Source organism: Pseudorasbora parva, chromosome 14, assembly GCF_024679245.1.
Source record: "Pseudorasbora parva isolate DD20220531a chromosome 14, ASM2467924v1, whole genome shotgun sequence".
In the NCBI taxonomy this organism is placed as follows: Eukaryota; Metazoa; Chordata; class Actinopteri; order Cypriniformes; family Gobionidae; genus Pseudorasbora; species Pseudorasbora parva.
Window position 1 is genome coordinate 36255765 of NC_090185.1, and position 55989 is coordinate 36311753.

A 55989-nucleotide genomic window follows, 5' to 3' on the forward strand; every position below is an offset into this window, starting at 1 on the left:
ATAACAAGGGAACCCCCAAATGAGGAGCACCAGAGGGTTAAAGAGTTGATTCTCATGCTAAACATGGCCTAAAAAAAAAAAAAAATGACATATGACAGAGTATTTCTGTGCCAAAATACACTCAGGATTCAAACAAGTTTCGGAAAGGTTTTTTTTTTTTTTATTTCCCAGACTATGGTGTTGTAAGACATCATAAAGGGCAGCATTGCTTGTATGGGCACATCTCCTGGACATACACACTTAATTCAGGTTAAGGGAGGCATCGGCAGTGCTGTCATTTAGTTTTAAGACCATAAATGCGTATAAATAGTACGAGTGTGCAATGTCGTGGAATGTATACGCCAAAGCTCATTTTGGCGTGCATATGATACGCTGTTTTTCACGTGCAAATGATACGCACTTTATGGCGTATTATACATACGAACGAATCAATATTTACTATTATTTTCACACCATGAAAAAGACATATCATTCAGCCAGTCTAATAAGCAGTCATTGCTGTATTTTAACATTATTATGAAGACATAAAAGATCACAATCTCTATGATTCACTTGAAAAGTAGATTGTGGTCATCTTCAAGATTGATAATAATATAAAATCAACAGTTCCCTTTCAGTCGGTCACGTTCGACGTACGTCAGAACTGAACCGACGAATTGGGACGTACGTCTCCGTTCCCTCCTTCAGGGAACGAGGGTTACATACGTAACCGAGACGTTCCCTTTCAGTCGGTCACGTTCGACGTACGTCAGAACTGAACCGACGAATTGGGATCTGCCCTCAGAGACCTATCCACTTCGAGTGTGTAAAAACGAGCCAATCGGAGATTGGCATGTGGTCCACACATTCCACGCTCCGCCCCGCAGCGCGGGTATAAATAGGAAGTGGAATGGTAGATCAAATGCTTTCAACTTCGGAGCCGAACAGTTCAATACTGTTTCCACGAAGAGTGTTAAAGACAAGCTGAGTCTTGGAGAAAAGGAGGAACTGCCAGTGCGGGTGTCATAGCGCTTCTCAGCGAGTGACCGTATATATTGTTGCAATCGCTTGCATTCAAAAGAGCTTCCAAACTGTTGGTTCGCTGGGCGTTTTCCTAAAAACATTTGAGTGTCACACGCAGGCTTGCACTGTGGACTGCGTGCTGACCGCGGTCATCTCCCTGAGTGCTTCAGCACAAACTAAAAGAGCAGTTTTTCCATTCTAAAAGAGCAACACGGTTTGACCCTGCGTCTTTTTCAAGATGTCATTCAAACCGTGCATTCCTGGAATGCAACTGTTTCCTGTCCTCATTGACGGCCACGATCGCATGTGAAATTGCGATCGTGGGTGATTCATGTTCTCGCAGAAGAACATGGTCACGTCGGCGCGTTGTTCGTCTCACCCTTTCTCATAAAAGGCTTGAGTGTTCAGCGCGCCGTGTGCCGTCGAGCGGCCGGCTGACAGCGGTGGTTGTCACAGCAACCGACGCGCGTCAGCCGGTGCTCTAGATGTGCGGCCGAGACTATGAAACCTCAGATGGGGTCGAGTCCCTTCGCCTATCCCCCGATCTAGTTCATTTCTAGTGTTACTGGAAAAGGGCTACTTTGGCTGATAAGCGCTGGTGGCCTGAGGATTACAGTGGGGATTCCCCGCCGGGTAAATCCCCGCGGGCCCCCACTCCTCTATCGCATCAAAAGCATGCTGAGACTCTGTTCGTGGGTGGTACGGATTCTCTCATGAGAACATGACCACGTCAGGGCATTGTTCGCCTTGCCATCTTCATTGAGGCTTGAGCGTTCAGTGCGCTGTGTGCCGTTCTGACGGCCACGTTCACTGTCTCACATGCCTGCTTGTAGTGAGAGATGGAATCGCTGGTCCTGGAAGAGAAAAGGGCTTAGCGTTTCATTTTTTGCTCTGGCAGAGGACAGATGTCAATTGCTGCATCGGAGAGAGGGAAATATGGAGGGTCAAAAGGGCCAAAAATGAGACAAAAAAAAAAAAAAAAAGTATCATTGTTTTCCCTCTCTCACTGCCCTCTGCCCTGCACGCACGAGGGTAGTCCCAGCCCAGGGGTTGTGCAGGAACTGCGTGCGGTGTTGGACCTCGCCCTATGGGCGACGAAAATCACTGCACGCTCCCTGGGTCAGGCGATGTCCACACTAGTGGTCCAGGAATAGGGGGCTAACCTGGCAGATATGCGCAAGAAAAGCCTGTCTGTCGGGCTGGCCTCCTCGGCGACGCCATCGAGAACTTTGCCCAGCAGTTCTTGGTGGCCCAGAAGCAGACAGAGGCGTTGCATCAGGGTGCCGACGACGAGCTGCTCGGTCGTCGGTCGCGGCGCCTCTGCCGGCTTGTCGCCGAGGGCATCCCCTCCTGCGTCCGCCTCCACCCTGCTAGAGCCGAGCAGCAGCCTCCACTGGAGGAGCAGGGTGCCGGGCGCGAGGGAGGCGCCCAACCCGTCCAGGGCCCCGCTAACCGGCAGGCAAGCGCAAGGGGACGCGGCCCTGAGACGGACAGGCTGGGGAGAACAGGAGCTGCTCGGGGGGAGGTGATATTCGTATCCCTCCCCCACCCCCCCGGAGGAGGACCGGGGGGCCCTGACTGGTTAACGTTCTGCCACTGGCTCTCCGGAGTCCAGCGGTACCCACATATTCAGAGCAGTTTCCTCTCTCTCTGGGCCTCAGAGGGCCAGGTTGGAAGTGTGCGACGCCCCCGGGCCTTGCTACTTCCTTCCTCCCCTCTCTCGCCAGGGGGCAGTAGTGTGGGCATCGAGACCGCCCCTGGGCCTTCTCACCCACACTCTGCCCCAACCTGGAGTACTCGGACAACACTCCGGGCCGCCTTCGGGCCTCCCGAGTAGTGTCTGAGTGCCCCACCCCCCTGCCTTCGGGCAGCAGGCAGCAGAGTCGGCTTCGAGGACGCCTCCGGGCCTTCTCACCCACTCTCTGCCCCTCCTGGGAAGACTCAGACAACACTCCGGGCCGCCCACGGGCCTCCCGAGTCGGGTCTGAGCATCCCACCTCTCTGCCTTCGGGCAGCGAGCAGTCGAGCGGGCTCAGAGGACGCCTCCGGGCCTTCTTACCCGCTCCCTGCCCGCACCAGGAGTGCTCGCGCGACACTCCGGGCCGCCTCAGGGCCTCCCGAGTCGAGCCAGAGCTCTCCGTTGCGCTGCCCCACCCCGGGCATGTCTGTGGTGCCGTTGGTCCCGCTGGTACGGTCCCTGGGAGCGTGGCTACAGCTCCCTCGACCGTCCCGTTGGCTCATCCGTGCCATCAGACTCGGCTACGCGATTCAGTTCGCGCGCCGGCCACCCAAGTACAAGGGCATCCTCTTCACCTCAGTGCGAAGCAGCGATGCTCAAGTCTTGCGGTCAGAGATCGAGGTCCTACTGGCGAAGGACGCGATCGAGCCGGTTCCTCCAGCCGAGATGAAGTCAGGGTCCTACAGTCCCTACTTCATCGTGCCCAAGAAAGGGGGTGGGCTCCGGCCAATCCTGGACCTGCGCTTCCTGAATCGGGCCCTGCACAAGCTCCCGTTCCGGATGTTCACGCAGAAACGCATTTTTCAATGCATCCGTCCCCAGGATTGGTTCGCAGCGATCGACCTGAAGGACGCGTACTTCCATGTGCCCATACTCCCTCGACTCAGACCGTTCCTACGCTTGCGTTCGAGGGGAGGGCATACCAGTACAAAGTCCTGCCCTTCGGGCTGTCCCTGTCGCCTCGCGTCTTTACGAAGGTCGCGGAGGCAGCCATTGTTTCACTCCGAGAACGCGGCGTTCGCATTCTTAACTATCTCGACGACTGGCTCATTTTCTCCCAGTCTCGGGAGCAGTTGTGCGAACACAGGGACATGGTGCTCAGTCACCTCAGCCTGTTGGGCCTTCGGGTCAACCGAGAGAAGAGCAAGCTCTGTCCTACGCAGAGAATCTCTTACCTCGGTATGGAGCTGGATTCGGTCAGCCAGACTGCGCGCCTCACAGAGGAGCGAGTCAGGTCGGTGTTGAACTGCTTGAATATGTTCAAAGGCAGAACAGCGGTCCCACTGAAACTTTTTCAGAGGCTCCTGGGGCATATGGCATCCGTAGCCGCGGTTACGCCGCTCGGATTGCTTCATATGAGACCGCTCCAACACTGGCTTCATGGCCGAGTCCCGAGGTGGGCGTGGCAGAGCGGCCAGTACCGGGTCCCAGTGACTCCTTACTGCCGCCAAACCTTCAGCCCGTGGTCCAACGCTTCGTTTCTCCGGGCCGGGGTGCCCCTAGAACAAGTGTGTAGGCATGCTGTGCTGTTCACGGATGCCTCATCCACGGATTGGGGGGCCACGTACAACGGGCATGCAGTTGCGGGTCTGTGGACGGAACCGCAATTGCATTGGCATATCAATTGCCTCGAGTTGCTAGCAGTACACTTGGCACTGCGCCGCCTCAAGGGGCCGCTACGTGGCAAGCATGTACTGGTCCGTACGGACAGCATGGCGGCCGTTGCGTACATCAACCGTCAGGGTGGTCTACGCTCCCGTCGCATGTTCCAACTCGCCCGCCACCTGCTCCTGTGGAGTCAGAAGCATCTGAGGTCGCTTCGGGCCATGCATGTCCCTGGTGCGCTGAACCAGACAGCCGACGAGCTCTCTCGGCAGCCAGCACCTCCGGGAGAATGGCGACTCCACCCCCAGGCGGTCCAGCTGATATGGGACCAGTTCGGAGCCGCACAGGTAGACCTGTTGCCTCTCTGGACTCGACCCATTGCCAGTGGTACTATTCCCTGACCGGGGGTACCCTCGGCACAGATGCACTGGCGCACAGCTGGCCCCGGGACCTACGCAAGTATGCGTTTCCCCCAGTGAGCCTTCTTGCACAGACCCTGTGCAAAGTCAGGGAGGACGAGGAGCAGGTCTTGTTAGTTGCGCCGTATTGGCCCAACCGGACCTGGTTCCCAGAACTTACTCTCCTCGCGACAGCCCCTCCTTGGCCCATTCCCCTGAGGAAGGACCTTCTTTCTCAGGGACGGGGCACTCTATGGCACCCACGTCCAGACCTCTGGAATCTTCATGTCTGGTCCCTGGACGCGACGCGGAGGTTCTAGATGGACTACCACAAGCAGTCGTAGATACCATCTCTTCAGCTAGAGCCCCCTCTACGAGGCGCCTCTATGTACTGAAGTGGAACCTGTTCGTTGAGTGGTGTTCTTCCCGCCAGGAAGACCCCCGAAGGTGTTCGATTGGTGTTGTGCTTTCCTTCCTGAAAGACGGTTTGGAGCGAAGGCTGTCTCCCTCCACCCTCAAAGTGTACGTCGCCGCAATAGCGGCGTATCACGACGCAGTCGAAGGTAAGTCCGTCGGAAGGCACGACCCAATCGTCAGGTTCCTCAGAGGTGCGAGGAGACTAAATCCTCCTCGTCCATCCTCGATACCCTCTTGGGACTTGGCTCTAGTGCTCAGAGCACTTCAGAGCCCTCCCTTCGAGCCGTTGGAGTCCATTGAGATTAAAATCCTGTCAATGAAGACAGTGCTCTTGACTGCTTTGGCCTCGATCGAGAGGGTAGGGGACCTGCACGCACTTTCGGTCAGCGAATCGTGCCTAGAGTTCGGGCCTGGTAACTCTCACGTTGTCCTGAGACCCAGGCCCGGATACGTGCCCAAGGTTCCTACCACTCCCTTCCGGGACCAGGTGGTGAACCTGCAAGCGCTGCCTTCGGAGGAGGCAGACCCAGCCCTGGCTTTGTTGTGTCCGGTCCGCGCTCTTTGCGCTTACATTGACCGGACCCAAAGCTTCGGACCTCAGAGCAACTCTTCGTCTGTTACGGAGGCCAGCAGAAGGGAAAGGCTGTCTCCAAGCAGAGGTTAGCCCACTGGATAGTGGATGCTATAGTCTTGGCTTACCAGTCCCAGGACGTGCCTTGCCCGTTCGGTGTAAGAGCACACTCCACTAGGAGTGTTGCTTCTTCCTGGGCGCTGGCTCAAGGCGCCTCGCTGACAGACACTTGTAGAGCTGCGGGCTGGGCGACACCTAACACGTTTGCTAGGTTTTATAGCTTACGTGTAGAGCCGGTATCTTCCCGCATCCTCGCCCCTGGTGGCCAGGAGCGCTAAGTGCCCGTTCTAAGTGTCGGCTTGCAACGCCACTCCCGCCCTCTGGGCCGGATACGTGCGTTTATTTGTCTCCAGTTGTGTTCCCCGGGAAACCGGCTAACCCTGTCGAGCTCCTCCGTCACCCCATGCGGTGTCAGACGTTGCGGACCGTCTGACGCTAGGTCTGCACCCGTATGCTTGTGGAACGTGGTTGTAGGCTGGGTTCCATATGTAGCGGTTCCCTCACGGCAACCCCATATGTGTATTCGTCCACGGTATCAGCTACCCTTCGGGCTAGCTCCGTGTCTTTCCCTCGACAGAGCCCGCTCTGTCGTCTCTGGGCGTGTTCTTTCCCCCCTTCAATTAGGTTGGAACCACCCCAGAGACTGCCATATGTTGCACTACCCTGCCAGGTTAGTCCTTATGTGTACTCCGCCACCACTCCTTCACTGAAGGACGTGGCCCCGCAGCGTACCTCTTCCGAGAGGGCACGCTTCCCAGCGGTCTATGGTCACTCTAAGTGGGTCTTGCAGAAACAGCAGTGACTGACCTCCCTGCTTGGAGCCCTGACTTCCGTACCATACTAGACGGTCCAGTGCGCTCAAGCAGGACGCTGGAAGGGCCAGCATCCTGGCGTTTTCCAAAGGGATCCCAATTCGTCGGTTCAGTTCTGACGTACGTCGAACGTGACCGACTGAAAGGGAACGTCTCGGTTACGTATGTAACCCTCGTTCCCTGAAGGAGGGAACGGAGACGTACGTCCCGTCGCCAGGAGCTGTGCTTCAGCTAGGAGCCCAGTCACGGATTCGGCTCCTCAGTTGAAAAAAGCATTTGATCTACCATTCCACTTCCTATTTATACCCGCGCTGCGGGGCGGAGCGTGGAATGTGTGGACCACATGGCAATCTCCGATTGGCTCGTTTTTACACACTCGAAGTGGATAGGTCTCTGAGGGCAGATCCCAATTCGTCGGTTCAGTTCTGACGTACGTCGAACGTGACCGACTGAAAGGGAACGTCTCGGTTACGTATGTAACCCTCGTTCCCTGAAGGAGGGAACGGAGACGTACGTCCCAATTCGTCGGTTCAGTTCTGACGTACGTCTCCGTTCCCTCCTTCAGGGAACGAGGGTTACATACGTAACCGAGACGATCACCCACTCTTAAGTCCAGTGCATTGTTTCCTTGCTTGGGCACTTTTCCATTGAGAATGGGCAACACATTTCCATCTAGATACTTTACATCTATCATGGGCCACTTGGTTGCCTACTGATGAACACATTTCTCAGGAACATTGCTAAAAAAGTTGTGGCATCGCCTTGAAATATAAATCATCTTTCCACTGTAAAGACTGTCAAGCTTTCTTGAAAGCCCATCTAAAAAGTGGGGAAATACACCATTAAGAGAAATGGTTTGTTTTGATCACAAACACACTCAAATGCTGTTGAAAATGGGTACCCACTTACCCACTTGTAATTACTCAAGTGTTACCAATCCGTCAGAAGCCATTACTATCCAAAAAAAAAAAAAAAAAAAAAAAAACAGAGTTACTAGAGTTACCATGCTTTTCACTTTATAATACTGATCCAAATAATTAGTCATTATCTCTGAAGAATTTTGAAATACTTGAGTTATTACTAATGGCTTACTATGACCTTCACTTTAGAATGAATTATACATTGTGCATTATTCATGTTAATTATAAATCTGTATATTGTAGTTCTTAGTAGTTGTAAAAATGATAGTAGTTTTTGATTAACTAAAGTACTATTACGTACAGACTCGTTAATCAGAGTTTCTTGTTAGTTGATAGTGTTAATATTGTGTTATTTATTTGTTCCTGTGTAGAAAATTAATTAATGATGGAACAGTATTCTAAAGTATTACCAAACATAAAAAAAAATAAAAAAATAAAATGCAATACCTATTCATTTAATGTAAGGAAAATAAAGGTAAATGCAAACAGGTTTCTGAAATTTACTTGCTAAAATACTTGTATTGTAAAGTAAAATACTTTTATTTGAAATGTGACTGAGCTTGTGAAAAAAGTCTTAGGACTTTATAGGACTCTTAGATATTAGATTGGCTCAGTGTCACCATTCCTTTATGAATATGACGGCTGTACATTTGAAAAGAAAGCAAATCACACAAATAGCAATGACTGCCAAAACATGCTTTATTGCACAAAGCATAATAGTACCTATTGCAGTACCCTGCAGTATTTATTACACTGTACATTAAATATTTAAAGGTCTCTACACAGTGGGATTAAAGAGTGGATCCTCACTGAAGACCTCCTTGAGGATGCCGTTTTCAATGGTGGACTCTGCAGGGCACTCAGGGGACGGGTCGTTTGGGAAGGGCTGGATCATAGGCTCCCTCATTCCTGGTATCTGGGGGTCAGGGTGGAACGGGAGGGTGGAGGCCTTCTCCGATCCTCTACGAGGCTTGTCATCCAAGGGTGGAAGGGCCGTGGGCTTATCCATAGGAGGAAAGACATTGACCTTCCCGTAAGGGCGTCTCTCTGTGGTTTTATTCTCATGTTCATGGTGGTGGTGATGGTGCTCATGCTCATGAAGGTGTCTGTGTTTGTGCTCATGGTCCAGGACCAGCTCATGGTCGTGTTCATGGGTCTCCTCCTTTTTGTGACCGTACTGGTGGTGATGGTGCTCCCACTCGTCCTGAGCGTGCTCATGGGCCTTGGCGTGATGGGCGTGAACATGGTCATGATCGTGAGAGTGTGTGTGGGTGTGAGAGTGTGTGTGTCCGTGGCCTTCGCCGTGTTTGTGGGGTTTGGTGTGGTCATGCTCATGGTCGTGTCCAGTAGGTGAGCCTGCAGCGCTGCTGTGGCTGTGGTCCAGTTCACCTCCAATCAAGTGCTTTTTCTTCTCCTCTTCAGCTGCCTAAAAACAAAAGTAAATGAACATCTGATTAATATCGAACTATGCCGTTAAGTATCACAGAGTAACTTGGCTGATTTTAAACCAGCTGTGTACACTGTCAACAAAAAAAGTACAAAATTGTACCTCTTAAGGTACAAGTGGCTGTCACTGCGGTGGTACCCTTAAGGGTACATTTTTGTACCTCTATAGGCCTATTTGGACAGGATTACATTAACATGTGGACGTGGGGGTGAAGAAATTTTACCTCAGGACGTCTGTAATACTAATGGTCAGTGCGCACGGGCTAAGACATCTCAGTAAAACTAGCAGAAGTGGGAGGAGTAACTCACTTAACACACCACGATAGCCTCCTTGTTTTCATGTTTGTATGACGTTACTGTTATCACGTGAGCAAACACAACATGAGCGCCATTCTGAACTCCGTCTCCTATATATGTTTTATAAAACAGTTAGGTCCAGTCTAACACTTCTGATTGGATTGTGTTGGTAATAGACATTTTCCTGAAGCTAAAATAAGTGTTGTTCCTCTAATAAGTGCTTTAGATCTTCTTTTTGCTTTAAATGATATCCGGAAAATACTGGAGGTTTGCCACAGAGTTGTCCCACCACCTACAACACAACCGAGTGCTTAAGCGCCTCCATGCTCGCAAAATGCGCTTTTTTTTTTAACCTTTAAACAGGAAATGACGGAATTTTACCTCACATTTTTACAGCGGGTCTATTCGAACAGGATTAGTATTACCCAAGGTCATTTTTCCGGACCTTTTTACAAAAGGTAAAAGTCTCAGTAATCTTCACTCAAATTGTCCGTAATGATTACAGAGATGGCATATTCGGACAGGACTAAAATCACAGAGAACCTCTGGTAATAATTACTTTTCCCCCATCTCCCCATGTTAAACTAATCCTGTCTGAAAAGGGCTTAAGTCAGGGATAGGCAAGTTCAGTCCTAGAGATTTGATATCCTCCAGAGTTTATCTCCAACCCTTATAAGCCACCACAGTTTAAAACTCGTGGCTCCCAGCATGCATTGCAGCATTAAGTATGTCACCATTGTTGAGATTCATGAGCTGATTCTTGATATCTATGTGCGTCTAAAGGCCCCTTGTTGTGTCTTTTGTATCTTAACTGTACCTTTTTTTTCTGAGAGTGCGTGTCGCTAGAATGTGTAATTGAACAATGTGCACTCTTTCACTGTTTTATTGAACTATTCATAAGCTAAAGTCAGTCAGATGACATATTTTACTTTTGACAACTACAGATTGCTCCCCATTCACTGACAACTGGATTGAGTCCCAAAATTTCATACCACATTTTTATAACAAACAATCATGATCCCTGATCTGAATCACAATCTTCCCAGGTTTGAGATGTACTATCGAGAATATTCAGACTGGAACAAGCCTGTGGACTTACACAATTTAAAACCGGATTGCATGAAGCTATCAGTTTAAATAGTCATTAAACCCTGAGTTACTTTAAACCACTGCATAGCCTTCACTGTATGAATTAAATATACATTGATTCTTATTAAATCTACTAAAGTTATTCAGTCAAGAGCAGTGAGTGATTTTGTCTTTTAACATTAATGACTCAGGCAGCAGCAGGAATCTGCATTAGGCTTTAATAATGAATGCATGGATCAAATATAATGACACACATTTATTTTCTTTCCCCACTTAAGACAAAACTGACCAAGATGGACATTTTGATATATTTGTGTGTATATTTAACCATTTCGGTGCACAGCGTACACACAGAAAAAAAGTGGGTATCCATATTCATCAAAAATATCTTAATTTTTGTTCTGAATATTTGGAACGACATGAGGGTGAGGAATTTATTACATCATTTTAATTTTGGGGTGAACTAACCCTTTAATGTGCTTTTGATAACTATTGTTAAAATGAAGGCTTTTAAGGAGGGACGAAAGCACACAGCTTTAAAGGAAAGAAACAGCACGCGGAACAATGATAATATTATCTTGATTATCATGTTTTCATGATGAGTTGAAGTCAAAATCAAAACTGAAACTGGAATTGGATTCATCGCAAAGCCCCACTGTTGTTGAATATTTTTTCAAATGCATCACAGTGCATGAAAAAGACATATCATTTAGGCAGTGATTGCTGTATTTTAACATTATTATGAGGACATAAAAGATCACAATCTCTACGATTCGCTTGAAAAGTAGATCGTGGTCATCTTCAAGATTAATAACGACATAATATCGACAGATCACCCACTCCTAAGTCTAGTGCATTATGTTTTTTTAAATCATAAAACCAACATTTTGAGCAATGTTGCTGTTGCAGTGTTGCTTGGGCACTTTCCCATTTAGAATGGGCAACACATTTACATCTAGATACTTTAGATCTGTCATGGGCCTTATTTTTATCTTGGTTGCCTGATGAACACATTTCCCAGGAACATTGCTAAAAAAGTTGCCAGTGTCATCACCTTAAAATATAAATCACCTTTCCACTGCAAAGACTGTCGAGTTTGTTTGAAAGCCCATCAAGTAGGGAATTGCACCTTTAATAGAAGTGGTTTGTTTTGATCACAAACACGCTCAAATGCTGTTGAAAATAAGTAAGCTTACCTCTGGTTCGAAGATTTCACACTGAACACTGAGGTGTTCCTCGCCGGTGATTGTGACAGAGTGAGAGGCCTTGCAGAATCCTTTGTGCTAAACAGTGAAATATAAACAACATAAACCTGAATAAGTTGGCAATCTAAAAAAATACAATAAAAAGATAATCAGTTACATCAAATGTAAGAAGGTAAGAAGTATTTAGAACTTTCTTTTTCTTTTGATTTCTAAAACCTGACACATTTGAAGAAATCTGAATGGATTAATTGGTTTGAGATTTATGAACTTGTGTCTTTTAATTTAGACTCTTACATTTAACTGAAACTGGGCTGATGGGGTTTCTATTTCCCAGCAGATAATTGTTGTTGCAAGAATAATGTTTAATGGTGTGTTGTGCAAGTTTAGAAGAGTTTCTGTTATGTTGTTTTTTTTTTGTAGGGTTTCCATCATAATGAGTGGAGCATGAGTTTACACTGTAAAAAAAGGGCAAATTTTGAACTTTTGCAGTACAATCGACTTAGATGTTTAAGTTATTTCAACTTAAATTACATTAAACCGACTTTAAAAAATGAGTTACATCTTGTATAACTAATAAAAACAAGTTTAACATTTCTTAACTTATTTTGATGAGTTAAAATATTTTTTTATAATTTTTTACAGTTTACAGAAGAGTCTGGTCACTTACTGCAAACGCACATGCCATGACCTCACATTTGGAGATATCAGCCAAATCGGTTTTGTTAGAGCAGGTCGTCTCTTGGATGGTGAACTCCACAGTGTAGAATCTTCCAAAGTGAAGCTATAGACAAATTATATTGTATCATATACAAGTATTATATCCACATACAATTTGATGAAGCTTTCTGTACAAAAAAAGTTTCTCATGCTTAGCTACTTGCACTCTTGCTTACTGAAGCGGAAACTCTTGTAATGTTCAGAGGAACAAAGTAGTTGGCCAGCGCACTCTCTTTATTGTACTTCTCCATGCCCATCTTCACTGTCTTCAAGGCTTCTTCATGATCCTGAGAGAGCTGGACAGGGCAATCTGGGCACCGTTCCCTGATTTTGGAGGCTGGCACTGCCAAGGGAGAGTCATGTTATTGCAATTGCCTTCTGTCAGCATATAATGATAAATCCAGCTGTTTGGTAACTAGTTATTACCTGGCCTCACATTACATCTATATCTGTACAGACGGGCAACTCTGTGAACTCTGTTCATGTACATAACTGCTTTGCACTGTCCATAGACCTGTTGGTTGAAAAGGCTATTAAAATGCTGAACAAAGATCATTAACAAGTTATTTTAGTTTTATATGGATTAGCAAAACCATACTGGGTACTCTTCAGGGCTTCGGATTTCACAATTTCTCCAGTTTTTCTTGCTGAGGACATGACACTTGGTCTCCAAAACATCAAATGTGAGATAGAAGACAATGCCGGTTTCACCCTGAAAGAAATAGTAAACATTTGTGTAAAAAAAACTGTTCTGGTGAAATGTAAAGACATTGCTTCCCTTTAGATAAACAGGATCCCAAAAAAAGTATGAGATTAAAGGACTTTTACTCTCTTACCCTGCTACATGGAAGAAGAAAAAAAAATGATTCTAGCTTTTTGCTCAGTTTATTTAAATAAAATAAACTGAAACAACACAAATCTTTAGTTTTTTACTGAATTGCAATTTTACTAAATTGTATTACGTTAAATGAACAAAACTTTGTTAAATGTTAAGTTAACCTAAACCATTTGTGTTGGGACTACATGAATCATTTATGTTGTGCTGACTGAACCGGGCAGTGTGTTTCTAGTTCCTAGCATGCTTTGCATAGGGATAGATCAGGAGAGTAAATGTTGAAATGAAGTACTGTTTAATGTGTTTTTTAGTAAAGGGAAAGACCTGTTAATGTTTGATGTTATAGTTGTCATTTAAAAGTTGTGTTATGTTGTGTTGATTTTTTTTTTTTTTAGGTTGCCATGGTGAAGTGTAGAGCTTGTAGTTAGGCTGTGCTGTTCTCAATGAGCTGTAACTGTGTTAATGCCAGTGATGAGGAATGCTCTCTTGATCATTACGTGATCTATTTCAAACCAATTAAATTTAATTGGAAAAGCATAATTTGATTTTGTGTAAAAGCTTTGCTTAGTTTAATTATTAGGTTATTTTATCTTAACCTATAATCTTAATATCTTAACCTATTTTTTACATTTAAATTTTTTTCTACTGAAGTGTTTGACCAATGTAGAACACACTCAATGTAATCTCACTAAAGTAACTAAGAATGAGCATATAACTCAAGATGCAAATGAGTTTAATGGAAATGTTAATATCATGTTTAATCATGATATTCAACACATTTATTTTGTGTTTATTTAAAGGTTGGTTGACTTAAGCTTTAAGTCAGGTTAAGTCTTAAGTCTTAAGTCAGGTTAAGTCTTGGTTTGTTTAGTTGGAATATAGGTGGCATGATTAAATCATGTTCAATCAATGAATAATTTTGAGTGTAGGCTGGACCCCACTTTTAGAAAATCTTAAGAAATTGCATACTCAGACTAAAATAGATACAGTTCATGAATCCTTTGCACTAAAATATAAAAGTATAAGGTAATTACTGACATCTGACAGTAATTTTGAGCTAATTTAAGCATAGAGAGCTTCAGCACGTCCTCATCCTAGTTAAGCTTAACAGGTTAAAAGTATCTGATGAACACAAGAACCTGAATTTACTCACATGCTTCATGTAATGGGCATTCCTGAGACGATCAAGGCTCAAAACGTAGCCCTCGGTGCTGTCCAGATTGATTTTGTTCAGAGCTTCAGCGGCAGCACCGCTTGTTACAGCATCTTTGCAGGATCCAGGGACTAAAACGTCCACAGGGGCCCCGTGGACACACAGGAAGGCCATCATAAATGCCACACACCGCTTCATGGTGGAGCTGTGGTCGTTCTCCCAGACACAGCAACAAAACTACTTGTTCCATGGAAGCTTATTTATATGTCATTTAAAATCCAAAAAATCCCTCACTCCTCTCCTGATTGGCTACTGACGCCTGATTGAGTTTCAATCAGCATCACAGGCCCCTCACACTCACTCTTATCAGTGGGACCCACAATGTATGTGATCAGATGGATGATTGATTTAAGAGAGGGCAGGTTGCAACATGTGCTCTGTATGGCTTACTGTTGTTCAAATACCTCCAACTCGTCCCCTAAACAAATCAACTGTGGATTATGTAACACTTTCTTCACATGTTGCAACATGAGACCAGTGATCTAATCTTGCTGCACTGAAAATATTGGAGGGTCATTTTTAAGAAACGGTGTCCTTTGTGTGTAATATGGGTTCCCTTGATTTACTACTGATTTAATAAACAGGATAATAAAAGTCAACTCTATTTAGTATGTAAAGGTTTACATATATATACACTGTCAAAAATTATTTAGAAAAAAGTTACCTGGTTGCCTTAAAATTTTGAGTTCATTGAAATTAAAATTTTGAGTTAATACAATGCATTTTTTTTTTTAAATTCGACAAACTTTGTTAAAATATTACTAAAAGATTTTGTCAGCATATTGGGTAATTATGTGTGTTTTATTTCTGACGACGCAGTGAAACATGCCAAATTGTGCTATTTTCATGATTTATCACATTTTTAATGTGGTTCAGATACAAAAATATTTTGAGTTTCTATTTATTAAACAAATTTCCTTCATTGTATCAACTCAAATTTTTAATTTCAATAAACTCAAAATTTTAAGGCAACCAGGTTACTTACTTTTTTAAGTTAAACCAACAAAATCCACCACAAATTTTTTACAGTGTATATATATATTTACTATCTGTGTATTTTTTTAAAAAAAAAATTCTGAGAAATTGCAAAATTTGCCTTTGCTGTTTGTTTTCTGAGAATGAACCCTGAAATATTGTCCTCTGATCATTTTTCCCCAGATAAACAAACCTTCTAACACAACATGCCATTAAACTATCCAGACAAGTGAGGCATTGATAGATTTTATTGTTATTTAGACACTTTTTTTTTAAATTCTGTATTCATCATATATATTGGTTCCTAAGCTTTGCATGTTTCTCTAAACTCTTCCATGTAAACATACAATTATGTCACACTGTGATCTGTGGACTATGATATTGCAGCTGCAAGGTCAATACTGTGTTGTTGAAGAGATGGTGTAAACATAACTTTTTCTTTGATTAAAGAGGTCTTATGATGTGATTCATGATAAAGTCCACTTGTACTGTTAAGATGTTTAAAAAATGAACAGGTTTTTGCTGTGGTGCCTTAAAGAAAACACATCCTTCACACAAGCTGCTCTTGGGCCTATACCATGAAGCTGGTTTAGCTGGCCAGACAGATATTTTTCAGCTTAGTTTATGCCAATCCTGGGTTTTAGGTACCATTAAAGTGGTTTGGCTTTTAGCAGTGTTCATCACCATAGTAACTTACGCTCCACGGCTAACCTGCTCCAGGGCAGGTTATGTTCTGGATACAAGATCTCAAACTGAAATTGGACCAATCAGCTGTGAGTAAAGTGACACATCTCCGATGCAATTAAGTCACTTCCCTGTTTCTACTCCAAATTAAAGGTCACTACATAGCAAATGATTTTTAAAGACTAAAGGCTTTTAAAATGCTTATAATAATAATAATAATAATTTTGAATGATTTAGATATAATTAATGTAATTATTATACCCTTAATCATTTACATTTAATAATTAGCCGACGCTTGTGACTTACAAATGAGGAGATTAAAAAAAGCAACTAAACAAACAAGTGCTAACAAGTCTCAGTTAATCGAGTACAGTACACATACAGACATATATATATATATATATATATATATATATATATATATATATATATATATATATATATATATATATATATATATATATATATATATATATATATGAAAAAGCATCTTAATGTTTTTTGAAAATGGCTACAGACTCGGCTGCTCAAATTGAGATAGGCAGGTTGTTCCACCAGGTGGGAACGGTCCAGGAAAAGGTCTCTGAGAGTGAGTCACACCTTCTGGAGGGTGTGTATCAATTACACATTTATCATTTTAATTAATCAATTATTAATAGGCACTTTTTTAAAATTTATATAAATAGCCTATATCAAGTCACACAAATAAGATTTAAATCAATAAGAAAAGCTATAAAAAATAAGCTTACTGAGCTTAAATGGTAAATTCTCTCTATATATCAACTAAACTAACTTCATAACTTTTACTTGCATTGATGTATAATATTTCTTCTTAAAGATGCCCTCTTTCATAGACAGCTATTTTCTTCTTGCTGTGTAAATTTGTTTAAATTCTTAATATTTTCAATAATCTTCAGAAGACAGAAATTAATGTCACTGCTTCTCTCAGCTGTTTCACTGATCCACAACATGTGATTGGCTGTTCACTACTGATATCACAGCTAACAGGATCTCAGGATCAAAGTCAAATCATGGTTTTGTCAACTTAAAATAATCATATAACCCTGAGTTTGTTAAACTCTAAAAACTATATGAACTCTATATTGTTAAATATAGCATAGTTATTAATCTTCCAATAACAGCCTCTTTGAAAAGTCTGCATTGCATTGTGAGTGTCGATCCACACTGAAATGTGCTGCACAAACTGTTTGTCTCATGTCTGTTTTGGTTTTTTTTTAGCACGTGGTGTTTTTGTTATTTTCTGTGTCATGCATGATCCTGGCTATACTTTGCCCCACCTGTTCTCCTTCATTTCCTGCCTGATTTGACACCATTTATTATCTCATTGTGTCTTCAGTCCTGTGCTGGTTCATTATCGTTGGTATGTTGGATGTCTTCTGTTACCTGTTTCTATGCTACCTGTTCCTGCTCCTTGTATTTTGTTTTTTTCAAAAAAAAATTCCCCTCGTGGGTAATTTGTTTGTGTTTGTTTTATATTTTGTTATTGAATAAAGATCTACTTCTTCCTGAATTGGAGTCCTTGCTCCATTTTCCCCTATCGTCACGTGACAGAATGAATCAGCCATAATGATGACTCAGCAGAAGAAGGTCCAGAGTCCTGACATAGCCAGGAGGGCTGTGCTGGGCAGGGGCGTGGGACTGGGGGGATAAAGGGTACTGAGTAACCAGGGCCCGAGGCAGGGAAGTCCGTTTTCTATACATACACATACATGGTACGGGGGCCCAGCAAGATGGTTTGTACCCAGGGCCCAAAATTTGGTGCTACGCCACTGGTGCTGGGGTTTTATGTGGTGGCAGTATTGCATGCTTGAGAGAAGCACAGGGCTTCCTCCAGAGATTTGGGGGCTGTGACAGAGCAGCCCGCAGTCGTCTAAGAGGAGTTTCCAGAGCCTCCTAAGTTATTGCCTTGCCGTGGCTAGCACCTGACCAATGCCCAGTGAGGGCTTCAGCCTCTGACCAGCACACAGAGATGGCTTCAGCCACTGATGAGTGTTCAGAGATGGCTTCAGCCACTGACCAATGTCCAGAGATGGCTTCAGCCCCCAACAAACATCCAGCATGGCTTCAGCACTGACCAAAGTCAAGAGATGGCTCTAGCCCGCGACCAATGTCCAGAGATGTCTTCAGCCACTGACCAAAGTCCAGAGATGGCTTCAGCCCCTGACCAATGTTCAAAGATGCCTTCAGTCACTGACCAGTGTCCAGAGATGGCTTCAACCACTGGCCAATGTCCAGAGAAGCCTTCAGCCACTGACCAATGTCCAGAGATGGCTTCAGCCACTGACCAATGTCCAGAGATGCCTTCAGTCACTGACCAATGTCCAGAGATGGCTTCAGCCACTGACCAATGTCCAGAGATGGCTTCAGCCCCTGACTAATGTCCAGAGATGCCTTCAGTCACTCACCAGTGTCCAGAGATGGCTTCAGCCACTGACCAATGTCCAGAAATGGCTTCAGCCACTGACCAATGTCCAGAGATGGCTTCAGCCACTGACCAATGTCCAGAGATGCCTTCAGTCATGGACCAATTTCCCCTCCATGCTCTATACATTCAAGAATCCCTCCGCTCCAGCTCCGCTCCAGGTTAAAAATTTCCCACTCCCCACTCCACTCCTCGCTCACTGATATCAGAAACACCGCTCCATCTTCGCTCCAAGGAAATTTGCGGCTAACTGCTAAAGTATCTAAGTAAGCTCTGAAATATCACTATAAAGTTCGGTTTATAACTTGCATTAACTGAACATTTTTTATAAAAATAAACAATAGGAGATTAAGAGCCTAGTTTCAACATGGTTTATTGGAACATTTGTGTTCATTTTCCCCCAACTATGTCAAACTTATTGTCACGTCTAACACAAAGGAAAACTGGTACGAGGACTCAAGTGCAGAAAACGTCTCAGGTTACGTATGTAACCCTAGTTCCCTGAGGGAACGAGACGCTGCGTCGAAACGCTGTGAGAACGCCTCTGCGTTAATGCGTCGTGAAGCGCCTGTAGAACCATTCCATCGGAAAAAAGATCGATCGTCGGCGTGATGACGTCATCGACCGGAAGCTATAAAACGTCCGTGAAAACAAACAGGAACTAACTTCTGATAAAGCCTGAAGTAAGTGATCACAGACACGCCGGGAGTATGGCAAAGTGACGCAGCGTCTCGTTCCCTCAGGGAACTAGGGTTACATACGTAACCTGAGACGTTCCCTTTCGGGGAACTCGAGCTGCGTCGAAACGCTGTGAGAACGCTTATACCCACATCGCCATAGGACCAAGTGTCTCGTATGTGTGAAGCCGAAGCGCACACGGTTACGAGAGTACCTGTGCCCCTACTGTAGATGCCAGGTCTAGTTCGTAGAACCTGACGAAGGTAGAAGGAGACGACCATCCGGCCGCGTTGCAGATATCGTGGAGGGAAGCCCCCGACAAGAGTGCTTTAGAAGCAGCCATACCCCTGGTTGAGTGCGCCCGGACAGCCAGTGGAGATGGCTGCCCGGTAGCTTCATAAGCAAGTGAGATGGCCTCGACCACCCACTTGCTCATCCTCTGCTTGGATACTGGAGCCCCCTTCTTAGGGGGTCCAAAGCAAACAAACAATTGTTCCGATTTTCTCCACAGGGCAGCTCTGTGGACATAAGTATCCAGTGCCCTCACAGGGCACAGCAGATTTAACCTTTCCTGGTCTGACGTCATAAATGGAGGAGGACAGAAGGCTTGTAGAGTGATGGGGCCCCGTGGGCTCGTAGGAACCTTGGGGACATAACCCGGCCTGGGATGCAGAAATGCTTTCACCATCCCTGGCGCAAACTCTAGACATGAGGGCCCTACTGACAGGGACTGAATATCTCCTATCCTTTTAAGAGATGAAATGGCCAAAAGGAAGATAGTTTTTAAGGTGAGGAACTTATCCGAAACCTCCTCCAGAGGTTCGAACGGAGGTCCGGACAAGCCCCTCAAAACAATGGCCAAGTCCCATGCTGGGACCCTCGAGTGCATAACTGGCCTCAACCTTAATGTGCCACGAAGGAAGCGTGTAATTAGAGGGTGTCTTCCCAAAGACACTCCACTGCAAGGGACGTGGAAGGCACCCAAGGCCGCCACGTACACCTTAAGTGTGGAGGGGGTCAACCCTGCAGAGAACCTCTCCTGCAGGAACTCCAGCACTGTACCAACCGGGCAGTTAACTGGGTCCCACTGGCGTTCTCTGCACCATGCTGAGAAAAGTCTCCATTTCAAAGCGTACAGCTTCCTTGTGGACGGAGCTCTGGAGTGTAGGATGGTCTCCACGACCTCGGCCGAGAGACCTTCCTCTATGAGCCTAGCCCCCTCAGAGGCCAGGCCCACAGTTTCCACATCTCCGGGCGTGGGTGCAGGAATCTCCCGCCCGCCTGAGAGAGTAGATCCCTCCTGATCGGAATCTCCATCGGAGAGCCTTCCAGGAGAGATATTAGGTCCGAAAACCATACTCGGGTCGGCCAGTTCGGAGCCACTAGAAGTACCTGGGCCCCGTCCCGGCGTACCCTCTCCAGAACTCCTGGAAGCAAGACAATCGGGGGGAAGGCGTACAGAGGCAGCCTCGGCCACTCCTGTACCATGGCATCCAGCCCCAGCGGGGCCGGATGGGTCAGAGAAAACCACTGCGGGCAGTGAGAATTCTCCGCCGAAGCGAACAGGTCTATCTCCGCTTTCCCATAAACCTTCCAAAGGAGCTCCACCACCTCTGGGTGGAGTCTCCAATCCCCGGGCCTCGGCCCCTGTCTCGACAGGCTGTCTGCTTCCTGATTCAGGGCCCCCGGGATATATACTGCCCTGATTGACAGCAATTTCCCTTGGGCCCACAGGAGGATCCGATGTGCCAATTTGTCCCACGGACGAGACCTCAGACCCCCCTGGTGATTTATATAGGCCACCACGGACGTGTTGTCTGTTCTGACTAGTACATGGTGGCCCCTGAGGTCGGGCAGGAACTGTTTCAATGCAAGAAACACTGCGAGCATCTCTAGCCGATTTATGTGCCAGTGCCGCTGATGTTCCTGCCAAAAGGTATCACGTTGGACGCTGCTGCCATGAGACCTAACAGTTTCTGGAACCGTTTCACAGTGACGGCTCGGCCTAGCTTCTGTTCTTTGGCGGCTGCCAGGATCGATGCTATGCGTGTTGGCGATAATTGCGCCCGCATAATTACCGAGTCCCAGTTCACACCTAGAAAAGTGGTTCTCTGAGCCGGAGAAAGCACACTCTTCTTGGCGTTCAGCCTCAACCCCAGCTTCGACATATGGGCGAGAACAGCATCTCGATGCTGAACCGCCATCTGCTCTGTATTCGCTAGAATCAGCCAGTCGTCGATATAGTTCAGTATGCGGATGCCCTGTAGACGCAGCGGCGCCAGAGCTGCATCCACACACTTGGTGAACGTGCGGGGTGACAGTGCTAGACCGAAGGGAAGTACACGATATTGGTATGCCTCTCCCCCGAAGGCAAACCTCAGGAACTTCCTGTGATGTGGAAGGATGGAGACATGAAAATACGCATCTTTGAGGTCTATGGTGACAAACCAATCCTCCGATCTGACCTGCGCTACAATCTGTCTGAGTGTAAGCATCTTGAATTTGAACTTGGCCACCGAGCGATTCAATAGCCGCAGATCTAATATCGGGCGTAAGCCCCCATCCTTCTTCGGCACGATGACGTAACGGCTGTAAAAGCCAGACTCCCTGCTGGGAGGGGGAACCCTCTCTATAGCCCCTTTTTGCAGGAGTGTCTCTACTTCCTGTGCCATTACCAGAGCCTGCTCCGGGCCCACCTCTGTAGGTAGGACACCGCAGAAAGGAGGTGGCCGACTCTTGAATTGAATGGCGTACCCCCTTTCTACTATCTGCAGGACCCAACGAGATATATTTGATAGACGTTTCCATTCGTCTAGAAAATCTACTAAGGGAACCAGCCTCTCGAGGCTGGCCTCTGGTGTATTTTGAGCAACAAATGCAGTGCCCTGAAGCGGCGGACCGGCAGGGAACGACTGACTTGACTGCTCGGGGACCCCCCGGAGGGGGTGCGGACCACCCTCGGGTGGCCCGCGGAGACCGACTGCGCCCCGGCATTGCGGCGGGGTTGGCAGCGCGGCCCCCCGAGGGTGCCGTAGGGAAGCGGGTACCGTTAGCAGGGGTAAACACCGCTTCCCTATGGGGGGAACCACCCTCAGCGTCCTGACGCTTCTGGCGTCAGGAACGCTTCGACGAGGCCTTCTTGGCGATCAGGACTGTCCGCAGATCAGCCCTGCCCCTCGAAGGCCTCGCCTGAGAGCGCCGCCCCTCGTCCCCGCGCTGAGGGGGAGCTCGAGCGGCGACGCTCTGTTTTTGTTGCGCCCTGTGAGCGGAGCTCGTACTCGGCTTAGGCTGCCTGATGTCAGCGGCAGCCCCAGGGACCTGGACCCGGAGAGGGAGAAACTGCTTTAGCGCCGCAGCTTGTTTCTTTGACTCCTGGAACCTCTCGGTGACAGTGTGTACTGCGTCACCGAAGAGGCCACCAGGAGACAGCGGCGCGTCGAGCAGGAAGCTTTTCTCCCTCTCCTTGATTTCAGTGGGGTTGAGCCATAAATGTCTCTCCGTAGCCACCAATGCTGCCATAGAGCGGCCAACACATCTGGCCGTCTCTTTGGTGGCCCGGAGAGTCAGATCAGCTGCTGTTCTTAGCTCATTTATGACATCACCCCCCACTTCATCACGTCCATCTAAGTCCCTGAGCAGGTCAGCCTGATAAGCCTGCATTATAGCCATGGTATGCAGGCATGCAGCAGCCTGACCTGCCGCCGAGTACGCTTTGCCCACCAGTGCCGACGTTGTTTTCAAAGGTCTGGTGGGCAAAGTCGGGGCCTTTAGGGACGATGCCGAGGAAGGCGAGAGATGGCTCGCGAGCGTCTCTTCTACCTTTGGCATCGCCCCATAACCGTAGTGCTTCAGCCCCATGATGTTGCTGTAGACCGAAGTCTGAGGGCTGAACACACGGTATGATGCCGGTCTCCTCCATCATGTTGCCACCTCGGTGTGCAAATCATGGAAGAATGGCAGGCCCCGCCGCTGAGGTTCTGAAGCGCGAGCGGGCAGGAATCTTTCATCTAATTTGCTAGATCTTTTCCTTCCTGCCTCAGATCTCTCTACGGGCCAGTCAATATTTAATCTGGCCACAGCTCGCGTTAGAACCTCAACGAGCTCCTCACTCGCAGGGGACTGAAGTGGCGAATCTTCAGTCGCGATGCTCTCAACGTCCACCTCCTCGGAGCTGGATAGTTGGAGCACCGGCGGCTCTCTCGGGGGGGAAGAAACCGCAATGCGTGCTTCCAAGCCCCGAGAAGAACCGCTGGATGGAGCAGGTGAGGGCAGAGATAAGGCAGCGCCCGTCTCAAACCCCTCTGCAACATCCAATTGTGAACCCCACGACTGCAGCCTCCGCTCTGCCTCGGCAGTAGCGGGACCAGAGCCGCGGGGAACACGAGCCGAGGCACCCTCCTCGAAGAGTGCCCGGCGGGAGCGCAGCGTTCTCAGTGGCATACGCTCACAGTGCTCGCAAGCAGCCCCCTCGAGGGCTGCCTGGGCATGCTGCGCTCCCAAGCAGGCAACACAAAGAGAGTGTGTATCCCCACTCGTGATGTAGCGTGGGCAGGGATGTACACACCTCTTGAACTGACTGCTTTCACTCGCCATTTCTCTATCTATTTATTTTCTCTTTTTTGTAAATATAAGGAATATTTAACAAAGGGTGGAAAAACTCTTTCAATAGACAGACAAAAACACCAAATAGACAGACAGGTTCACACAGATCGCTTGCTGAAGGCTCAGAAGCTAGTTCCTGTTTGTTTTCACGGACGTTTTATAGCTTCCGGTCGATGACGTCATCACGCCGACGATCGATCTTTTTTCCGATGGAATGGTTCTACAGGCGCTTCACGACGCATTAACGCAGAGGCGTTCTCACAGCGTTTCGACGCAGCTCGAGTTCCCCGAAAGGGAATGATAATTTATTATAAAATAAAACATAAAATCAAAACAAAACCAACGAGGGGGGGGGGAACACATAATAGAATGATAAAAATACAAACTTAAACAAATCAACAGAGATCACGAGGAACCAGGAGACGTAGACAAGACATACAAGGATCCGACCCAGACTGACAAACACAGGGACTTATAAAGGGAAGAAATCAAGAGGGAACAGGTGGAAGAAATAAAACACTAATCAGATAACAAGGGGGAGGGATCAGACAATGACAGGAACACATGCTCAACATAACAAAACCCACATGTGCACACAAGACAGGACAGGACAGGACAGGCATGTGACATTACCCCCTCCTTAAGGAGTGGCTACCAGATGCTCCACTAGGGACAGGGACGGGAGGGAAAGACCAGGGCGGGATGGGAGGGAAAGACCAGGGCGGGATGGGAGGGAAAGACCAGGGCGGGACGGGAGGGACAGACCAGGGGGGCATGGGAGGGACAGACCAGGAGGGCACCGGAGGGACAGACCAGGGGGGCACGGGAGGGACAGACCAGGGGGGCACGGGAGGGACAGACCAGGGGGGCACGGGAGGGACAGACCAGGGGGGCACGGGAGGGACAGACCAGGGGGGCACGGGAGGGACAGGGGAAACAGACAAGGAAGGAACAGACAAGGGAGGGCTAAACAAGGGAGGAACAAGGAAAACAAAAAGTTCAGGAGGCCATGGTGGCCCACCGAGTTCAGGGAGCCGGGGCGGCCCGCAGAGTTCAGGCAGCCAGTAGGGGTGTAAGAAAATATCGATACACGTGAATATCGCGATATTATGTTTGGCGATACTGTATCGATTCTCAAAAACGCTGTATCGATATTTATATATTTATTTATTTACATCCAAGATTCGTGGCTGTGTGTTCGGTTTAAACCACAGACTGTATAACACCCAAGCGCTAGATTGCAGTGTTATCTCAGAACATATAACTGACGCGGAGCCGGAGAAGCGCAAGGTAAAAGTGCGTGCATCACTTGCATCACTAGTGTTTACATTAGCAAACCCAGCTCTCAAGACGATAGAATTATTCCGCTCTTGCAGTATACAGAGCTGAAGTGTGGACTCATGTTGGCTTCAGCTAAAAAGAAGCCACTAAGGAAATCGACAAGAATCATTTTGTTTGCAAAATAGGCCAAGTTATAATCTAATACTCGTGAAACACATTAAAACAGAGAGTTAGCTTAACATCCTGATGTCACCCGCGCTGCTGAGAAGCGTTTCGATGGAATGTCCTGCACGCTTTCCTCTCAGTAACAAAATAAACACACACCAAAACTGACAGCGTTGGCAGGAGAACGAAAGATAATAGCGGTGTGGATATGGATGCACCAGCTCTGCAGTTCAGTAATGTTACTTGAAATAGCACTTTATACAATAGACTGCTTTATAGAAAACAGCTTTAGGGTCCGATCACACAGAACGCGTTTTCCAGGTTCGAAAACGCGAGGCGCACTGCACTCCCTTTTTTGTTTGGCGTTTTTTCATTCAAAAATGAGCAGTGCGCTTTAATGTTTCTAGGCAACCCCCGAATCACCTGTACTGTCAGTCAAATCAATGTAACGGTCAACACAACGGAGTTGTGGAGCCTTTACATTCATTCGTTTGGACAACAGAACATAAGCGCGATGATGTTGCACGCTTTTCCGCTCAGAGTGGACTTTTTTTCAACTTCATGCGCTCGGAGCGCTCCTTCAAAAACGCGAGGCGCCCAGGGCGCATAAGCAGCGCGCATACCGCTCTCTGCCAACCGAAATCCATTCAAAAAAGGCGCCTCTCGCTGCAAAAACGCGTTCTGTGTGATCGGGGCTACTGTGTTAAATATAAAACAAACAGTCATTCAGTCATGAAATGGACTGCACTTTCTGTTGTTAAATAGCCACTGCTATACTGTGCACCTTTAAAACATTTACACATAAAGAATCCTGCAGTAACTTTACATTTCCCTCAACTTAGATTGCACATTGCATATGATTAGTGATATAAATTATACTGTATTAATTAAATAAAATACTTTGTCTCGTGTTTTAGGCTTATGGTTGTGTTCTTTATTCTTTTAAATTATAAAAAACAAAAACACACAAAAAAGAAATATCGCAATATATTGCCTCTCTTACAATATCGCAATATATCGTATCGTAACCCATGTATCGTGATACGTATTGTATCGCCAGAGTCTTGGCAATACACAGCCCTAGCAGCCAGGGCGGCGCGGGCAGAGCAGGACGCCTGGAAGGCGCGGTGAGAGCAGGACGCCTGGGAGGCACAGTGAGTGCAGGGTGCCAGGGAGGCACAGTAAGAGTAGGACGCCTGGGAGGCGTGGTGAGAGCAGGATGCCTGGGTGGGGCAGTCAGTGCAGGGCACCAGGGAGGCACGGTGAGAGCAGGACGCCTGGGAGGCGTGGAAGGACCACTCGTTCCTGCTCTCGAGTGAGACCCTCCACCATTGTCTCAAAGGTACCCCATCATAAATAGTTTTAAACAGCCAGTCCTTGGGCTCATCCAGTTCATTAAAGAACAGGTCCTTAGGAGTCCCTTCATTAAGCTTTAATCCCTCCGCCGCTCCAAGGAACTTGATCGCAGATCAGTCCCTTGTTGGTGGAGGGATGCTAAGGTCTGAAACCTTAGGATGCACTCATATTGGGGGCACGAGACAATGGAAGCTGGTAGGTGGGGCGAAATCCTCTTCCGCTGAGTCCTCGACATGGTCGGATCCTTCTGCCACGTCTAACACAAAGGAAAACTGGTGCGAGGACCCAAGCGCAGAAAATGATAATTTATTATAAAATAAAACACAAACTCAAAACAAAACAAAACCCACAAGGGGGGAAAAACACATAATAGAATAATAAAAATACAAATTTAAACAAATCAACAGAGATCACGAGGAACCAGGAGACATAGAAAAGACATACAAGGATCCGACCCAGACTGACAAACACAGGGACTTATAAAGGGAAGAAATCAATGGCGAACAGGTGGGAGAAATAAAACACTAATCAGATAACAAGGGGGAGGGATCAGACGATGACAGGAGCACATGCTCAACATAACAAAACCCACATGTGCACACAAGACAGGACAGACATGTGACACGTACAGGCTTTATCAGCATTAAAAGTTAAATATCATTGATGCTTTTTGCAGTGCAAATTTTGTTTGGAAGGATGAACATACGTTTTCATCAGTTATTTTATCTACGGATCAATACAGATTTCTGCTCATTCAAAAACTACTGTATGTAACTACAGTATGCCTACTGATAACTGTAAGCAGGTAAGCCCTACACAATATGTGTTTGAATGCATTAGAGAGAACGATTACGTGTGTGAATAAGTGCTACCTGTTTAAAATGTGCTTTCACCCGATCATATTCAGTATGTAGAAGGTAAAAAAAAAAATCCCTTTAACTTTAACATCCCGCTCATGCCCATCGCCGTGATCCATCTGTATCAAGCTGTCCATCAAGTATCAAGTTGTTTACCGTGTGAGTTCTGAACACTGCATTATTTAAATATTTGCTTATGCTTATGCTTATTTAAATATTTTCGTTTCTACACATATTAGGCTACATATTTCTCATGTCTGTGAGGCAAGCCTGCTGAGTTTCAGTTTATTTGAGACGAGCTCCAGTTCATGAGCAATGAAAGCAATGGCTTCCGCGACCTCATAGTCTACTTATTTGCTTCTTATTTATTAAATAAATTGGCCGAAGAAACCTTTATTAAAATTAAGAGAATTTGTACAAAACGAAAGAAAGGCTTTTTACAAAACAAAACTTAATATTAAACTAAATATAACCACCAAAATCATTTCTGACCCACTCGCATCTTTGCACTTATAGCCTATCATAATCAGATGAAATTTAAAAATAATATTATAATATTTAAACATAAATATGAAAGAAAGAAAAAAACATTGTTTGATGGCTACAACAAGTATAGTAAGCTACAGATTTATGTCATGTCTGAGCTGGATTTGAATGAACATCATTTTACCGGTGGGTTCATAAGCGCGCGCTTGCGGATTATTGAGCTGAGTCACACTGGCTTCTCCGCTCATTAGTCATTACAGGTTCGTTCTCGTCAGAATGCTACGTATTAAAAAATGGTCAGGTTTAAATCAGGCTCGGGCTCATAATTACAGTTAATGTGTCCGGCAGGGCCGGTCTCTCTTAAATTGTGTCTCCTGACCAGCATCCAGAGATGGCTACAGCCCATGACCAGAGTCCAGAGACTGCTCCACCCGCTGACCAGAGTCCAGAGATGGCTCCAGCCCCTGACAAGCATCCAAAAGAGGACTCCAGTCCCTGACCTGAGTCCAGAGATAGCTCCAGCCCCTGACCAGCATCCAGAGAGGACTCCAGTCCCTACTCTCTGGCCAGAGTCCAGAGATGGCTCCAGGCCCTGATCAGAGTCCAGAGACGGCTTTAGCCTCTGGCCAGAGTCCAGAAAGGGCTCGAGCCCCTGACCAGAGTCCAGAGACGGCTCAAGCCTCTGGCCAGAGTCCAGAGATGGCTCCAGCTTCTAGCCAGAGTCCAGAGATGGCTCCAGCCCATGACCAGAGTCCAGAGAGGGCTCTAGCCCCTGATCAGGGTCCAGAGATGGCTTTAGCCTCTGGCCAGACTTTAGAGATGGCACCAGCATGTGACCATTGTCCAGAGATGGCTCCAGTCCCTGATCAGAGTCTAGAGATGGCTCCAGCCAGAGTCCTGCACGGGTCCATTTTTGGAGACCCACCCCTGCCCGTACCCGCAAGGTTTTGCACCAGATCTGACCCGTGACCCGTGAAAATATCAAAATTAAATCCGCACCCGCCCAGACCCGTTAATATTTGTCCCGTTACCTGACCCATGCCCGCGATAAAACATTCATATTAAAATGCTTTATTTTTTTTTCCTGCATCTCTCTCAACATCACAACAGCGTCATGAATGGGCTAATGAAACAGGCAAAAGTGCCTTTAAAGACTCATTGTCAACAATTTTCTCGTTGTCAAAAGCTACTCCACTCACCAACTTTACTTTTAATTCATCCATTACTACTCCTGCAACGCTCGCTCCTTCTGGGTTACGAGAGCCATCAACAAAAGTTTCAATGTCGCAGTGGTGGTGACGTGATGAGTCAAATGGCATATCGTTGTTGCGTGTATGTGTATAGCCTACAATATGTTCGATTAGGGAAAGAAGGAGGCGGGAACCGGCGAACATTTAAAAGACTTTAACCAAACAAAACAAAAGTAATGTGGGCAGCCCCTCATGGACATCTGCCAAGCGCACACACATAATAAAACGTAAACACAACACAACGTCAAATCCAGGTCTGGTGATCTCTTGTCCTTATATGCCTCAAACTCCCTCAGAGGACTCGAGACCGGTGTGGCTCGCAGGTGACGCTTATTCACAATCCCGTCCCTGGTCTCTCTCTCTCTCTCTCTCTCTCTCTCTCTCTCTCTCTCTCTCTCTCTCTCTCTCTCTCTCTCTCTCTCTCTCTCTCTCACTTTGCCACAGAAATATTGCACATATTTTTCATCCGCTGATCCGCGCTACTACCTGCCCGCACAGAGTTAATTATCCGCCCGCATCCCTGCCCGTGAATTTTATAAATGTCACAATCCACCCGTTTTAGCCACTTTTATGCTACCTGACCCGTTGCAGAACTCTGGCTCCAGCCCCTGACCAGCATCCAGAGATGGCTACAGTCCGCAACCAGAGTCCAGAGATGGCTCCAGCCACCGGCCAGAGTCCAGAGATGGCTCCAGCCCCTGACCAGAGGCCAGAGATGGCTCCAGCCCCTGACCAGAGTCCAGAGACGGCTCCAGCCCACAACTAGAGCCCAGAGATGACTCCGGCCCCTGACCAGCGTCCAGAGATGGCTCCAGTCCCTGAAGAGATTCTAGAGATGGCTCCAGCTCCTGACCAGCATCCAGTGATGGCTACAGCACACAACCAGAGTCCATAGATGGCTCCAGCTCACGACTAGAGTCCAGAGATTGCTCCAGCCCGTGACCAATGTCCAGAGATGGCTCCAACCCCTGACCAGAGTCCAGAGATGGCTCCAGCCCGCGATTAGCGTCCAGTCCCTGAGAAGAGTCCAGAGAGGGCTCCGTCCCATGCACCGAGTCCAGAGTGGGCTCTGCTTCCTGAACTGTGTGGACCATCCTGGACCCTGGAATCAAGGCTGCCGCCTTGGCCCCCTGAATGGTTTGTGCCGGCCAGGTCTCCAGAACTTTGTGTGCCTCCTGTCCCTCCCTGGTCCCCTGCTGTAGCATCTGGTACAGCTCCTTAAGGAGGGGTAGTGTCACATGTCTTGTTTAGCACATGTTGTGTTTTTGTTATTTTCTGTGTCTTGCGTGCTCTTGTCTATTGTCAACCCCTTCCATCTTGTTATCTCATTATTGGTTATTTTCCCCACCTGTTCTCCCTCATTTCATTTATTTGTTACGCTTTATTATATCGTTGTGTCTTCAGTCCTGTGCTGGTTGTTGTTCAACTGTCCAATTTTGGTGAGCTTGTGCAAATTGTAGCCTCTTTTCCCTATTTAATAATAAATTTTATTTGTAATGCACTTTATATTAAACAAAATCTCAAAGTGCTACAGAATAAAAAAATAAAATAAAAACAATCAAGAACAATAAATAAAAAAGTAAATTAATAAAATAAAAAAATAAAAAAATAAAACATAAAAATAAAATAAAATGAAGTAACAAGTCAATTAAAAGCTCTGCTAAAAAGGTGGGTTTTAAGACCACGCTTAAAAGCATCTATAGTCTGTGGAGTCCGCAGGTGGTCAGGGAGAGCGTTCCACAGACTGGGGGCTGCAGAGCAGAAGGCCCGATCTCCCATAGTACAGAGATTGGCTGTGGGAGTTTTAAGGCGATACAGCGAAACAGAGCGGAGGTTACGAGTGGCTGTTTGTGTGGTGAGGAGTTCCTTAAGATAGGAGGGAGCACTGGTGGGTAAGGAGAGAAATCTTGTACTCGATCCTGAACGACACAGGAAGCCAGTGGAGTGATTTTAGAATGGGGGTGATGTGGTCGTATTTGCGCACCCTCATGAGGATCCTAGCAGCGCTGTCCTGAATACACTGCAGCCTCTGGAGATTTTTGCTAGGGATGCCAATAAGGAGCGCATTGCAGTAGTCCAGCCTGAAGGAGATAAAGGCGTGTGTTTTATTTGTGTGTCTGTTACATACTGGATGTTTTTCCCTTTTCACACCATTCTTTTTAAACCCTAGAAATGGTTGTGCGTGAAAATCCCAGTAACTGAGCAGATTGTGAAATACTCAGACCAGCCCGTCTGGCACCAACAATCATGCCATGCTCAAAATTGCTTAAATCACCTTACTTTCCCATTTTGATATTCAGTTTTGGAGATTAGGAGATTGTCTTGACCAGGACCACACCCCTAAATGCATTGAATCAACTGCCATGTTAGATAATTGCAATAATGAGAAATTGAACAGGTGTTCCTAATAATCCTTTAGGTGCGTGTGTATATATATATATATATATATATATATATATATATATATATATATATATATATATATATATATATATATATAGTGGCTGCCCGATTGAAACTCACATATGGCCAAAACGGTTACTTTTCAGGAAGTGAAAAAAGCACTGTATTTCAAAAGCAGTTGAATGTACCGTTGTCATACTTGGTACGGCATCTTTACATATAACCATATTCTTGCCAGGGTAAAGATATAATCCACATTTGACCAAAATTGAGTTTAAATGGACATACATCAGGGACGTGCACAGGATTTTTGAGGGGCAGTTGCTCTGACCTAAAAAAAAATTGCAGTGGGGTCTGGGGGTTTCTCCCCCAAGAATTTTTTTTATTTCGTAGATGTGATTTCCTGCATTATGGTGCGTTTGAGGCCATTTCCCTTGCCTATACCAATAAAGAACTCAAACCAGTCAATATCAATAGTCTAATAAAAAAAGACAATATTAATTTAACTGCCATCAACAGTTTATGATCGTCCGTTTGTTATACCTTTCTGACAACGTTAAGTCTCACCCGACAACCGCGACAATCTCCTTCTAGTGCCGCTCATGCAGGCTCAGCCAGGGCGGTTAGAAGGATTTTGGGGGCCCCAAGCAAAATGGACATGGCTAACCTTCTACAGATAAACGGTTAATGATTAAAAAAAAATTGTAAAATTTTAAGAAACCATTTTTAAAACATCTATAAACATTACATAGATAGACAGACCAAATATTCCTAATACTTTGTTAAGGGTTACTAGTTGGTTTGTAAACTGTCTATAAACATTATCTGGATGGTTAGGCTATTATAAAGTTGCAACAGATGCAACTAATACCTTGTTAGCAACTAATACCTTGTTAAATATTTAATAAACAGTAACAGTAAAACATGTGGGTTGTCCTGATACTGTACTTCAAAATGCAACAGTGTAAAAATTTCCACACAGAATAAAGTAACTGTTCAAGAAAAAAAAAAAAATCATGTTCCTCTGCCTCTTTCTGGTTAAATAATGTTTATAATAATAGTTAATGCTTTATTAACTATTCCAGGTTATTTATGCATAGCATAAAAATAGTTAGTAGCATATAGCATGCTATGTCACTTTCATCAAAACCTATTACAAAGCTATAGCCATTTTAAGTCATTAAATACGATAAACAGTTATTCTGGAACAGATCTGCGTCTTCCTTATCCCGTTAAAAAACATATTACAATGTAACCATATTCCGTCCGTTTGAAAAAAAAGTTGCACTGTTCGTTACAAGCAGCATTTGCCATCAGGCAGGTAACGTTAGCTAACATAAACATATTTTTGCTAGCCTACCTGCTGCAAAATTACACCATTTTTGTACAAATAGAGTTATTTTATATAGTGTAATTTATCACTTACCACTATCTTGTTTTTTCTATTTTTTCTTTTCTGCATTCCTAAAGCATAATTCCACTTCATGAGGAGGTTTTGTATTTGCCGGCAGCAGAGATCGCGTGCTTGGGTGGCTGCTGTCAGCGACGACTGAGAGGGCCCCCTTGAGGGGGATTCCGATAACAGTGTCATTGCACTTTACTGCATTGGCTATGAAAGGGGCTCTCGAGCAGTTTGTCGTTGCATTTTATTCTTAACCTGTCGTTGTCTTGAGGCCCTAGGCCAGCTCGGGGCCCCAAGCAATTGCTTGACTTTCACTTTCGGACGGGTACCCGAATATGGAAGTGAATGAGGCTTTGCGAATTTTTTTTTTTTTTTTTGTATCTAGGCCTACGTGAAATTCTGCATCCATTGTACGATTTTTTTATTATTTTTTTTTCACCTCGGAAGGGCAACGTGAGTCGAGAAGGGCATATGGGCAGTTGCCCGGGCAACCTGAGCAACCCCCCTGTGCACGTCCCTGGTTTCTACACATATTAGGCTACATATTTCTCATGTCTGTGAGGCAAGCCTGCTGAGTTTCAGTTTATTTGAGACGAGCTCCAGTTCATGAGCAATGAAAGCAATGGCTTCCGCGACCTCATAGTCTACTTATTTGCTTCTTATTTATTAAATAAATTGGCCGAAGAAACCTTTATTAAAATTAAGAGAATTTGTACAAAACGAAAGAAAGGCTTTTTACAAAACAAAACTTAATATTAAACTAAATATAACCACCAAAATCATTTCTGACCCACTCGCATCTTTGCACTTATAGCCTATCATAATCAGATGAAATTTAAAAATAATATTATAATATTTAAACATAAATATGAAAGAAAGAAAAAAACATTGTTTGATGGCTACAACAAGTATAGTAAGCTACAGATTTATGTCATGTCTGAGCTGGATTTGAATGAACATCATTTTACCGGTGGGTTCATAAGCACGCGCTTGCGGATTATTGAGCTGAGTCACACCGGCTTCTCCGCTCATTAGTCATTACAGGTTCGTTCTCGTCAGAATGCTACGTATTAAAAAATGGTCAGGTTTAAATCAGGCTCGGGCTCATAATTACAGTTAATGTGTCCGGCAGGGCCGGTCTCTCTTAAATTGTGTCTCCTGACCAGCATCCAGAGATGGCTACAGCCCATGACCAGAGTCCAGAGACTGCTCCACCCGCTGACCAGAGTCCAGAGATGGCTCCAGCCCCTGACAAGCATCCAAAAGAGGACTCCAGTCCCTGACCTGAGTCCAGAGATAGCTCCAGTCCCTGACCAGCATCCAGAGAGGACTCCAGTCCCTACTCTCTGGCCAGAGTCCAGAGATGGCTCCAGGCCCTGATCAGAGTCCAGAGACGGCTTTAGCCTCTGGCCAGAGTCCAGAAAGGGCTCGAGCCCCTGACCAGAGTCCAGAGACGGCTCAAGCCTCTGGCCAGAGTCCAGAGATGGCTCCAGCTTCTAGCCAGAGTCCAGAGATGGCTCCAGCCCATGACCAGAGTCCAGAGAGGGCTCTAGCCCCTGATCAGGGTCCAGAGATGGCTCTAGCCTCTGGCCAGACTTTAGAGATGGCACCAGCATGTGACCATTGTCCAGAGATGGCTCCAGTCCCTGATCAGAGTCTAGAGATGGCTCCAGCCAGAGTCCTGCACGGGTCCATTTTTGGAGACCCACCCCTGCCCGTACCCGCAAGGTTTTGCACCAGATCTGACCCGTGACCCGTGAAAATATCAAAATTAAATCCGCACCCGCCCAGACCCGTTAATATTTGTCCCGTTACCTGACCCATGCCCGCGATAAAACATTCATATTAAAATGCTTTATTTTTTTTTCCTGCATCTCTCTCAACATCACAACAGCGTCATGAATGGGCTAATGAAACAGGCAAAAGTGCCTTTAAAGACTCATTGTCAACAATTTTCTCGTTGTCAAAAGCTACTCCACTCACCAACTTTACTTTTAATTCATCCATTACTACTCCTGCAACGCTCGCTCCTTCTGGGTTACGAGAGCCATCAACAAAAGTTTCAATGTCGCAGTGGTGGTGACGTGATGAGTCAAATGGCATATCGTTGTTGCGTGTATGTGTATAGCCTACAATATGTTCGATTAGGGGAAGAAGGAGGCGGGAACCGGCGAACATTTAAAAGACTTTAACCAAACAAAACAAAAGTAATGTGGGCAGCCCCTCATGGACATCTGCCAAGCGCACACACATAATAAAACGTAAACACAACACAACGTCAACTCCAGGTCTGGTGATCTCTTGTCCTTATATGCCTCAAACTCCCTCAGAGGACTCGAGACCGGTGTGGCTCGCAGGTGACGCTTATTCACAATCCCGTCCCTGGTCTCTCTCTCTCTCTCTCTCTCTCTCTCTCTCTCTCTCTCTCTCTCTCTCTCTCTCTCTCTCTCTCTCTCTCTCTCTCTCTCTCTCTCTCTCTCTCACTTTGCCACAGAAATATTGCACATATTTTTCATCCGCTGATCCGCGCTACTACCTGCCCGCACAGAGTTAATTATCCGCCCGCATCCCTGCCCGTGAATTTTATAAATGTCACAATCCACCCGTTTTAGCCACTTTTATGCTACCTGACCCGTTGCAGAACTCTGGCTCCAGCCCCTGACCAGCATCCAGAGATGGCTACAGTCCGCAACCAGAGTCCAGAGATGGCTCCAGCCACCGGCCAGAGTCCAGAGATGGCTCCAGCCCCTGACCAGAGGCCAGAGATGGCTCCAGCCCCTGACCAGAGTCCAGAGACGGCTCCAGCCCACAACTAGAGCCCAGAGATGACTCCGGCCCCTGACCAGCGTCCAGAGATGGCTCCAGTCCCTGAAGAGATTCTAGAGATGGCTCCAGCTCCTGACCAGCATCCAGTGATGGCTACAGCACACAACCAGAGTCCATAGATGGCTCCAGCTCACGACTAGAGTCCAGAGATTGCTCCAGCCCGTGACCAATGTCCAGAGATGGCTCCAACCCCTGACCAGAGTCCAGAGATGGCTCCAGCCCGCGATTAGCGTCCAGTCCCTGAGAAGAGTCCAGAGAGGGCTCCGTCCCATGCACCGAGTCCAGAGTGGGCTCTGCTTCCTGAACTGTGTGGACCATCCTGGACCCTGGAATCAAGGCTGCCGCCTTGGCCCCCTGAATGGTTTGTGCCGGCCAGGTCTCCAGAACTTTGTGTGCCTCCTGTCCCTCCCTGGTCCCCTGCTGTAGCATCTGGTACAGCTCCTTAAGGAGGGGTAGTGTCACATGTCTTGTTTAGCACATGTTGTGTTTTTGTTATTTTCTGTGTCTTGCGTGCTCTTGTCTATTGTCAACCCCTTCCATCTTGTTATCTCATTATTGGTTATTTTCCCCACCTGTTCTCCCTCATTTCATTTATTTGTTACGCTTTATTATATCGTTGTGTCTTCAGTCCTGTGCTGGTTGTTGTTCAACTGTCCAATTTTGGTGAGCTTGTGCAAATTGTAGCCTCTTTTCCCTATTTAATAATACATTTTATTTGTAATGCACTTTATATTAAACAAAATCTCAAAGTGCTACAGAATAAAAAAATTAAAAAAAACAATCAAGAACAATAAATAAAAAAGTAAATTAATAAAATAAAAAAATAAAAAAATAAAACATAAAAATAAAATAAAATGAAGTAACAAGTCAATTAAAAGCTCTGCTAAAAAGGTGGGTTTTAAGACCACGCTTAAAAGCATCTATAGTCTGTGGAGTCCGCAGGTGGTCAGGGAGAGCGTTCCACAGACTGGGGGCTGCAGAGCAGAAGGCCCGATCTCCCATAGTACAGAGATTGGCTGTGGGAGTTTTAAGGCGATACAGCGAAACAGAGCGGAGGTTACGAGTGGCTGTTTGTGTGGTGAGGAGTTCCTTAAGATAGGAGGGAGCACTGGTGGGTAAGGAGAGAAATCTTGTACTCGATCCTGAACGACACAGGAAGCCAGTGGAGTGATTTTAGAATGGGGGTGATGTGGTCGTATATGCGCACCCTCATGAGGATCCTAGCAGCGCTGTCCTAAATACACTGCAGCCTCTGGAGATTTTTGCTAGGGATGCCAATAAGGAGCGCGTTGCAGTAGTCCAGCCTGAAGGAGATAAAGGCGTGTGTTTTATTTGTGTGTCTGTTACATACTGGATGTTTTTCCCTTTTCACACCATTCTTTTTAAACCCTAGAAATGGTTGTGCGTGAAAATCCCAGTAACTGAGCAGATTGTGAAATACTCAGACCAGCCCGTCTGGCACCAACAATCATGCCATGCTCAAAATTGCTTAAATCACCTTACTTTCCCATTTTGATATTCAGTTTTGGAGATTAGGAGATTGTCTTGACCAGGACCACACCCCTAAATGCATTGAATCAACTGCCATGTTAGATAATTGCAATAATGAGAAATTGAACAGGTGTTCCTAATAATCCTTTAGGTGCGTGTATATATATATATATATATATATATATATATATATATATATATATATATATATATATATATATATATATATATATATATATATATATATGTATATATAGTGGCTGCCCGATTGAAACTCACATATGGCCAAAACGGTTACTTTTCAGGAAGTGAAAAAAGCACTGTATTTCAAAAGCAGTTGAATGTACCGTTGTCATACTTGGTACGGCATCTTTACATATAACCATATTCTTGCCAGGGTAAAGATATAATCCACATTTGACCAAAATTGAGTTTAAATGGACATACATGCATATTTTACAGTAACAGTGGTCGATATATGTTTTTCCGATCATTAATTAGAATGGCCAAGAAATTAATTTTAGCCTAAAGTAACTACCCTCATTGGCAGCTGTCTGAGAACTGTCACTTTCAAGGGAATCTAAGAATTACAGAGAGAAAAACTAGTTAACATTTCAGTAGGGCTCCTCGGATCACGATCAAATACACTTCATTTTCAGCGTTTATTTGTGCATCTTCTCAGTTAACAATGGCTCTGTGTAGTAACAGCTGCTCTATGTGAAATCACGCACCTGAGGGAATTTACCGCTGATTAGAGAACGTCTCAGGTTACGTATGTAACCATGGTTCCCTGAGAGGGAACGAGACGCTGCGTCGAAACGCTAGGGGACGCCTCTGCGTGCCATGTCATGAAGCACTTGTGTAATCAGTCCAATAGCGGGACGATACGTCACGGGCGGGTGACGTCATCGACCAGGAAGCTATAAAGCATGCCCGGACCAAACAGTCACTAGCTTCTGAAAAAGTCGAACAAATCGATCACAGGCATGCCGGGAGTATGGCATCTCGACGCAGCGTCTCGTTCCCTCTCAGGGAACCATGGTTACATACGTAACCTGAGACGTTCCCTATCTCGAGGGAACTTCGAGCTGCGTCGAAACGCTAGGGGACCTCAATACCCACGCCGCCAGAGTCCCAAATGTCTGTTTGTGTGATTTAACCCAGAAACACCCGGGACCCCGGAGTAGAGGCTACGTCCAGATTGTAAAACCTCACAAATTTATGCGGAGAGGACCACCCAGCCGCATCACAAACCTCTGACAGTGAAACTCCCGAAATAAGAGCCATAGAGGCAGCCATACTCCTAGTAGAGTGGGCGCGGACCCTCATAGGTGAAGGATGTCCGACCGACTCATAAGCGAGCGAGATAGCCTCGACTATCCACTTGCTAAGCGTCTGCTTTGAAGCCGATTTTCCCTTACTCGAGGACCCAAAACATACGAACAACTGTTCTGATTTTCGCCACAGGGCAGCTCTGTGGACATATGCATCTAGGGCCCTGACCGGACATAGCAGATTTAGCTTCTCTTGGTCTTGACTAGTGAACGGAGGCGGACAGAAAGCCTGCAGCATTACTGGTCCCGGCACGTTGGTCGGGACTTTAGGAACATATCCTTCCCTCGGGAAGAGAAATGCTTTCACCATTCCTGGTGCAAATTCAAGGCAGGAAGGTGCTACTGATAGAGCCTGTAGGTCTCCTACTCTTTTCAGTGATGAAATCGCTAGGAGAAACACTGTTTTAAGTGTGAGGAACTTTTCTGACACTTCCTCTAACGGCTCGAAGGGAGCCAACATAAGGCCTTCCAGCACTATGGCCAGGTCCCAAGTCGGCACCCTGGAGCGTGCCGCAGGTCTGAGCCTCAAGGTACCACGGAGGAAACGCGTGACCCACGGGTGTCTCCCTAATGATGCGTTATCTAATGGATTATGATATGCAGATATCGCCGACACATACACTTTCAGAGTCGACGGGGATAACCCTGCGGAGAATTTTTCTTGCAAGAACTCGAGAACTGAACCGACCGGGCAGTTAACAGGGTCCAACGTCTGGTGCGTACACCAGGCGACAAAAACTCTCCATTTGAGTGCGTAAAGTCTCCTTGTGGATGGTGCTCTGGAGTGCAACATGGTCTCTATCACCTCAGTCGATAGACCCGTGTTTATGAACTGGGCCCCCTCAGGGGCCAAGCCCACAGTTTCCACAGTTCCGGGCGCGGGTGCAGTACTGACCCCCCGGCCTGTGAAAGAAGATCCCTCCTGACTGGGATTTCCCAGGGAGGACCCTCTAGGAGAGACATGATGTCTGAGAGCCATACTCGGCCCGGCCAGAACGGGGCTACCAATAAGAGCTGAACCCCGTCCCGGCGGACTCTCTCCAGCACTCCTGGGAGCAACGCCAGAGGGGGAAAGGCGTACAGACGCAGCCTCGGCCACGTCTGTACCATTGCGTCCAGCCCCAGTGGGGCTGGATGTGTGAGGGAAAAGAATGCTGGACAGTGTGTCGTCTCTCGAGACGCAAACAGATCCACCTGGGCTCGCCCAAAGCGGATCCACAGCTCCTCCACCACCTCGGGGTGGAGCCTCCATTCCCCCGGCACCACTCCCTGCCTCGACAGGGAGTCTGCCGCTACATTCAGGACCCCCGGGATGTACATCGCCCTTAGCAAGAGCATCTTGCCTTGGGCCCATATTAGAATGTGATGCGTGAGCTTCCAGAGCCGACGCGATCTCAATCCCCCCTGGTGATTTATATACGAGACCACCGAAGTGTTGTCTGACCGAACTAACACATGGCGGCCCCGTAGGTCTGGGAGGAAGTGTTTGAGTGCTTGAAACACAGCCATCAGCTCCAGCTGGTTTATGTGCCAGGAGAGCTGATGGCCCCTCCACAGACCTTGGGCCGAGCGGCCACTCATGACCGCTCCCCAGCCAGTTAGGGAGGCATCCGTCGTTAGCATTACGCGACGACAAGGAGCCCCCAGAACTGGACCTTGGGAAAGGAACCAAGGATCTTTCCACTTCACCAAGGCACGTAGGCAGCGCCGCGTGACCTTGATTAGGCGAAAAGGGTTTCCCCTCGGGGAGAACCCCTTGGTCCTGAGCCACCACTGCAAGGGTCTCATGTACAGCAGGCCAAAAGGTATCACGTTGGACGCTGCTGCCATCAAACCCAACACTCTTTGAAAGTGTTTGACAGTGAGTGACTGGCCTAGCTTTATCTGGCTGACGGTATTCAGGATCGTTTTTACCCTGGGCGGAGATAGCCGAGCCGACATCGTTCTCGTGTCCCAAACTACCCCCAGAAAAGTAATGCTCTGCTGTGGCGCCAACATACTTTTCTTTTCGTTCAACCTTAGCCCCAACACCTTCATGTGGGCGAGAACAGCATCTCGATGCTGAACCGCCAGTTGTTTTGACTGTGCTAACACTAGCCAATCGTCGATGTAATTTAGCACGCGGATGCCCTGGAGTCGCAGCGGAGCCAGAGCTGCATCCACGCACTTCGTGAAAGTGCTGGGCGATAAAGCTAGACCGAATGGCAGCACTCGATATTGGTACGCTTTTCCCCCAAAAGCGAACCTGAGGAACTGTCTGTGCTGCGGAAGGATGGAGATGTGGAAGTACGCATCTTTTAAATCTATCGTGACGCACCAGTCCTCGGACCTGATGTGACACACGATCTGTTTTATCGTGAGCATTTTGAATTTTAATCTTTTTACTGCTCTGTTTAGATGCCGCAGATCTAAGATAGGCCTTAACCCCCCATCCTTCTTTGGAACTATGAAGTACCGGCTGTAAAACTCCGACTCTCTGCAGTGGGGAGGGACCCGTTCTATAGCCTCTTTTCGCAGAAGAGTCTGTACCTCTTGTTCCATTACCAGAGCCTGCTCGGGGCTTACTACCGTGGTAGTAACCCCGTTGAACACGGGCGGGTGTAACCCGAATTGAATTCTGTACCCTTTTTCTATTGTACGCAGGACCCATTCTGAGACATTCGGCAGAAGTTTCCACGCTGCCAGAAAATCTACTAAGGGAACCAGCCTCTCGAGGCTGGTCTCTGGATTTTCCTGTGTGGTCAGCCCGGTGTCCTGTAACGGATAACCGGCAGGTAGCAACCGAACTGACCGCCCAGGGGCCCTCCCGAGAGGGCGCGAACATCCCCAAGCCGCTACGTTTCCGGGCGGACATGGAGATATGCGTTCGCCGGGGACCGCCGCGCCCTGAAGCACCAATGGTGGCAGGGTTGGCAGACCGGCCCCCCGATGGCACCGGGAAAGAGCGGGCGCCTCGGCGAGCCGCACTTTCCCGGAGGGGACTGCCATCGGAAGCCCTGCGCTCTTGGCGTCAGGACTTCTTAGCCGAGGCCTTCCTAGCGATAAGGACGGTCCTCAGATCCGTCCTACCGCGGGAAGGTCCCGGCTGAGCGCGTCGCCCGGTCCCCCGTTCTCTCTGCGGGGGGGCCCGAGCGGCCACGCTCTGTTTTTGTTGCGCTCGATGCGCTGCGGAGGAGGACGTACTCGGCTGGGGCTGCCCCCGCCCGGCAGCCCCTGGGGGATATGATTTGCGGGGGAGAAATTTTTGAAATGCCGCCGCCTGCTTCCTGGCCTCCTGGTAACGGTCGACGACTGTTGTTACAGCGTCACCAAAGAGGCCAGAAGGCGAGACGGGCGAATCCATAAGGAACTTTTTGTCACGTTCTTTAATATCTGATAAATTTAACCATAAATGTCTCTCCGTGGCCACCAGGGCTGCCATAGAGCGGCCGATGGATCTGGCCGTCTCCCTGGTGGCACGAAGAGACAAATCTGCCGCCCGCCTAATTTCGGCGATCGTTTCTCTCCCCACTTCCTCTGTTTCTTCATTAATATCCCCCAACAGATCAGCTTGATATGCTTGCAGGACGGCCACCGTATGTAAACAGGCGGCCGCCTGCCCTGCTGCCGAGTACGCCCTGCCCACCAGCGCTGATGTTGTTCTCACGGGCTTGGTGGGCAGCTGCGGGGCTTGCAGCGACGATGCCGACTCGGGGGAGAGATAGCTCGCGAGCGTCTCTTCCACCCGCGGCATCGCCGCATAACCATGAGCCTTCAACCCGTTTATATTGGAATATTCAGATGTGGACGGGTTAAAGACTCTGGCTGATGCTGGTCTAGCCCAGGACCTCGACACCTCGGTGTGGAGGTCCGGGAAAAATGGCAAGCCCCGCCTAGGAGGTTGTGTATATGACGGTAAAAATCTCTCGTCTAGCCTGCTTGTATGTTTGTGTGACTCAGAGCGCTCGGCCGGCCAGTCTAAACTTAATCTGGCAACGGCGCGAGTGACAACCTCCATAAGCTCCTCCTGTGCGTGTGTGTGTAATGGTGGAAGTAACTCGTCAGTTTCATTTATGCTTACAACATCCAGTTCCTCGGAACTGGAGTGCTGCAGCTGATCTTGTGCCTCAGCGCGAGCGGAAGAAACCGCAGAGCGTGCTTCCAACTCGCGAGCTGAGGCTTGAGATCCAGCGGGTAAGGGCAGAGATAGGGGATCACCCGTCTCTAACCCCGCCACTAGATCTAACTGCGATCCCCAAGACGCGAGCCTTCGCTGTGCCTCGGCAGCAGCGGGACCCGAGCCCTGAGGACCGCGAGCCAAAGCACTCTCCTCGAAGAGTGCCCGGCGTGATCTTAATGTACGCATTGGGAGACTCTCGCAATGCTCACAGCCAACCCCCTCGAGAGCTGACTGGGCATGCTCGAGCCCCAAACACATTACACACAGGTCGTGTGGATCCCCACCCGTGATGTAACGAGGGCAGGGAGTGACACATCGCCTGAACTGACTCGACATTCTTTTTCGTTTTCTTTGACACACACACAATAAATGGACATACAATATCACACAGAGCGCTTTGTGAAGACACAGAAGCTAGTGACTGTTTGGTCCGGGCATGCTTTATAGCTTCCTGGTCGATGACGTCACCCGCCCGTGACGTATCGTCCCGCTATTGGACTGATTACACAAGTGCTTCATGACATGGCACGCAGAGGCGTCCCCTAGCGTTTCGACGCAGCTCGAAGTTCCCTCGAGATAGGGAACTGGCTTTACTGACGAGATGCGCATTAAAGCAGCACTAGGTAACTTTTCAACCTTCATAATATATTTTTTAAGACTCTTGTGATGATAAATCGACTTACGATAGGTTGAATGACACGTCTGCCATAGCCTGATGGGGTCTGTATCGTTTTTAATCGTACTTTTAAACTTCGGGTTTCGGGTAGTAACCCGAGAACAAAACGAACTACAACATTCGACTGCTTTACGGCATATACGTCACTTCCACCAACACCCACACTTCCTTAAATTCAGACGTGCAAGCCCAACTTTGTTCGTCGGATAATATAGTCATGTCCGAAGCAGCAGAGACAAATAAGAAAGAAAAGGTTTTGTTGGAGGAAAGCAATAAGAGGAAACGAAAAAGTGATGGGATTAAAGGCAGGACGAGGATCAGCATTGGACCAGTGTTTGCTCGTCGGCGTGAGCTGAAGGAGGCGTGCCCGACCGATGCTGTCCTGCTTGTTACGGTGATTACCTACCACTCAAACATTGAACTGAAGTATCATATAGATTCTGTAAAACGGTAACCAATAGACTACTATAATGACGCTGGCTTGTAAACGTGAGCATCGTGATTATTTGGCGTTTGAAAAAAATAAAATCCATGAAATGATATTCATATGACATGCTGAAACATATGCCACTGACTGTAACGTTACCTGAGATGAAGACATTTCACACGCGCCGCCAGAAGAACACCTGCCTGTGAACTCCTCTTGCAGTGTTCAGGGGAACTGTTAGTGCTGCACCAACCCGCGGTGCCACTTTTATGAAGTTATTTGGCCCGCTCCGCACCACTGTATATATTTTTACAACCCGCCCCGCACCCACGACCATTAAATAGACATACGGGGTCCGCGGGTTATGAGACGACCCACGCATCACTAGTTCAGGGCTATCAGGGTTGTCATGTCAACAAATGCATGCGCGATGGCATCCCCTGTTGTAGGATGACAGAGCTTACGACAGTAGTTGAGGACATTATTTTTTCCAAATTGTAGGGGGACCCCGAGAGCAAAAGTTGCCAAGTGCTGCTTTAAGCCTAGTTCAGACTGCACGATTGTCAAACTCGTCGGGTCACTGCTCTTTTCACACTGCATGACTATCTGGGGTATCATTCAGTCACTGCTGTGTTCACACTGCACAATGGTTTGATGACAGAGGAGTTCACACTGCATGACTGAACAAGAGGAAGAATCGCGGACAACTCTCTCTCTCTCTCTGGTGCGCAAACTACGTTTCCCAAACACATGTGCGATGTGACAAGTAAACAACGCAAGATCACACACACGTGCGTCAGACCGGAGTTATCGCGCGACACCTGGAATTGTTATTAAAAATGATAAACTGCACAAAGTTTGCTTCAAATTGTATGTGCGCTGATTTGTAGAGAAAAAGAAAAAAGATTATGGCGGAAGAAATTGTCGGAGAGACAGAGGGAGCCAGGATTGCGTTCTGCAAAGACAGTTTGAGGTAAATAAACAATTTTGTAATGTGCTGCTGCTGTGGCTGGATGTGCAAATGTTTGGCCTTTGTTTCTGTTTGATAGAATTGTAAATATATCTATTAAAATACTGATATTCTGCTCTATAACTCCTCCCTGAACCGCCTGCTGCCCTGTATCTCACTCTCTCATTGGCTGTCGGTGTTATTTTCAGTCAGAACGCTATTCACACAGCAGGAGTTTCAATCGCCGACAGGTCCAGATATTTAGCATGCCAAATATCTCACCGGCGTCAGCGACTCGTCGGCGATTCTCTCTGATCGCGTCTTTGATTATTCACACTGCGTGATTGTCACTCGCGTGCACGAGCACCGATTTGCCTGTGATCACGGGCATTTGTCGGCGATTTCACAAAACCTGTCGGCGTCTCAAAATCGGGGCAAAAACCGGGCAGTGAGAACTAGGCCTTAATGATTGGCCGATCGTGATCGTAACAGCCCTACATTTCAGTAATGAATACAATGTAGACTTAATTGTTTGGCTGAATCAATTCTATTTTCCTACAAACCTTCCTCCTCATTGTTAACCCTCGCAATCGCCTCAATAACAGCCCTATCATATTTATTCGCCTATCCAGTGCTGAGCTTCGATGAAACTTCACGAGACCGGCGAGATGCTTCCACAGGGTGGGAGATACGCGGCGTGATTGACAGCTTTGACACCAAATGGATAACGTGAAAATCAGATGCCATGATTTCACAACTTTTCATTGGTCATTTAGATATTTAGATAGCCATTTAGATATGTGAAGCATACTGTATACGGAAATGAATCTGGACATTCAATCCGTCGAAAAATCTTAAAATCGGCAAAATGGACATACATGGTTTTCATCGGACAGCGACGATATATATATATATATATATATATATATATATATATATATATATATATATATATATATATATATATATATATATATATATATATATATATATTATAATATATAAAGAGAGAGAGCGAGAGCGAGAGAGAGAGAGAGAGAGAGAGAGAGAGAGAGAGGGGGGGGGTGACTAATGACTAAATAAGAAGAAAAGTCACAGTATTTTTTTCAAATTGGATTGCTCATGTATGAACCCTTTAACGGAGAGGGTGAAGATGTTGGTTGATGTTTCAAATCTTCTGCTTTGTTTGCTAGATTTTTCTTGGCAACTTGTTTTTAATGCATATTAATTGATCATTTACAGTTATACATGATTTGATTTTCTTGTCACAGCTGTTTTGTAATACCATGTTTTCAGACTTTTATCACTCAACCACACTGGTCAGTAAAGAGTATTTATTGGACTGAATATACAGGAGTCATTTACACTCTTATGTTGTTCAGTTTTTAATATGTTTGAATGTTTTCAAATGGGATAACATCTGGATATTCCTCAGCAGATTTCAGTGTTAGTTACTGAGGAGAAGGAGGAGGAGGTGGGGGCACAAGGTCTGGAGGGCCCCTGCAGAGACGAGGTGGAGGGAAGGGGCAGATTGGATAAACAGAGGGGGGTATTTTTACAAAGCCATGGCAAGGGAATTCATGCTGCCCCTCAGAAGCTGATTCTGGAAACCCGGAAGGGCCTTTTGGACAGTGGTGTGCATGTTCTGGATGGCCCCTTTGGTCGGGTGTTTTGTCCTTGTGGTCATGCCCTGCATGTTCTGGACGGCCCCTTTGGTCGGGTGTTTTGTCCTTGTGGTCATGCCCTGCATGTTCTGGACGGCCCCTTTGGTCGGGTGTTTTGTCCTTGTGGTCATGCCCTGCATGTTCTGGACGGCCCCTTTGGTCGGGTGTTTTGTCCTTGTGGTCATGCCCTGCATGTTCTGGACGGCCCCTTTGGTCGGGTGTTTTGTCCTTGTGGTCATGCCCTGCATGTTCTGGACGGCCCCTTTGGTCAGGTGTTTTGTCCTTTAGGTCATGCCCTGCATGTTCTGGGCGGCCACTTTGGTCGGGTTTTTTGTCTTTTTGGCCATGCCCTGCATGTTCTGGGCGGCCACTTTGGTCGGGTTTTTTGTCCTTGTGGCCATGCCCTGCATGTTCCGGGCGATGGGGGTGATCATGTCCTGGTGGATGTCCTGGACGGCGGTGGGGTGGGTGCCCATGGAATTTACAGTCTTTCTTTGACTGAGCGGGGTGTTGCATTGGATGAGTTAAGTTCTGGAAACAATTAAAGCACAATACATTACATAGCCAGAGAGGAGAAAATAACTGGGTCTTACTGTTTCAGTTTAAGTATGTTATTGAGAAGGATACCTGAGCTTCGTAAATTTTACATTCTACTTCTATGTTCTGATCACCAAGCGCAGCATTTCCAACCTTAGAGGACTTACAGAACCCATATCGCTAGAGAAAGAAAAAGAGAAAGAGAGATGTGATGGAACTGAGGGACTGAATGAAGCTGCCGACTGTCAAGGGAAGACACTACAGGTGAATGTGGTGAAAAAAATGTACTTGCAGATATCATTATGATTTCCCCAGTTGATTAATCACAGTTCATTAGGAAAGTTTTGTATTACATTACATTAAATTTTCTAAAATGCTATTTAAATGTTTAAATAAAGTGTTATTTACTAAAATATACACTTATTTGCATAAACTTCCGAGAAAATCTGAAAGCTTGATAAAGCTAGATCAAAATTGTTGTTTAATTTTTAAAATACTGTCAACAGCCATAAACACGGTTGGTCTGGAAGGCGTAGACGGAGCTTCTGGCTTAGGGTGAGCTAGGGACTCAGAAGACCAGGGTGATGCCAAAGAAGGTGAGGACAAAGTAGGAGCCAAAAGGAAGGAGGAGCCAGTTGGAGCCAAAGGAATGGATGGCTGAGGCACAGCCAGAGGCCCACAAGTCTGCAGTAAAACCAGGATGACAATGGACCAAGGCATAGCAGGAGGAATGAGGGCGTTCAGTGAAGCCCGAGAGATGATGGACCACGGTGGAGCCCAGGAAGCATGCAGCCAAGTTGGAGTCAAAGGTTTGACAGACTGAAATGGAGTCATGGGCTCTGAGGCCCAAGGTGCAGCAGGGGAATCTGCCTCACGGGATAGAGTTGGGGAATAGAACTGAGGTGAAGCTAGAGACCTAAACAGAACCAGTGGAGACAGTCGATCCAGGGAACTGGATGGAGCTAGCAGAGGGAACAGGACTGGCTGGCAAAAAGGAGCAGGGGGCTGGGCAGGATCATCTATCATACAGGACAGGCAGAGGAGGGAAAAGTTCACAGGACCACAAATCTATGAGTCAGAGTCAGCCACTGCTGGCCCTAGGGTGGACTGGGCAGCCAGCCCTGATAGCAGGCTCTTGGTTTGGGATGGACAGTGTGGCTGGATCTGGTTCCGTAGCAGGAATAGGCTCTAGTGTGGGGTCCATGGCAGGGGGGAGCATGCCTTGGACTGCTTGTTCTAGTTGGTATTATAGACAGACAGAGGGAGTGGTCAGGATAGTGAGTGAGGGAATGAATGGTTGGTATGTCCATCACTATTTGCTTTACTTTTTTTAGGTTGGTTCTTCTGTAATGACTTAGTTAACATGCATAATGGAGAAGATGGATGGATGAGAAGTCTTCAACAGTAGCCTAAATCTTTATAAACAAAAGCAGAACAGGTGTTCTCACAAGTATAGAAAATTAGACAGATGTGTAAATAATAATGTAGCTGTAGAAACCAACACAGTAACTAATGGAACCAAAACTAAACAGAGAAGAGAAACAGGAACCAAAAGAAACAGAATATCAAAATAATAGTCCATGGAACCAACAATCTACAGACACAAATATATCAACTATAATTAAATAAACTTATATTTGTGTATTTTAAATGTTTTCTTTCCACTAGTCTGACATAAGTCATGTTTTGGGAGCAATTTAGCCCAAAACCTCAAAAGATAATGGTCTTATCTGTAGTGTCTCACCTTAACTATAGCAGTTAAATAAATTATAAAGTAATGAACACTAAACACTAAAATTATGATCCAAGTTATTCAACTAAATATACAAATAAAATTAATTAATTAGGTCCTATTTAATTCTATAAACTATAATACTGAACTGCCAACATTGTCGCTATATGATAAATTAAAATAAGCTGATAACATCACTCTTTTCTCCAGAACGGCTGTACAGCCAAATCTAATTTTGTTGCAATATTGTCCTGTTTGACACTGTGAAGCTGCTTCGAAACAATCATCATTGTAAAAGCGCTATATAAATAAAATTGATTGATTGATTGATTGATTGATTGATTGATTGATTGATTGATTGATTTATTGATTGATTGATTGATTGATCGATTGATTGATGAACACTTACAGCCTGATCCCCACATAAAGCCTTGCATGCTTCTGGATTCTGGGATGCTTCCTTTGTACAGTTTGTCTCCATAATGGCAAATTCAGCAAAGAAGCTTTGACCTGAAAACATCCACTAAGAAAACAGAGAAAAATTAGTATGCAAACCCTTTGCAAGCAAAGAACTTTTAAAATATAGCCAGTTTATTTTTGAAAACATGTTTCTAACTAGAAAAGAACGTTTGGGGTGTGAGTTAGAATACGAGTCTCAATAAACAACCCATTCTCACTCCCAGGTGTCAAAATCCGAAGCATGTCCAAGTGCTTTCACAATAAAGACGCTAAAGGTGCCCCTTGGCGTCATTTTTCGATGCGCTGGGTGCTCCATTCATTTCAATAAGAAACCTTTGGCGTCATACTCAGACCCACTGGGTATGGGAATATTATCGTCATGGTGAAATTTATTTTTTGATTTATTTATTGAAATTATTTATTCGTTTATAATTTTGTCATTATGACATGTTGGAGTGTGCTTCTCAATTAAATCAGCAAGCATAATTTAATTTACATTTATTTTATTTACGCTATTTAGACACGTTTTCACATGTAACCTAATCCCAGGCCATCCCTAAACCTACCCATTAGTGTGAACATGATATAAAACACAGGATATAACATACGACTGCATCCATAAGTTATTCAAAACAGTTAAATAATCCAAGTTTTCTGAGGCCAAACGATTGATTTGCAGGAAGAAAATCCCCAAAAGCGATAGGCATCTCCATCCGCCGAAGATCATGAACACATCAAATTTCAAATATTGCCGCCCGTTACGTGAGATTTCATAGTGAAATTGCATTGGCTCTCGTATGTCTTGTGACCAATTGCGTCATTATGTCAGCATTGATTGTAAAATGTCATTGGCTCTTGTGTGTCTTGTGACCGATTGCGTCATGCTCAAGAGTCTTTTGAATTATTTGAATGAGATATGAATGAGTTCGTTCACAGGGCAGCGGGATCATCATTGCAGCGATTAAAACATCAAGATCAACTCTGTTCTTCACATGAAGATATCGTATGACTTCAGAAGACTTGGAATGCAACATGAGTTAATACTTTTATACTGTTTTGGTCCGTTTTTGCAATAAATACTTGTGACGGTACATTTATTTGCCTCTTATGTGTTTTATATTGTTTAGATATGGGTTTAGGGTAGGAGTTGGGTTAGTTGCTCCAAATTATAAAAGTAGCCTTTAAATATTAATAAAATCATGTGTGGTCATGTGTGAGAATTAAATGCGTCTGTGTATGACGCCAAAGTTTTCTCATTGAAATGAATGGAGCACCCAGCGCGTCGAAAAATGATGCCTTGGGGCACCTTTAGCGTCTTCATTGTGACGGGGAAGGCACTTGACCATGCTTCGGATTTTGACGCCTTAGGAGTGAGAACGGGTTGCGATAAAAGAGATCAAACACTTGTAAGCAAGATAAAATGAGATGGATGCTTTGGCAAATGTGTTTTTATCTCACACTTGCTTTTCTTAACACTATTGTATAGCTCTAGTGTAGGTGGTAGGTTTTTGTTTTTTGTTTTTTGTTTTTGTTTTTTTCAAACATGACAGAGCATTTCTCTGTTGCAGGACAGTTGATGTGATTTCACAGGTCAAGGCAAGACACGTGTGTAAGTGAGAAATGTACTACTAATATACTATGTAAATATTGATTTACATTAGTTGGAAAGCCTTTTTGACATTGTGTTGGATGATAATATTTTAAATCTCCAAATAAATTTTGCTAATTTTGACCGGCACTGTGACTTGCACATAATTTGCCCAGGTTTAAGTGAAATGTAATTTTTTGTGTTTGATGGTGGAATCTGCCGCTACACACATATCTGCTAATGTACGGAGAATATTCAAGCTTCACACAAGTTTGAAAGAAGTCACCTGTGTTCTGATCCTTCCCACTTCCATCAGTTTAAAGTAAGACGCATGACTGGATTCTTTGTTGAATTTCTGCAGGGCAGTTTGCACACTCTCGAGACCCTTCGGCTCATGCAAGGGCAGTAGACTGGGGCAGTCAGGGCATTTTGTCACAAGTATTTTATGTGAAGCTGGAACAAAATACAAATATACAATCACTTAGTGAAATGTAACTTAATTTGACTTTGCATTATTATTTTACAGGAGTTGCATTGCCTAATGTGTGTACTCTGAGCTTAAATATTACTGTGGGTTCTTTGAAAGGCTAGATTTTGACCTGGGGCCAATAATAAAAGTGTCTGATGAAGAAAAATCATTTTATTGATTTTCTTTTACAGCACCTGGTTCAGTGTCACAGATGAAGCGCTTCACGGCTGCTTTTCTCTCAACACTGGAGACAGTCACATTACATTTTGCCGTCACTTTCTTCAAAGAGAACATTGAAAGGCTGTTATATGGATGTACAACTCACAGAAGTCACTCTATTCAGAGCAATAAAAGGCAGTATATTCGAAATTAGAGCCTGGGACATCTAATGTTCAGCTCACCGTATCTGTTTCCCTTCTAGCACTACACTCATCTAAAGGTTTGGGATCGACAATGTGGCATTCGGTTTCCTCTAAGGTAATTCCCAAGATCACCTCACATGGATCAATCTGCACAAAAATAAGAAAGTTTGCACATCATACAAATCTTTTTTTCTTTTGTTTTGCTCTTCGTTATGTACACTAAAACACTCTCTTTTGAAACTCTGTTAACATCCACAGTCCTAAAATCGTACCTTCTTCTCTGCACTGCGACTGTCCAGTGAGACAAATTTGAATTTGTATCCATGGCGGTGATGATCATTAATGAAGCGCTCGGCTGCTAACGCAGCAGTTTTGTCCTGATCTTCTTGGCACTTGTATTCCACATCGCTGTCTGCCAGGAGGCTGGCCGCGTGTAGAGCCGAGACTAAAGCTGCTAATATCACCAGCTCTCTCATACTGCACTCTTCAACCAAGAAAAAGTTCTCCTCTTTTGTGCAGACCTTTATAATATACACCGTAGGGAGATAAGCAAACAATTTAGAGCCAGAGATGCTTGCCAATGTAAATGATTTCAAAAAACAAATATAAACGAGGGACGTGGGAGAGGATAGTTAACTCAGACAAACTATAAGCTGAAATCACCATAACTTTGAGGTTTTTTTAGAATTAAAGTGCATTGAAAAACTAGCAAATAGCACACTGAATTATTTACAACTTCGAAAAATAATTTATTGTGTAGCTTGTGTTTGATTAATAGGCGATTCTGTAGTTACAGATGCTGTCACTCCAATATATGGTTTAACACTTTATAACTAATATTTACAAACCATTTCATTTTTGTAGTTTTTGCATCTTCAGTGCAAATCATGGATACTAAATATTGTTTTATAATTTACATTAAATAAGTTTCATTCACTTGATGTCAATTGTTTTGGTACACAAAAAAAAGGCTAAGGTTGTCATCTGATTAAAAACAATATTAAATTGTTCACACACTAGTACTTGTAAAATAACTGCAATACATTGCACATAAATATCTGTTGAGTAAAGTTCACCAAATTATAGTCAATTCAAAAAACCAAATTGTGGCAGACTTGTGCATTGAAAAGGTGAAACAAAAAGTGGCTTTATAAAGTTTACTTTATTTCCATTTTCTTCAGTATATGACTGTCCATGGTCATCTATTTTGCAATCAAGCAATGACTTTGGATTTGGACTCATGGGGGAGGTACTTGAAGCTTTAGTTGTTTGGATGGTAGAAACATGACTTAATACAGAATATTTGTATAAGGCAGACTTTTATTTATATGAAAGTTTCTTCCTTATTGTGTGTGTGTGTGGGGGGGGGGGTCAAGTTTTTATGTCTATGTGTTTCTCATGTTTTAATTAAAAAATGTGTGTTTAATGAATAGATAAATAATATAATGTACTATAACTGTGGTCACGATTATTCATGAGACCATTCGATGCATTATAAGGTCTGTTACAAGTGCATAATTACTGAATTGAAATCCTTTTATAATGCATTAAATAAAAAGGCTTCAAATAAAGCGTTACTAAATGCTTTTCTGAGTAATGTGCATTCATGTTCAACTGTTATCAATCAGGTGAGTGGTTGTTTGAAATGTAAGGCGTGATATTTCCTGCAGATGCCATAGGCAACCACTAAAAGTCGTACCCCATAAAATAAAAAAATTAAAAATTCCCCTCCAAAAAAAAAGGGGGAAAAAAGGATATCTTGAAATATAAAAGGATATTTTTCAACATAAAATTGTGTAAACTGTTTTTAAAACATTGTTTAATGATGTGAATTGGCTGTATACATATAGTCTTGCTTTTGAGATTTTTTTTTTTATAGTATCTTGAAATTAAATTCATTTACGAAATCTGTCAATGGGATTACTGGCTCCCAGTTCTTTTAACTTGTAAATAGATATTTGAAATATGATTAACCTATGAATATGGAAAGATTGATTAAACAAATGTTCCAGATTCAGAACAAGCATACAGTTTTATGTATAAAATTGATACACAGTAAATACATACAATGTACATAAAACTATACAAAATACTTATTCTGTATAAGTGCAAACTTATATGGGGCAAAAAAACAAAACAGAAAACAAACAAACAAACAAGGATATTATTTGTGGGGGTGTTAAAAGTGAGTGGTCAGCACTGACAGATGAAAAAAAATCAATTCTTTAGTCAAACTGAGTAGAGTAAAGGTAAAGTTCACCTCCGAACAGCCAATGAAAAGTGGGGCTCTTGCATAATTTGGAAGGCAACTATTTGCTAAACTCTGGTAAACATTAGCTGCTGTTACTTTGTCCATGTGAGGGTGGGCTGCCTTATTAGCCTCACTTTTATTTGATGCAATTAATCAAAATCCATTTTGATCTAACAATTTAAATGGCTCATACACCATAAATACTATGGTAAAATAAAACATATATGATCATGTCATCTTAATACAATGAGTGATGTTGACCTATAAATTTGTCACTGTTGGTAGCAGGCAATGATGATTGTGGGAAGTGCTGCAGCATTCACTTTAATTTCAAGAACAGACAAAAATCATCACAAACGCAGTAATAACAGGAACATGAAAAGAACAAGAACAACCAAAATAGTAATGACGTGAATGATACAGTTTTTATTTACAAGCAGTTCAGTGTGGAGTTTCCAAAAGGTAAGCAAGTCTTTCATAGAAGATCATAACGCTTAGTTGGATGAATAACAGCTCTTATATTTGGCAGGTGGCTGGCGTGGCGGATAAACAGTTCAAACAGTTCAAACAGTTCAAATGCAAGGACGATGTGGCAGTCCTCCCAGGTGATGGCCAGGGAGGATTATTGGAAATGTACACTCCAAAAAAATGCTGTGTTGGGTAAAATATGGACAAACCCAGTAAACCCAACAATTGGGTCTGTCCATTTTTGACCCAAAGACTGCTCAGGTCAATGAGGATTGTAAAAAATTACCAATATCCCATACAGGATTAGTTTTTAAGTTTGTGTTGTCTGTGTGTGTTAGCCCGAAGGAGAAGAATTCACCTTCATTTATATAGCGCTTTTTACAATACAGATTGTTTCAAAGCAGCTTTACAGTGATAATGTAATTAAAGAAAGAGAGATTGTTTTGGCTGTACAGCAGCTCTAGAAAAAAGTTATTGTCCAGCTAAAGTAAGTTTTTGATTGATTTCATTGGTTAAAGTGGGCTGCAACCATCCGGAACTCACAACAATTAATAAATGAAAAGATTCATTAATATCAATGATAGTGCGAGTTATTTTTACACACACACACACAAAAAATTTGTGTTCACCGTCAAATTGCAGGTACTCCTTCTAAAGGAGTCCTTCCGCATCAAATCAAAACATAATATCACTCCCTGGCCCAGCCTTCACAAACCCGCTTCCCGACGTTTTGTTCTCAGTCACGGTTCTCTTGTCTGATTTTAGTGCATCTACGCCGGTTCACGCATGCAGACAAAGTTGTTGTGTTTACAATTGCTGTTCTAGCCAGAGCAAGAGGATGTTGCAGTGGAGTCAAAAGTCGAAGGTAAGCTAATGTCAAATTTCCATAATTTAAATGACAACAAATACAACTTAAAGAAGGAATAAGGCTCTGAGTTAGACTATTTGCAGGGCGGTATGGCTCTAGTAGTAGCTAGCAGCTATCTGCTAGTCAATGACAAACATTAGGCTAACTGCAAGGTAGTTGGCTAGCACTCCAGCTTGTCACTATTGGCAGAGACAAAAATGTCCATTGTTTCCAAATTGGAAAACACGTTGGTAATGATAATTTCTTCATAACCTGATTCTTACAGATGAAGGTGGATGGAAATTAGAAAGGATGGATCACTGATTATTCTCAATGGTAAGGATTGGTCTGCTGCCTAAACCGAACAGGAAGAAAATGACCCTGAACTAGCTGATTGTCTAAGTAATTGTTTTTGATTTTCTTTTTAAATCAGGCAATAGATAGCCTATGAAGTCTACCTAGAATTGTCTTTGTGATGTTTTGATAATTAATTGAACAATACAATTAATTTTAAAGTTTTAATATAATTTTAGGGACCCACTTTATATTAGGTGGCCTTAACTACTATGTACTTACATCAAAAAATAAGTACAATGTACTTGCTGTGCCCATATTGTATTGCAAAACACCTATGCTGATATTAAGGTAGGATATGGGTAGAGTTAGGGACATGGGTGGTGGTATGGATGGTTAGGTGTAAGAGAAGTGCCAACTGTTTAATTACAAATGTAACTACAGAAATTAATTACAGACGTAATTACATGCAGGTATTTTTTATAATGTAAGTACAATGTAAAAACATGTAGGTACACAATACCTGCATTGTATTAAATGATTAATTAC

At 45.3% G+C, this 55989-nt stretch overlaps 2 protein-coding genes across 2 annotated transcripts; both read right to left on the reverse strand.

The window, feature by feature from the left end:
- Positions 1-8262: 8262 nt before the first annotated feature.
- On the reverse strand, positions 8263-14505 carry fetub (fetuin B). Its single transcript, XM_067416317.1, has 7 exons — positions 14266-14505; positions 12876-12989; positions 12704-12791; positions 12454-12620; positions 12228-12341; positions 11552-11638; positions 8263-8949 (listed from the first exon to the last, which is right to left on the reverse strand). The coding sequence occupies exons 1-7, from the start codon at positions 14461-14463 to the stop codon at positions 8302-8304; spliced, it is 1416 nt and encodes a 471-aa protein (XP_067272418.1). The 5' UTR covers positions 14464-14505; the 3' UTR covers positions 8263-8301.
- A 31583-nt stretch (positions 14506-46088) lies between these two features.
- ahsg1 (alpha-2-HS-glycoprotein 1) lies at positions 46089-52086 on the reverse strand. The gene is made up of 7 exons (XM_067416322.1): positions 51853-52086; positions 51620-51727; positions 51413-51497; positions 51036-51202; positions 49112-49225; positions 47061-47150; positions 46089-46964 (listed from the first exon to the last, which is right to left on the reverse strand). Exons 1-7 carry the CDS (start codon positions 52054-52056, stop codon positions 46221-46223), a joined length of 1512 nt encoding a protein of 503 aa, XP_067272423.1. The 5' UTR covers positions 52057-52086; the 3' UTR covers positions 46089-46220.
- Between the last annotated feature and the right edge of the window lie 3903 nt (positions 52087-55989).

Coding starts and splice junctions, on each gene's coding strand:
- fetub (XM_067416317.1), bottom strand. CDS start 14,463: ATGAAGCGGTGTGTGGCATTTATGATGGCCTTCCTGTGTGTCCACGGG. Junction 11,639..12,227: donor TCATGGCATGTGCGTTTGCA/GTAAGTGACCAG, acceptor TTCACTGTTTAG/CACAAAGGATTCTGCAAGGC. Junction 8,950..11,551: donor GTGAAATCTTCGAACCAGAG/GTAAGCTTACTT, acceptor TTTTGTTTTTAG/GCAGCTGAAGAGGAGAAGAA.
- ahsg1 (XM_067416322.1), bottom strand. CDS start 52,056: ATGAGAGAGCTGGTGATATTAGCAGCTTTAGTCTCGGCTCTACACGCG. Junction 49,226..51,035: donor TGGGAAGGATCAGAACACAG/GTGACTTCTTTC, acceptor CTGTTTTCTTAG/TGGATGTTTTCAGGTCAAAG. Junction 46,965..47,060: donor GTAAAATTTACGAAGCTCAG/GTATCCTTCTCA, acceptor AATTGTTTCCAG/AACTTAACTCATCCAATGCA.